Source organism: Helianthus annuus, chromosome 9 (assembly GCF_002127325.2).
Source record: "Helianthus annuus cultivar XRQ/B chromosome 9, HanXRQr2.0-SUNRISE, whole genome shotgun sequence".
Lineage (NCBI taxonomy): Eukaryota > Viridiplantae > Streptophyta > Magnoliopsida > Asterales > Asteraceae > Helianthus > Helianthus annuus.
In genome coordinates, this window is record NC_035441.2 from 100,868,788 (window position 1) to 100,940,876 (window position 72,089).

The window sequence follows — 72,089 nt, forward strand, 5'->3', positions numbered from 1 at the left end:
AGGGACGTCCGTGCAAGCACCTAGCATTCTACATAGGTTGCTAGGCGTTCAGATGTGTGATCAGGTGATATTCGATAACATCGAGATTCATAAGGATTCAGAAGGGGTGAAAAGATCATGTTCGAGTAGGAGACAATCACTGCTATGACTCCTATACTCTGCTGAGTTCTAACATAAAATCAATTAACAGAGCGAAACCCCTCTCACACTCGTTAAGCCTCACTGGGACTCACATGCACCCCACATTACTATTATGTGTGCACCCATAATAATAAGGCAATTTGCATGCTTATCTCAGTGCCCCTTAACTCGCGCTAAAAGGTTCCCCGAATTCGAGCAATAAGACAGATGACCCCACAACATCAATCATGAAAGTTCAAGAAGAGTCGCACTCTTAAAACACGTAACATGGGTTGGTAACATAGAAGTTCATACTGTAATGCTAAGTGTGCATTCACGTGTGATGTTATTCATAAGCAAACACTAGATATACTATGCAATAGTAAATGAGAAACGAACCTTGGAGTCTGGAGCTGAGTGTCATGGTCAATTTCGAAACTGTTCGGTTATAGTCTGGTTTTATGAAAACGTTTTAAAACCAAGTTCACTATAACCAGTGGCTCTGATACCAAACTGTCACACCCTCAATTAACACCTAGGGAGTGTCCCTGTTAGGCGTGTGACCACTAGCAACGAGCCACCAATTACATTGAATCACAGGTTTAAAATGAAGTTCCATTGTTTAAGAATACTGAAATCTCAATCATATGTTATCCAAAACCCTAAGTTCAGCGGAAGCGTAAAGATTCCATAAAGTAAATACTAAACGATCATAATAATAAATGTTTGATAAATAAGTCCTCAGCATGACCATGACCACTCTTGCTCTCCAGCCAACAAGCTCCTGTTCCAATCACCTAACGACCTGCGAGCATGTAACAAGTGTATCAGACAAAGCTGGCGAGTTCACAGTTTTAGAAAATGTTTGTTACCGGTTGTATGTAAAGCAGTTCAATAACCAATGCAAGTAATATTGTTAATATCTCAATTCCGAACAATGACGGCTCCTGATATACACGACTGCCCTTCCCACGTACTCCTATCTAGTACTGGGCCAGACTGGGTCATTAGTTCACCTCCGTCCTCTACAGGAGCGGTGTGAGGGTGCCAAACCTAAGTAGCGCTACTAACTAATACCCGATGAGGGACTTACAAATGATGATAGGTGAGATCATTAACCAATATACTCGTTTTTACCCAAAGACTCATTCCCCCCATGGAATACCCACTGACTGTCCCCAACCACTGGGACGCATGCTCGAATGTAGTGAACTCACCTTTGATTTGCTCGGTAAGATTATTTACTTGTTTAACAGTTGACCAAATACGTCCTATCATGATTTACCAAAACACTCAGTTTAGTATTTCAATTTCACTTATGTCATACAATATTTTCACATGTCACGCAAACAGTGCACTAGCATTAAACAAGTTGTGCAAGTTGTTCCAGTAAATCAACATTGTCCATGTCTCATGAAAACATTTATCAATTCATGTCATCTAAATCGTTACACGCATTAAATCACAAGCATTACTCGACATACTGCAACTACTCACATCCTGCTCATATAATCATTTTTAATAACACACATGATTTGGTTCACGACACCTTTTGTTTACTAGTGTGAGTTTACAAGACCATTCGGCCCAATCCTACCAATTGTTTTACATGCGGCCCATTCTGCCAACAGTTAATATACAACTCACATGTTATGTTTAACCAACACCCTACCTGGCCCAAGGCATTAAATCCAAACAAAACTGTGACCACGGCCCTCATTCTAGCATGCAGCCCAACTACTCACTTGTTTACACATGAGGTCCACGGTGACAAGATATCAAATAACGGTTTATGTGTGGGTGTGGGTTGTCCACCGAAACCCAGCCCACCACTATGCAGTGCTCAATTCAGCCCAATGTTACACATGCTATCCCTTTCCCGATTCCAGTAACAACTATACGTAATCCCCATGTTGTTTTAGTCCAAATAAATATCAAAGTCTTGGCCCCCTTTCCAACCCTTGTGGCCGGCCCATTAACAAATCAGGAATTCCAGATCATGAGTATAAATTATGAAATCTGAGTAACAAATAGATCATGCGAATCTTAGTTGTTAAGCAATGATAAGTTGTCAATTAGCAAGCACATGTACATCCGGAACAAATATCGATCCTAACTACACAGTTTACATGTCCCATATTAATCCCTATTCACCTATTGAATCCCCATTAAATCACTAACACTATCATGACCAGTTTATCAACCATTATGGGATACCCCAACTCAAGGCACAATTCAGCCGATTACTTATAACATACAAGAAGTATCAGTCATTTAACAAGCATATGAAGGAAATCATCAATCAATCAATACGTACATGTTTATATACACACAACTCTCTTCGGATCAATGATCATATCAACATCAGGACTCTCGCCTATGATAACACCTACGTACACTATTTTACACACACATTAACCCAAATAATCTGAGGATTAATATAGTTATAGATCCACTGACCAATATCTCGGTTAACAGGTTGATGCCTCGAGGAGGGGGACCGAAGTTGAGTCCGTCGATCACTTTCAACGGCCGGCAAAAAAAAACAAAAGTCAACAACATTCATCATCACCATCAGCATCAATACATACATACATGCGTAGACTGTCACGTGATTGAAGGACTGGCGGCTGGTTGGTAAACAAAACTCAACTCACACATAATTCTCATATAATTATGGCAGACAACTTTTAAGGACATTGGACTTGGTGAGAGGACATCATTATCACGCATAGGGAGGGGATATTGGCAGCCATTCACGTGAATTGAAGGAGAGATTATAAGCTTATCATCTTTTCTTATTTTAATCATCCAACAATATCATTATTCGGATGAAAATTAAAAAGGTCAAAGTGAGAGCATTAGGGTTTTATGTGATCTACATGTAACCGATTACAAGGGTTTTAATATAAAGAAGTTGGGCCGAAACCACTCTGGGCCGAGGCCTGTTGTGGCGACGAAACACCATGAGTGACGAAAGTCGCCATGTTTCGTTGTGTGTGTGTGTGACGAAAGTTACCAGGTGTGATATTTGCTATGCCATTACACGATGGTTTATACTTACAGTTTCTTGTATCAGTCAATGAACAATACGCCAATCATTATAACATAACTATGCATTACCATTGTAACATAATAACACAGTAACACAGTACCAAATATCACTGTAACACCGTATGTCAATCACATATCAAACGTGCACAATTTTTACAATGCAAACACAATTATGAAGACACTGGTGTGAAACAAGTAACGTGTCAGGGAAATAATTTGAAAGTTCGGTTTGTCACAAACCTCTTCCTGGACGGGTTACATATCTCTAAACCTAGTATTGCTTAAAGTCTTTTGCTAAGTTTTTACGAACACATTAAAATCAAGTCAAGGTTTGTAACTTATTTTGTGATTGATGTTTTAAGACAAGTATAATATGACATTTTTCTAAACTCTATTAACAGGTGAATATCTCATGTTTTTATCATATAGCATGGTTATGATTGTTGCTATGGTATTAAGAAGTCACACCAAATAAACCCACGCTTCCGCAAAGCCAGGGTGTGACAGCTTGGTATCAGAGCCTCGATCATAGCGAACTAGGATTCCTTCTCGAGTCTAGACTATGATCATCAGGGCTCTCATGAAAACGTTTCAAACATTTTTACATTGCATACACTGTACGTCCAGATCCAGGGAACAAACCTTTTTACAAGGCCCTAATACACATTTCCAAATTTAAATTTATAATTCAGTCTGAGAGACTGAGGGAGTAGTCTGAGAGACTGGGAAGTTCAGTCTGAGAGACTGAGGGAGTAGTCTGAGAGACTGGGAAGTTCAGTCTGAGAGACTGAGAGAGTAGTCTGAGAGACTAGAAAGTTCAGTCTGAGAGGCTGGGAGGTTAGTCTAGTGGGACTAGAAAGTTCAGTCTAAGAGGCTGGGAGGTTAGTCTAGTGGGACTAGAAAGTTCAATCTAAGAGGCTGGGAGGTTAGTCTAGTGGGACTAGAAAGTTCAGTCTGAGAGGCTGGGAGGATAGTCTGAGAGACTAGGAGGATTAGTCTGAGAGGCTAGAAGGATAGTCTGAGAGACTAGGAGGATCAGTCTGAGAGGCTGGGAGGATAGTCTGAGAGACTAGAAGGTTCAGTCTGAGAGGCTGGGAGGATAGTCTGGGGAAGACTAGGATGATTACTTGCTTGCATTAATTGAGACTTACATGCTTATTTGATTTAAGGTTGATGTACGAGCATATATGGTAGTTGTTCGCATACACTAATTGTTAGTAATTACTATGAATATACATGCTACGCACCGGCACACATGTCACTCTAATTAGAGAACGAGTTATCAGACATTGATAACCCTACGACCACCGCCACAGATAATAAGACTACATCTGCGCCAGAGACAATTACGTCAGACACTGAGAGTGATCCTGATATGCTAATGACGAGGACGACTTCTGTTCTAACAGTCCGCGCTACCAGACTTTGGCGATATTTCATCTCTGCTGATGGTTTCTCTGACAAGAATCTTTCTGTCACTCTTGTTTTAATCCATGACCTCTCCATCACTGGTCATCCCGATGATGGACACACCATGGTTCCAATCCTCGATGATGCGCCTCCTGCGGACATTTCTACTGAGGGTTGGCTACTCGACAAACAATATATGACTACGTTGGCATGCTTATCGATGGTCCTCCTGCCGACGCCCATAACGACAGAAAATTAGACGAGAACACTGTTACTAACTTCACTTCTTAAGACCACTGTTAACAAGCCATCATCTGATTCTAGCATGCATTCAGACTCCTTTGAGTCCGTGATACCTGCAACCTTACAAACAGCTGGATTACAGCATTCTACTACTGACACAAGACGACGATGACATGGCTGCCGCTCTATCATTTGCTCGAGACACCACACCGTTGCACGACCCAGAGCCTGCTCTTGAGCTAGCTTCTACACCTTTTGGGTCAGCTTGATGTTGCGCCGGCTGAACCTACACCTTTACGTGATCACGATCCTGTTTCTTTTTGGTCTGCCAAACATTGCACCCCTTATATCTACCTGCATCGGGCAATCTCCTCATTTGTTGAGAAGTTTGTTTTTACACCCGCAACCGCTGACATTGCTCCTTTTCCCTATAAAGACCGACATCCATTGCGCCATCGTGCCTATCACCTTCTTTCAGGACATACCCGCACCCTGGAAGAGTACTCTAGGTCGGCACCAGCATAACGATCCTTTTTGCTACAGCAGCACTTTCCCCGACCTCACAGGCCACATCATTTGCTACATTCACCTCTACAATGCCGGACGAGCCACTTTGATGAATCTTATAACACGCTATACTGATTTTAGACCCTTACCATCCCTCACGTTATGGAAGCCACATACGAGATGAGTTGCTTCTGTAACATCAACTACAGTTGAGGATACGAGTCGCAAAATGTTGGAGCTTGAGCGGACGCCATAATTGGCAACTTCAAATACAAAACATTACATAACCGAAAACATGAGTTACGTGTCTACATCACAAGACAGCATATTGTCTGAAAAATTTATGTAAAACACCACGTCCTCCACCCTGTCTATCACCAGCAAGCTTTGATCCGCCACATACATCAAGATTCCTTTATGCTCTTGACCTTTGCTATTTCACCGTTCCCAGGATTCTGATGCTCATTTCTTTACTATCGAGCGGCAGAGCAGATAATTACTTCAAAGTATATACAAGCTCGAGGAGGGACTCACGCATGTTAACAGTTTACTTTTCCTTCCTCCTCTACCTCAGTCATCAGTATAGTTGGTTTCTGGATTATGCGGATTGCATTATGCTTGGGTAAAGACACTAATGACAAGCCGGGATTGCGGAGACTTCTGAGGACTACTTCGGACTACGTAATTTTGATGCACTAACATACTTGTTGGACAGGGGTAGGGTGACCCTGTATCCCTTCTGATGTGATGCATTTTGCAAGACACAGTGATTGTGGCCGGAGGATAATGAAAGCCCGATCATCTTTAAATACGCGACAATACTTATGACTAATGACAAACGAAAAACTCCGTCGCTATGTCCCCACTAAGCACGCTGTTGATCTACATATTTGTGTTATAACTATAATGCTACATGCGTACTTGCTACATTTACTAGCTGTGCAATACTTATGATGATATGTGATTCAATGCTACAACGACTGCGTATATGCATATATGTAATACACCATTGAGGTCTTATTCGTTGAATAGGGACTTGTGTGCTCACGTCCTTCACAAGACCTGACCTAACCGACTTCCTTCTAGGAAGATGTCGACTCAAGGGAACACCGATATCAACCGCCCTCTACCTACAACAGAGGCGGAAATGCAAGAGCGCCTCTTACAGGCCATCGCACGGTACGAGGCCCGTCGCTCCGATTGCAACGGAGGTACCTCAGGAAATAACCCCCCCCCCCCAACGGTAATGTCTAGTCCTTTAAGACACATTACAAAACGTTTGGACATTTCCATGAATGCCTTGCTAAGGCCTTACGCGAATAATGTTGCTTACAATGCAGGATGCACCTACAAGCAATTCTTGGACCACAAACCCCGAGAGTTCGACGACACTGGGGGTGCCTTAGCCTTCGTGCGTTGGGTTGAAAAGACGGATTCTGTGTTACGATTGAGCAAATGTGACCCCGAACATCAGGTCACGTATATAGCTGGACTATTGGTGGATGAGGCTCAGTCATGGTGGAACCATCAAGTTCGGACAATGGGTGAGACCGCTGCGTATGCTATGATGTGGGACGAACTGAAAGATCTGATGCGTAAGAGATATTGCTCGAGGGTAGAAGTCCAGAAGTTGGAAACAGAACTGTGGAACTTGAAAATGGAAGGACCAAAGATAGAGGAGTATGTGCAGAGATTTAACGAATTATCACAAGTTGCTTTACTCCTGGGGGGGACCAGAGTTTAAGAGAATTGAACAGTTCATAAGGGGATTGGCACCTCAGATTCTAAGCCTGGTAACAACATCTAAACCTTCAACTATCACCGAGGCTATCAACATAAGCATGGCACTCACGGAAGAAGCAGTTAGACGAGGAGAATTTTCCACTGCGGAGGAGAAAAAGGAGACTGCTATAGAGGCATCCGGGGATAACAAGAGAAAGCTCGTAAATTTCAAGATGGTTACTCGAGGGAGTAGCAAGAAGAAGGCCAAAAAGGGAAAAGACTACATGGGTATCCTACCTAAGTGCGACAATTGTTTACGCTATCATGTCGGGCGGTGTAGATATGGAAAATGTGCTAACTGTGGAAAGAGGGGGCATCCTAAAGAAACTTGTTGGCAAGATACTAAACGTGGTAATGGGGGCCAAGGCGATAGTGAGAATGACGAAGGGGACAACGACAATGATAATTGTCAAGGCAGAATAAGTGATAAACAGAAACGTGCTCAAGGTTGTTTTAACTGTGGAAGCAAAAAGCATTTCAGAAAATATTGCCCTAAAAACAATCAGGCACAAGGATGAAAGCTCCCCACCAGAGCTAGGGAGACACGCCAGGGATTCAAGCATGGATATCAGTACGTCGCGAATTACTCAATGTTATGCATTTGTATTTCCAAATACTGTTGCAAATTTTACGATTCGCACCTCTAGAGTTCGAGAGTATAATTGGTTTAAGTAGCGAGTAAGTAGATATTCCAGTACCCATTAGAACTAGCTTAGGGGAAGCTAGTGGAAGCCAACGCAGTAACTGGGGGCGACAAGATAAAAACCGGAGAGTGTAAATTTACGATAGATCTACTGCCAGTTAAGCTGGGAAGCTTCGACGAGGTAATTGGGGTGTATTAGTTGCCAAGCGGTCGAGCGGAGGTTGATATCCGCACCTCGATGAAGAATGAAGGAACGATCGTGACTCACGAGGCAGGATACGCCACCACATATCACGAATTGCTTAAGGCACGAAAGTTGTTGTGGGAAGGATGTGTTGTTTCCTGGCTCACGTCGGGGACAAGGGAGCCGAAGAACTAAAACTTAAAGATACCCCCGTGATCGGAGAATATCCTGAAGTCTTCCTCGAAGACTTGCCAGAGTAATCTCCTCAACGACAAGTCGAATTTTTGCATCGGTTTGATTCTAGGCGTCGCGCCTGCAACCAACGCACCCTAACAGATTTCACCTTTGGAAACGCAAGGATTGTCAGTGTAATTTTAGTAGTGGATAGAGAAGGAAGATAACAGACCAAATTTCCATTTTGGGTAACCCCATTTCTGCTCGTAAAAAAGAAGGATGATGATTCTCAAATAAACATCAACTACCTGGAGCCGAACGAGCTAACGCACGAGAGTCGGTGACTCTTGCTAAGGGTTAACGAACCTCTTACATAACTGACTATGAGGACCTAACTACTACCACACGACTGGTCAACGATCGAGCGTCGTTAGCGGTGAAATTCAGGAAGAAAGTGTACCAGGGCGAAATTGTGGGACGATGACTTGTTCTAGACGTAGATGATGTGCTAAAAGTGGGTTAATTAAACCTAACTAAATTACCCTAATTCTAGACTCTCTAAGTTTTAAATTTATAAAACTAAGACTCTCTAAACCCTAAACCACACAACCGGCAAGTGTACCGATCGGTGTAGTATAGCCTAAGGAAGTCCGAGTATCGAACCCAAGAGACTCTACTGATTACGCTAACGACTCTATCTAGACTTAGACTGACACAGACTTAACTAATTGTTTATTGATGGGGGGTTTTCTAAATATCCTAAAATAAAATAATAAAATAATGCTAAATATCTAGACGAACTAAACACGAACTCGAACGAAGACTGAACTCAAGGATGACGAAGGAACTACCTAGGCTAGACGCAAGCTAAACTCAGAATGGATTTCTATTCGATAATTTTGTGGTGTGGAACCGGGATCTTTAAATGCTAAACCTATTAAGACACCACTAAGCCCCTCAAACACTCTCAAGACGATTCTTGTGGCACTACCTAGGATGTTAAGCTCACCGGTTTTCTAGATTTCTTTTCCGTCCTCTAGTTTCTTGAAAGTGCCTATGTAAGACGCTCTACTTTGCCGCGCGAACGTCTAAAGCAACTATGGGTTTAATCTTGGCTTAATAGACAATGGGTTGTTAATTCCTTATAACTACACCGAGACCTATTAATATCCTCGAGCCTTTCCGCGACGAGTCTAGCAGCACACTTGATTTTAATTAATTACCGAATATTGTTTCTAAGGTTACTTACGCGTTTTCACCCTAAAGGATTAATGACCTATTACGTGATATAGACACTCACCTAAATCAAGAACCCTAATCCGACTCTATTCCATGATAAAGACCGTCACCAAGAATCGAACGAAACAATAAACAATAATAAAATAGTCACAAGCACGCATACGCACCAAGTTAAATTCCCACAGCTTTTACAGTACAAGAAAAATCCACAACCACGCGAAAAACCGAATAAAAATCCAAACTTTATTATGTTATTGTCATAACCTAGGCAGTTAAAAAGAACTAGCCAAGAATCATATTCACGGACAAGAAACGAGTCTCAAACGATAAGCAAATCATGTTTATAATTTTGTAAAACACAAAGTCTAACAAAACTAAAAATAATAAATTGCAAACCAAACCCGAATCTCGAATCTTGACCGCGGCTTGAACCCTCAAACCAACTTTTTTTTTCTTTCTCTTCTTGTCGCTGCCGTCCACTCTCCCTCCAATCGATGTGCGGCTGACTTCTGTCTTCGTCTATAATATTTCGTGCCTCTCCTAATTGCCGCCTCCTAAAACCCCTCCTCGCTGCCGCCTTCTTCCCCCAAAATATTAATAGGGCCGCTTTCTGTGTATAACGAAATATGAGTGGGCCTGGCCCCTCCTAGCCGTAGCCCTCCTGATGTTCAAGATTCCATCCAACCCAAATAATATATGTCTTCTGATTATTGTTGATCATTGGCTCATCGTGCATTGACATCCTCTTTTAATTCTTTGCTCCAGAATATATTGCCTTGTAATAATAATCCAATAATAATATGGCATCCTTTTTAATTTATAAAATACAGATTGTAGCCTCAACCCATTCACATAAAATAGCGAACAATTTTACTTCGATCACTGGTGTCTTACTCCACTCAACTGGCTGGTTATTTAAATATTACTCGTTTTCGCTCCATTTGCACCAGGACCTGCCAAAACACCAAATAATGTAATCTAATACTAAAAAACTAAATAAAGCAAATAAAAATTATACAAAACTATACAATTTACACGGGACAAATATGTGTATTTTACCCTACATCAGTAGACAAAATGGTGTTTCCTACACAATGTACAAACTGGATCCACATGGGATACGAAATCTGGAGGATCAAGAAAACTTATATCTAGGACCTTTGGGAACCCCAGGAGCAAACTCGTAAGAGTTTTACTTAAGAACCCTATCTGTCAACTCAATCAAACATCATTAACTTGACAAACTTGTCATTGAAGTTAACAAAACCGAAAGTACTTAAATTTTCTTCCGTTGAAGTCTTCAGTTTTACTTCTAACGAGTAGATAATTGCATTTCTACTCCCCTCAAAGTAGTTGCATCACGTTGATTTCCTTTGCTGAGAGCGAACACACGTTTGCTTTGTATACTTGGTCACTTCTCCCTGTTGGTAGAGACACATTGCTTCATTTCTTGAAAACCCATATGTTATACATGCACCTTTTACTATGCATGCGGTTCCATTTCGAATAAACGCTTCACTAAAGTTCAAATGTTACGTTGCTAAGTCTATATACTGATTCGTGATTCAGATGGCCTACATGATTGTTATTGTTGACTCTTTTGTTATCAAGTCAACACGCTTTCATGGAACCGCTTTCTTTCAAATTACTTGTTTGCTATCATGCCAAGATTCCCTTGTTGATATGTACATTTATTGCCGGGCTACACTGAGATTAAGTTCAACTGCTTGAACTCATCCACTTCGCATATTCAGTTTCAGACATCATATGATGTATTGAGAGCATCATATTCGAATATTTTCGCAAAGATCTTTTCATTTCGAATCATAGTAGATTCGGTTGGTCTATGACTCCACTAAATCGTTGACTGATTTCGATACCTTGCAGTGATACTTTCACAGAATTGAAGCTTGCGCTAATTGGGTTACTCATTTCATACACGAATTTAATTACCTATCTATTTGTTAACCATCCATTTTGATATCCACGATCAAAGCAGTCTTAACACAATTGTGTGTTGAGGCAACGGTACATATATTCATTTCATAAGCACAAAGTACCTCCTAATGATTCTTTCGTTATCAATCAAATGCCATACAGTACTTAATACTTTTTCATCTTCGATCAAAACAGTGGCCCTTTGATGATTGCGTATTCAACCAAAAACTTTATGACATTGTGTAAATCAAATCTTCCGGCTTGTTTCGGTACACTTTCATCTGATCTCAAACACGGTGAACTTGTTCAGTCACCGCTATTATGGAATTATGTCATTGCGACACCTTGTGGTGTCATTACAAACTTGTAGCTTGTGCTAATCATGGTCAACCGTTTCACGCAGGACTACATATACTTTTGCTTGACTCATCATTCAAACATTTCTGATGCAACTACTAATTAAGGCAAGGATACACCAGATTCGCTTGTTTTTCACTCGGCGTATTCTCGCAATTCAAAATTTTCAACACACTAAACTTTACCATTCATCTACTCGGGAGTTGACAGATCATTTTACTATTTCATTTGAGTTGTTGATTTTGAATTCATATAGCGGATGCTATGTTTCGTGAAGACTCGCTTGCATATTGCGATCGACCGTTTGAGAGTCTTATTAGTCAGATCTTCTGTAGGATCGTTTGTTGACCCGACGAGTCGTTCAGAAGAGTGCTTAGACTAATTCAGAGGCGGAATTCATTGAAATAGTCTTCGTAAAGCTTGATTTCACTACTTAATGTCTCCTGTATTGATTAACTGTCAAATTACAAGCTCTAGGAGACAAACGGGCAGGGCTTCGCCGTTACACCTTGAAAAACACACACACAGACTACTTGAACCGCTCATATGACACCCATATATATAGACACTCTGGATCGCTTATATGGACATGTCCATATAAGCGATCCACTCATTATGTCATATAAGCGATCCAACTTCATGACATATGAGCGATCCCATATATATAGTGACACAAAAGCGATCCACACTATATACCCTATAAGCGACCCTATCTAATACAAGATTTCTCATTTCTCGTTCACAATACAATCAGCCCTACCCTAAGACTCGAACGAAGATGTAGTCGACAGACAACTGCACCAACAGACTCCCCCTTGAATGTTGACGGAATCTTTAGTGAGAGTCTTCAATCATTCCCAGCTCTTCAATCTTGTTCGGTCTTCTTCAGGAACTCATCCTGGAATCAAATCTTCCTCAGAAATTCCTTCCTAGAATCATATGCCTGGATCTTTCTCTGGTTCTAACTTTCGTCAGACTCCCCCTATCATCATGCTGGGATCTCTGTCTGGAAATCATTATCACCATTGAAATCAACTCCTGGCTTTCTCTGTTTAAGCTCTTCTCTGGTTCTGATATGTCTCCTGGCTATCTGTAACAACAGGATCAGAAACCTGTAAAACTCAAACACTCTATCACAAATCAGAATAATTGTGATTCAACTTAATGAATCATCTAATCATTTGATACTTTTTACAATTAAACACTGATTCACAAATTTGAAACATTTCAATTTCTGATTCAACCTAATGAATCATTTTAAACATTTCAAATCACTTAACCAACCTGTCTGTTCATCAAGTTTAGCCTTTGAGATTTTGAAAATCAGCTCTTCAACATCAGTTGTCAAAAATCTTTTTGGATTTTTCAAAATATGAAACGTAAATGCAAAGACAGAAATTTAAATGCAAAACAAACATATTTTTGTGAGTTTGTGCAAGAGGATCATATCAGTTTTTGAGACACATCACAAGCATCGTTAAGCTTCTAATCATTTTAAGTTCTAAACGATTCACGTAGATTGACGATATAATTGTCCTCTTAAATTTTCATACAATTTTCAATCTATTCAGGATACTATTTAAGTGTTTTATAAACTTAGTTCAATTCATGTGTCCCACCTCTTGAATATACTCCCGTATCCAGAATCCCAATATTCAGTCTTACAGGTATGGACACTACAATGATATCTGTATATAAATTAGGGGAAAAATGCGAGAACTGAGGGATCTCAGGTCAGAACTTCCGTTCAGCAGAGAGATATCAGCTTCGACTTAGCAGTGTGTCCCCTTTAGAGGATCTTTTTAGCTACAACAGATGATTATCAATTTTATTGTCTAATCAACTGAGGGCTTTATGCTATGTTTCAAGCATTTTGCGGAAAGTATTAGCCAAGGACTAGGTCAGAACTACCGTTCAGCAGAAGTCCCGGAATAATACCCCAGACATCATAGAATATAAACACCTAGTATATCAGAATACGAGATCTTTCAAACGAGATTTCAGGGGTTACCTATATATCCAAGTAGTGTTCCCCACGAATTTCACAAGTTTGAAATTTTAGGTTTATATCCCGAATAAATCTACTAAATGTATAAAAACCTATCGTCACATCATCAGTGAGACCGTTTATTACATTTGACATTACATTTCTTTAGCGTGCTGTGATAGTCCAACTAATTTACTATCATTTCCTCTTGTTTCGCAACAAAACTCATTTTTGACTTTTTCAATGTTTTTGACTTTTTCAAATTTTCTAATTTTTTTAAAAATTTTTCTCCCCCTAAAATCAAAATATGTTTCAATTTTGATTTTCTGAGAAAATTTGAAACAAACTGTACAAACTTGACAACTTGATGAGAATCACTTCAATTCTCCATTCATTTGGCATAAACAATCAGAACTCCCCTTCACAACAAACTATTTTCCCATTGTGATCTCAAAACACTTAAGTTTGTTTTAATCAGAATGGTTTTTCCGGAAAATATGTTTAGTTGTTTTTACCTTTTGTAAAATGGGGTTCACATCATCACTTTCTTTACCAAATTCTTGAATGATAAATAAATCAAGTCCAATTCAATGACCTTGATTTAACCACTTGTAAGATCAACTCCATTCCACAACTAAAAACTTTCAAACCTGTTTTTCAACCAATTACCATCATTTGGTTGAATTTTCAAAGTGCCGATTCCTACTCCTTGCTTACAAACCTGGGAGTTCCGGCAAGTCCTGCAACTTTTTCAAACAGATTTAGAAAGATGCCGATTCATGATCCGCAATACCATCTTGGGATCTCCGGCAAGTCAGGTTTTTCATTTAAACAGATTCACCCAAGCCTGACGGTCCTTGGGTGATTTCGAATTCTTGTTCAACAATGGTGGAAAATTTGCATCATCCATTGTTAAACCTGAATTCTCCTTTTTTACCTCAACCATTGGCTCCTCTGGTTTTAACGAACCAGAATCATTGCCTGAATGTGGCTTGTCTGACTTTAATGAGTCAGATTCATCGCCGACATGTGGCTCCTTTGTTTCCGAAGAAACAGATTCATCGCCAACCTTTTCCTTCTTCTTCTCCTCTTTTGTCCCCAGATTTGTATCTGATGAATTCTTTTTGCTTGTCTTTGCAACTGAGGGAGTAGATTCATCAGAACTTTTATTCTTCCCAACGGATGAACCCGAGGACAAAATCTTCTCGAGATATTCTCTTGCCTTCTTCCTCTTTTTCCTCAGACTGTCTTTCTGCCCCTGTGAAAGTTTCACTTTCTTTTCCTGAATTGACTGTTCTTGAACTTTAGGTTTCAGAACCTTCTGTTCCTGGGGCTTGACTTTGACTGGAATCTTTGCCGATTTCTGAGAATTAACCCTCAATCTTTCATTCGATTTCCTTGGGCAATCTCTGGCAATGTGACCTTTGATGTTGCAATTAAAGCACCTCCTGGTCTCATAACTCCAATACTGGCAGTTAACAGCAATGTGTCCGTGATATCCGCAGCTGTAACACACTCTGTTATCGTACCAATCACCATTTTTAGTCCAAACGCTCAGATCAAAGCATTGTTTGGCTTGGTGATATTCTTTTCTCAAACTTGCTGGATTTGGCTTTGAAGCACTGTGGTCCGACCTGCACCACTTATTACCAAAAATTTTTGAGTTTTCATTTTTTACTTTTTGTGTTTTTTTCTTTTGATTGGATGAACGATCTGATGAACTTTTAATATCTTTTCGAACAATTTTCTCATTGTTAATTTTTTGTTTCTGTTCTGCTTTCTTCTTCAAAGGTTTTTGCTTTGAGCATTCACCCTTTTCAGTTGATTGCAGAACAGTTTTCTGAAATTTTTCCTTTTTATCATCAGATTTTTCATCACAATCTTTAACTTTGACTTTGTCAAAGTTTGTGGCCTTATCACTCATTGGAACAGAATTGATTGGTTTTGGACAGGGAAAATTCAAACTGTCTGATTGAGTCACAAAACCTATCAATTTTTTCTCAAGTTCATCAATCTTGCTTCTGGAATTCTCAGCTTCTTTTTCAAACTGAGAGATTCTTTCAAGATGAGACTTGATTGATTTTTCATTTTCATTTTTCAAGTTTTCAAGAACAGATTTTTCATTTTCCAAAACATTTATCTGTTCTTGAAGTTTCACTTCATTAGCTTTCAGATTTTTGTTCTCCAATTTTATCCAGAAATCTTCATTTTCTGATGATTTCTGTTTGCTTTCAAAAACCTTTACATTTTCTTTCAACTTCTCGTTTTCAAATGTCAAACTGTTCAAATTACTTAACAGTTTGTCATTTTCAATTTTCAGTTTCTCACAATTTTCCTTCAACATAAGAATCTGTTTATCATCAGCTTGTTTCACATCTTCTAACTTCTTGACTTCCGATGTCAAACTTTCCGCATCCTTCAAGAGTTTGTCATTTTCAGTCTTGAAGCTGTCACATTTTAAGCATACTGATGCAGAACTTGAAGATTCAAGCTCTACAGATTCTTCATCTTTTTGAGCATCCTTCGTTTCCATCTTGTCGATTCCTGCACGAAAGAGTTTAACAAAATCAAAAGGATTCATATTATCATCAATATAACATTTCCTTTTGATATCATATTTCAGAGTACTCTTTGTTGCAAGAAATACACAAACTCTTCTATCAACTTCAATGAGTACATCCAACTCCAATCTATGTAAATTCTTTTCCATCTCAGCCAAAAATTCCCTCCGTTTCTTTTCTTCCTTATACCACTCTGCTCTAACTTCATTAAAGAACTGATGTGGAAAAAGTTCTGGAAAGAAATCTTTCTGTCTTAGTTCAACCATAAACTCATCCCATTTAGCAGGTAAAACAGTTGTCAATTTTGATAGATATTCATCATTTGACAACTTAATACCCCTACGCCACATATTGTCCGTTAAGATTTTAAACCGATTTACTATCTCTTTCAACGTTTCCTCCTTTTGGCATATGAATAATTCAAAACTTTTAGCCCAAGTGTCCGATTTTACATTTTTATAATCGGTATCCATATTTCTCATATACCAATTATTAAAATCCTCTAGCTTAATGTTTTCTTGTTCATCAAATACCATCGTCATTTTTCACAAATCCAACACGTGCTAGTTGACTAATAAGCGAACCAACTATTGATCAGATGAGCGGTCCAGACAAATAACCACAAAAGCGAACTAACAACTGTCCTTGAAGCGGTCCAAATAATGTTCAGATAAGCGATCCAAAATCGACCGTATGAGCGGTTCTAATCGATCGTTCGAATGAGCGGTCCAAAACTGTTCGATCGAGCGATCCACAACTTATCCGGATGAGCGATTCAAGAACTGTCCGTTCGAGCGGTTCAAATGAGTTAATTTGGAGCGGACCAGGTCACTTGACCGAATAAGCGATTCACAATTAACCGAATGAGCGGTCCACAAATGTGAAATTACGAGCGGTCCAGAAAAGCGATCAGCTTTCGGACATCATTTTGACGTACTATTTCTTCAAATTTCGACACCAAACTTTCAAGGATTTAACTCTATGCTATCGTGCACAATCCCTGAGATTTTGAGACGATTCCGACCGTTAAAACTTCTCGAACTAAGAAAAGAAGGTGTAGAAGTGAGAATTTCGAGCGAAAATCGAGCTAAACGGCAAGAACTCTTCCTCCTGAGCTCTGATACCACTTGTAGGATCGTTTGTTGACCCGACGAGTCGTTCAGAAGAGTGCTTAGACTAATTCAGAGGCGGAATTCATTGAAATAGTCTTCGTAAAGCTTGATTTCACTACTTAATGTCTCCTGTATTGATTAACTGTCAAATTACAAGCTCTTGGAGACAAACGGGCAGGGCTTCGCCGTTACACCTTGAAAAACACACAGACTACTTGAACCGCTCATATGACACCCATATATATAGACCCTCTGGATCGCTTATATGGACATGTCCATATAAGCGATCCACTCATTATGTCATATAAGCGATCCAACTTCATGACATATGAGCGATCCCATATATATAGTGACACAAAAGCGATCCACACTATATACCCTATAAGCGACCCTATCTAATACAAGATTTCTCGTTTCTCGTTCACAATACAATTAGCCCTACCCTAAGACTCGAACGAAGATGTAGTCGACAGACAACTGCACCAACATCTTCTCTTTTTGTGAAACCCCTGCTAGCTGGATCACACTAGACTATACGTCAAATACGACTTGTACCTTTGATGACAAATGCTAAAAGCACACACCTTTTAACCCTAGGATTCGGGTTGTTGTATATTCTTGGGCTCACCAAATGTGAGTAAGGTTTGATTCGGTTTAATGATTATCTACCTCGATATTATCCATACACATATACGTGTGACGTAACCATAAGGGTTAAGGTAGTACAAATTTCGAGGATGAAATTTCTTTAACGAGGGGGAGAATGTGACAACCCTCACCAAACCAGGTATCCGTACAAGTTAATTAATATTTAATTAATGCTTAATTACTGTGCTTGCTTGCCATTATGATTAAACTGCTTCTTGATTTCTGATACATACATACACATGCATCACCTTCATACTGTCACTCCACTTATTATATACAAACATTAGTGACAATCTCGATGCACAAAGCACGGTTAGCACAGTGAGCGGATAACCCAATAAACGTGCTGACATTGCCAGCACTAGACAGACACTGTCTCTGAGGCCAGTATGAGCCGGGAATAGATCACTACACTGGTAGGGAGTGTAGGGAGGTGAGGATTGTAAAACTGCGTCACTAGGTGATAGTTATAGTGACCGGATGTGCCTAAAACATGCTCTAATTACAAAATTCTGCACTCTATTACAAAATTCAGCATTTTATTTAACTAGTAAAGTGCAAAAACATGGAAAAATAATACTAGACACTTTCCAAAGTGTCGGGAATTCATTGTGTCACTAAAACACTATTAAAGACACTTTAAATGCTTATTTAGCACTTTAACGGATCAGTATCCAACCGAACAACCGGACTTTACCCGGAACATAAAAATATTGTCAATAACATTGTTTATACTTTTCTGAGCTAGTTAGGGTCCCCGAATACCCTAACACCCTTTATAATTCATAACACGCATAATACTCTAATTTACACCCTTGAACCTTAACTAGTTACTAACCATTCGACTGAAATCCAACTATAAACCCCCCCCCCTCAACCGATCGTTTCCCCAAGGGGGACACACTTCACAAATTTTTGATTATTATAATCAAAGATGTCTAATATCTAGTAGACATATTATTTGTTGGACAAAAGCACAAGATGGATTGTAAGAAAGCTTGAGAGATAAACATTTCATTCACTAAACACTTAACAAAAAAGTTCCTCTCTTTCCCTCTCTAGGAAGCCCACGGCCGAGACCACCATCCATCATCCACCCATCATTCAAATCTTGTTCAAGCTATTTTCTTACATACAAGTGTGCAAGAGAACATACGAAGAGACCCGGTGCTTTCGGAATCTCAAGAACCTCTCTGCGTTGCTTTTATCCAGCTTGTTTTCGCTTTGATTCTTCCCTAGCCACGAGCTAGTAGTAAGTGCTTCCCAACATCTTCTTGTTCTTGTTTAAAGTGGTTAATAAGAAATTTAACGGTTAAAATCCAAGGACACACAAGATCAAAACATAAAGTCTTGAAAGAATGATAAATAAGTTGGTTAAAGAGTAACTAGTGGTGTAAATCTTATGAAACTTGTTTAGTTGTGATTATTTTATGTTGTTTGATGCTAGTAGTGGGATAGATCATCATCTAACCATGCTAGATCATGTTCATGGAACATGAACTAGTAGTTTGTTAAGTGTGAAAGTTACAAGATGATGAACTCTTCCACTAACAAAACATGAACTTGTGTAAAAGCGATTTTTCTTGTAAAATAAGGTTTTAAACTAGTAGATCTAAAGATCTACAAGTGGTATTTTCGAAGAACCAAGTGTAAGAGGCAAGTCTTGCTTTAAATCCGGATCTTACACAAACTACAAGCATTTTAGGGAAAAAGCAAGTGTGTAAACACTTGTGTAACAAAAAGATTTAACAAAGAAATATTTTCGTAAATTTTGACTAGAAGTTGTAAGACTACATATTCTTTAAAAATAAAGTTTTCAAGAAACTGATTTTATTTTTAAAGATGACAAGATCCGCTAAATATGTTAGGAATTTAATACATATTTTTACACAACTTACAAGTTCATGAGTTTGCAATTTAGACTTATTTTGTCATGTTTGATGTTTAAATATTGTGTATTGATGGTTGATAAATTATTGATTGAATTTTGAAAAGAAAATGATACGCTTGAAAGCGTGGCCACCTCCAGTTACAGAGGAAACTCTGGCGAATTTTTTTCTAAAAATATAACACTTAGAAATATTTTTGGTGACAAGTGTTTATGAGTATATTTTCAACTTGTTTTCAAAATATAAATTTCGTCATGGTTTTTATTACAAAATAACCAAGTGTCGGAGGTGAATTTTTGTAAAGGAAACTTGTTAGATATATATATATATTGGGAATATATATTTCTTAATAAAACGCTTGTGTGCTTACGTGATTATTTTGTGAACTAAAGATATATTATTTTTAAGGTAAAAATAATATTACTTGATATATCATGAAAATACGACTCCAAAATAATACCAACGCCCTCACAAATAAATATTTAAGTTACATCGGTATTGTTTTTACAACGTGAACTCTAAAATGTAACGCGCGTATTTTCGGAAAATACTCTTAATAGTGTATTTTGACAAAGTATTATTTTGGGAAATTGTATGAAATAAAATATAATATTTTTGGGAAAAATATGTATATTTTGGAATCAGAACATTTTAGACAAGTGATTTAAAATATATTTTCAAGTGAGACTTAAAAATATATTTTTCGGAATTATAACGTATACGTATATTTTGGTAAAATATTATTTTGGAAACTGTAGAAACAGAAATATGTTATTTTTGGGAATATATTAACATATTTTTATTTGGAACAATAACATCGAAATACGACGCCATTACTTGGCAAGATATACATGTACATATATTATGTTAAGAATACGAGTATACAAGTATAAATTACCCCCATCCTTGGGAAGGAAATGCGCATATACAATACTTGAGAAGTATAACTCTAAGATAGTTGTCTAACTATTATTTCAAAACCTTAAAAACAGTTATAACTTGGAATAATACCGGAAACGTAACCCAAAAACACAAATACTAAGACAAGGCACTACCTGTTTGTCTAATAGACAATAGACCATTGTAGGTAGTCGTGATTGCCATGGAGATTGGGTTACGAGTACGAAGACGCAATACTGTGAGTTCATGTTCCCCCTTTTTCTCTTAACTGTTTTCAGTTTTTATACTTCGGGGGTGAAACACATGTTACTATGATTACGAATACTTTTTACATGGTATGGTTAGCATAAGGAGGGTTACTACTTAGATCATGTGAGTGGGTAGGCTGAAACTAGAGGCCATTAATCCTCATTGTAGGACCGAGGGTCATTAGCGGTAGATCTATCTGGGTGTAGCGAGCCCAACCCCTGAGTCCGCTGAATGAACCAGGTGGTGACTTTGAGCCCGATGCAAAAATCTGCTAGGTTTGAGTCTTCCTACAGCACTTCACACATATCATTGGCTTTGCAACCCAATGGTGATCTCTTTTTCCTTAATTGCTACATACCAGGGATTTTCATACATACAGATAATTTTTCAAAAGTTTATACCTACTCACTTACACATGAACTCACTCAACTTTATGTTGACTTTTCAAACTACATGTATTTCAGGGAACTAATGGATCTGGCACGGTATGCACATATTATCAAGCTGCGTTTGAATAAAGAAGTCATCCAGGGTTTAGAAGGTGTAACCTCTTCCTGGACGGGTTACATATCTCTAAACCTAGTATTGCTTAAAGTCTTTTGCTAAGTTTTTACGAACTCATTAAAATCAAGTCAAGGTTTGTAACTTATTTTGTGATTGATGTTTTAAGACAAGTATAATATGACATTTTTCTAAACTCTATTAACATGTGAATATCTCATGTTTTTATCATATAGCATGGTTATGATTGTTGCTATGGTATTAAGAAGTCACACCAAATAAACCCACGCTTCCGCAAAGCCAGGGTGTGACATATATGAATAGGATCAACAATTTATAATATATATTGTATAAACCCAAATAACAACTTTTTTATCTACAAACATTTGTAATCTTTAAACAATTTTAATCTTATTATCTTATCTCATAATTTATATAGGATTATCAGTGGATGTGGTTGTTCTTTATTGGTTTTTACTGTTATCCCTACCCACTTAGATTTAATAAGTATCCGTCATATGTTACAGTTTATAAAAAAATATTTAATTTGTGCTTGTTTCTCCCATTAACTTATTTAAGTAATCTCATTCAATAGCTTTTTTATATACTTCATATTTTGTCTAAGTCATTCAAAGTATGTTGTTCAGAAAAATCCTAACCAAGTATGAAGCGTAAATTCAAACCCATTTTATTTGTTTTTTTGTTCGGTTTATCAATCCACGTTTTATTTTATTTGTTTTGTTTGGTTTATTTGGATAACTGAAAAAAATACCGTTTAACTTAATTATTTATAAAATAAAGATAATAATATTTTATTTTAAAAATCATATACAAATAAACCATAAACCTAACAGATGAACATCCGATTTACATTCCACAAAGATTACAAAATTTGTTGTTAAGTTTTTTTATCAATATAATAGATTGCTTGGAATAATTAATTCAATAATCTGAAACAATTCTACTTTGCTTTTCATGAAATGATCTTTAATTACAAAATGATAAAATGAAATATTATAATTTATTGAGATTATGTTAATCCCTAACTATGACATATTGTAATTCAAAATTTAAAAACCACTGTTTTCTTCTATTTTTTAATATTGCTGATCTTCTACTCTTTCTTCTTTTGAAAGCATCTCCTTCTTTCATGTATGCAATGTCAAAGAATTCACGTTCATCTTCTTCAGCTGCTAATTCATCTCAACGAAATTTACATAGTAAGTGAAATTATAACTTCTTAACTCATCATTTCCCAAATCAAAATCAGCTTTCAGATGGAAATCATAATTCTACTTGGTTTTTTTTTTGTAGGTCGTCTTATGAGAACTCCTGTTTCAGATATCTCTAACAGATCTCCTCTTTCAGATATCACAAATGGTAATAGCTCTTGAATTTGATTATAAGTATACTTTTTTCCGTTTAATGTTTCTAAGTGGACCGATTCTTGTGTTCCGTACATATTATACTTTCTCTGTTATTTAGTTACTTCACCGAATGAAAGGCGTAAGCTTCGAAAATTAATACTTGATAATAAGAAATCAAAGAATGCATCGTCATCATCAACGAATGTTCGTAACATCTTTTCTGACAATGCAAATTTGGTCGAATGTTCTGATACTACGGATCAACATATGTACTCCATTGCGTGTCGAGCAGTTAGAAATGCTACTGGTTCTTTAATTTCAACTACACCAGGTTTGTATTTTGTTTCTTTATTATCTGTTTTGATAAATACATTTCTAAACCACATACTGGTACTGGGTAAGGATAGTGTAAAAAGTGCTCAAAGTGTGAGAAGTGTAAGAAGTGTATTATAACACTATATATAATACTATATAACACCATATAAACATCGTATAACAATATGTAACACCATATAATACCATATAACACTATGTAACACTATATATCATTATATAACAAATATAACACTATACATCTATAATAGACATGCTATCAGACAACCTATAGTGTTATATTTGTTATATAATGATATATAGTTTTACATAGTGTTATATGGTATTATATGGTGTTATATATTGTTATACGGTGTTTATATGGTGTTATATAGTATTATATATAGTGTTATAATACACTTCTTACACTTCTCACACTTTGAGCACTTTTTATAGGATCCTCTACCTACTGGTACTAACATAAATGTTTTAATATTGGATGTTCATATAACGGCATTGACATAGGTACACCTCTAGATAGCAACCGTCGATATTCCATTACTTCTAGCATTATTAGCAGTAACAATCAGCCGATATTGGGTAGTAACTCTACGCTTACGTGGCTGTCTTCTGGTAAACGTAACCTCGAGCGCAAGAAGCGTGATGTACTTGCCAGTTAATTAGTATATGTTATATAAACTGTTTTTTTTGTGCATATATTCAACATTCCTTTAATTCACATGTATATGTTTACTTTTTCATCAAGGGGAAGAGAGCCGCCACCATTCAGAAAAAGCTTAACCGTAGAAATAAGATTGCAAAGACTGCAAAAAAACATTCTGGACATCCTCTCGACCCTGAGTTATTTCATTTTGATCGCAAAGGAGACTATAGGCTGGTATACCATTTTATATAACAAACTAATGATTTATGTTTATTTGTCTGACTATTATTTTTTTCCACACAATACATGTAGCGTCTTCCTGCTGAAGTTGCCAGACGAGCAGGTCTTTCTCTTGATCTTCATCCTTTGAAAGTTCAAAACATGGTTGGAGTTGTGGAGGTTTATGATGTTAAGTCTGAGTTAAATGAATTGAACCCACGTTATGCGTTGGACGGTTGGCGAAAGTTTATGACTGACAATAACTTGAGGTTTGGTGATATGTTGCACTTCACATACGTGTCTTCGCAACAGAAGATTGTATTAAATGAAGTTACATCAGTTTAACAAACACATTTAAGTCTGTTCTGATATCAGATACTATAACTATGATTTTTTTATGGTGATGTTGTATGTTTTTTTTTTAAATTATTAACTTGATGATTTGTTGCTATGTATGGCTAAGATGATAAAACACTTTTATTAGCACTTTATGTTTTACATTTGCCTAAATAGATTCTGTGTTAAATTATAGTTCTTTAAGTCATTGTTTCATTTTCTTGAATTCTATCTAATTTTGTAAAAAAAATCAATAACAAACAGTGGTTTGAACATCTGTTTGCCTTTTGGTCAATAGTTAATGGAAACCCATGTTAGGTTGAACAGTGTTTTGAAGAGGAAAACAATGTGAGAAGACAGTAGATCTTAGTAAGTTAAACATCTGTTAAGGCTTAAACATATGTTTAGCCTTTAACAGATGTTTGGCCTTTTATATCACATGTTTGGATTTAAACAGTTGTTTGACCGTAAATACATGTTTGACCTTAAACAGATGTTTTGCCTTTAACAAATATTTCGCTTTCTATATCAGATATTTGGACTTAAACAGATGTTTGACCTTAAACAGATGTTTGGCCATAAACAGATGTTTGGCCTTAAACCAAACATCTGTTTAAGCTCAACATCTGTTTGAATATTTGTCAACTTCTGATTGACTTTTGGTCAACATCTGTTTTAAATTTGGTCAACATCTTATTTTGTAAAGAAGTATAAAAACAAAGATTTTTACAAAATCCCAAATCACCCTATCATGTAAGTGCATTGAAGTAAAAGTGGAAATGATATTATTCATATGGTCCTATTGTGCTTTTTTTTGTCCTCTAATAATAGTTCATGATCTAATCCGGTGATTTGAAGACATTGTTGTTGAATCGAATGAGATGGTTGATGTAATGAGGTTGTATTAGTAACAAACAGTAATTAATATAACTAAGTTTCCTGAGCCTGGGAAGCAATCCCGGGTAAAAATCTAGTTGATTTATAAATAAAAAGTTAATAAGGAGAAAAAGTTTTGACAAACTCAAAAGGACTTTTTAAAATAACTTATTGTATAGAAATGAAAAGTCAGTTTTGAAAAGTTAGAACATTATGACTTTTTGAAGCTACTTATATGTTTTCATAGAACATTGTAGTTTTTTTAAGGTCGTTAGACATTTTACATGAGTAACCTAAACTAAACACTTAAAAAAACAATTTATTAACTTATTAGCTTTTCTTACTATATAACCTAATCCAAATATTTTTTTTTAAAAGTCCGTTTTCAAAAAATTATAAAGTCCGTTCTAATAAAAAGTTTTTTTTAGTTAAGACTATGGGGTATGGGGCGGGGTTGGGGTGTGGGTTGGAGAGAAACGCCTAAGTCACCACCCCGGGTGAGCTTGGGTTTGGGCGTGACCCCTTGGGCGGGAGTTTAAGGCCGGGCGTGGGGCGGGGCTACCACATGACATGGCGGAACCTCATTGGCCAAGAGCACTAACCCTTTGAAATTGGCTTTTATTTTCCACGCCCCCCAACCCACGCCCCACCATACCCCTTTGAAATTGGCTTTTGGTCTTGGTTGTCCCATAGTCCACGTGTCACACCATACTCCCAACCCACGCCCACCATTGGGTGTCCCATAGTCCACCTGTCGTACTATGCACCCAACCCACGTCCCACCATACCCACGGTCTAAATAAGGCCAAACACCCCATTTCCCTGTTCATCGGAGGTTCACGAAAACCATAACCCCGTTTCCACCGTCGATGAGTCCTGCTGCAGATGTCGGGTAATATGAGGGACGAAGGACTCACTTTGTATCGTCTTCTTTGATCGATTTGATGTGTTCTTTCTTCGCTGGAACGCTAGTTACACCGCAGATGGCCAATTCAACCTCCGATTTTCATCAAAAACTCATCCTGTAAGTAAGCTCTCCCCCCTCTCTCTCTCTCTCTCTCTCTCTCTCTCTCTCTCTGTCACACACACACACACACACATACTATATCCATCATCAACTCTTATGCTGTGTCGCATTGCAGGTTAGCAGAACCCATCCGACAATCACTATCATCCACCACCCCATCGGACGGTTCACCTTCACTCAAATCCCACCTTCAATCTCTCCTTCCTCCACCCAACGAACCCGATCTTCAACCCCTGTTCACCAACTTCAGCTTACTCTGTGCCGCTCTGGCTGCTTCCCAAACCTCCACATACGATCAACTCTCTTGGATTCCGGTCTCTCTTTCCACTTCTGCGGAGTCTGCTTTTCAAGACTTACAAAAAGCTTATTCCGATTATCAAAACAAGGATTTGTTGGTGGAGTTGATGCCCATAGTTTTGCCTTTGCTGAAATCGAGTATTACGGAGAGTTCAATTGATGATGACGGTGATGAGGCTTCGGATCGGGTTCCGGTTGCTTATGCTGTTGTTGCTGCTTATCAGTTTAAATGGTTTGTTACACAGGTCTTGTCTCTTGCCCTAATTTAAATAAATAAAAAGAACTAGGGTAGGGTTTAAGATTATATTAAATTTATGTTATGTCACACAGATTGATCTTCAGCTGCTGGGAAAACTGTGTTCCTTGATTATTCCCTGTGCACTCACTGCACTTGATCATTGGTCACCCCAAGTCAAAGTAAGTACCCGATTTCTGGTTCTTCAATATCATACACACTATGTTGTAATCTTGGTTTTAAAAAGCGTAAGGCGCGCGCTTCATGAATGCAACGCATTCCTAATCATAGTTGTTAATGGCGAATAGCGACAAATAGCGGTAAGGTACCTATATGCTACATAGCGAATAGAGATAAATAGCGGGCGGCTATTTTATAAATAGCGATACACTAGAAAAGAAATTTTAAAAAAATTATGTGTATATTATGTACATATGCTATTTTACATGTATATTTTACAAAACCTAAAATTTAGTTATTTCATAGCTGTATTTAATTGTTATTTATATTAAAAAAAATAAAAATAAAATTAGGTGGCGCTATTCTCGCTATCCATCGCTACAACCCTAATAGCGACACTATACTTGTACGCTACATAGCGCGCTATAGCGATCGCTACGATCACTATTGACAACTATGTTCCTAATAAGCTATCCCTTTGCTTGTTTTACGTATCAGTCACTTACAGAACTTAGTTTTGACCAACTTTGGGCGCTGCCTCAAGGCCCTAAGGCACCTTCCTGATCACTTCAGGTGTGTCCTTTTAAACTACGGCTGTAATTGACGGGTGGGTCTGATTATTATTTCAGGGGGAGGGAATGAGTGTGTTTATACATCTTGCGAAACATGTGAGCTGTAGTGAGTTCAGTTTGTATGAAGATGTGATCCTAGATGCTTGCTGCCAAAACATTGCTTCCAGCGATGAGATATGGGAACATGTGGTTGAGATGTCGGTGCTCCTTGTGACTTGTACGCAACAGAACAATCCTCGTAGCCCATGGTATGCTACTTTATCTACAACTTAAAAGTTGATATGAATTTTGAAATGAAGAATACAGTTTGGATGTGGCATTTGTGTAGGTTTGAGAAGGTGCTAAATGAGATGTTGAGCCACCTATGGCGACAGCCGAGATCTAAGGAGCGGCGTATTGCTTGGCTTAAACACATTGAACCGCTTTTCAGTGGCATGGGTATTGTATTGTTGGGTCATTTCAGGCGCCTTCTTCCCCTGTTTTTCAAGTGGTTGCATGCTGATGATGATGCAAGTGTTCTACTGGTAAGAATTAACTCTAAAAGAACATTATCCCGTTAAAAGTTAGAAACTAGAATAAACAACATATTTTTTAGAAGATCACCGTACCCACTTGTTTACGATCCTTTTAACCCATTTATCACAGCCCCCAACTCGTTCATAACCCATTTACAGCATGATGTGTCCACCAGTCTGTAACCCCTTTGATTAGTTTATATTAATAGGTTACATGGCCCAGAACACATGGAGGATGACGCCAAAGTTTAGGGGCTAAACTAGCATATAAACCGTCTAATTTTCGAGTTGTTTTGAAACAGCGTAGTGTATAGGGTGCTTTCTTTTTTATTGCTTTAAATAGTTAAAAGTCCTGTTTCTTAGTGATGTCAAAATTACAAAGGAAGATGTAAATAATATAAATATTAAAAAAATTTCTGTTTTTGTTGCTAAATGTGTTAAGTGTAAAGATTTAATTTATCCAATTTGCAGGTCCTCGACAGTATCAAAACAGTTATAAAGTTCACGTGGATAAGATATTCACCGTATTATGACAAGTAATGTTTATCTTCTCTGCTTAGCAATACTTAGCGGGTAAAATATAAGGAAAAACACACTCGTTTCGCCATCTGCCCATCTTAATAACGTGTTCTAAAATTCTCTTAGGTTGATAGATGAATTGGTGACTCTATACAAGGATGCATCAATGAAAGTTGAAAGAGAGAATATACGAGCTCGTATACTTCAAATACTCATCTTGCTTCAACCGTAATATTCAAATCCTGATTGATTTACGGGTACCAATGTACCATAACTAATACTGCTGACTTTATCTAATCTGCTTTTTTTATCAATCATTTTTAGATGCAAAGGTCAGCAGTTTGAAGCAGCTTGGATAAAACACAAACACGATCCAAATTTATCGTCACTTTCTCCCTCACTCACTCACTGTAGCAGCTGATTATTTCAACTCCATCACAGCTGGAAACACACAAATGCCTAATTTGACAAGAACCGAGAGTTCATCTAATTGATATCTTTATCTTAGCCAACAACCTGCTACTGATTATTCCTTTTTTTTTTTTTTGAAAGTTCTAGTTAATAATGAAGTTTTTTTGATTTATTTGCGTTTGCCATGGTTGTTTGCAGTCTTTAAGCTATGTAAATGGTAGTCGATGATGAAAATGTGATGTAGTTGCACTATACTAGTTTTTTGAAGTCTTTAAAGCTATGTAAATGGTTGTCAATGATGACAAATATTTTATGCACTTTCACTATGCTACCAGAGGATCTCACATGGTAGGAGAAATCCATGTTGTCATTACCCGGATCAAGCTTCTTTTGCAAATCTCAGCAAGTTAAGAAATTTCTAATTATTTTACATGTAAGGTGATTTTCAATGATTTTTCAGATTTGGAGAAGCCGTTTAGTGTGATTCTGAGAATATTCATATCAACTTATATCAGTTGTCTACAAATTACCAAAAGACCAATCTGGATTTGAGGCTTCTGTGAAAGTGACACACACACACACACACACGAGATAAAGGTTGGTATATATATTTAGCAAGTCCTCAAACCCCCGTTATTAGACCAAAGGTTGATCAAAACACCCACACTCCGGCCAACACGACAAAAATAAAAGCTGTTCCACAACAGATGTTAAATTGAAGTACGAATACGGGAACTGCGAACTGCTACTACCATCAACATGCATCTATGTTGACCCTTTCTGATGAGGAGAATATTATTCAAGACATTGAGTTTAGAGCCATATAGATGAGTTGAGAAGGGATAAGATGGTCATATGCAGCAACTGACAAGTGGGGCCTGCGTGGGACCGACAGTTTTCCTCCTCTCACATACTTACAGGTGGGGCCTGCGTGGGACCGACAGTTTTCCTCTCACAAGGGTGGGGGGGGGGGGTATAATCAGGAAGAGGGGGGGGGGGTGTGTATAGAATTAGCCTGAAATCAAATGACTGATTATGTATTTATGTAATTAATGCACAACCTAAATAAGGTTATATTTGGTATTTCCAAATAAGTGTTCTCTGAAAACATTTTGCACATGCTAATTGGGTATAGGATAAAAGCATTGGCGTTTTAGAAAGGTAAGTAAAACTTACTGCCTCCAAAACATCACTTTGGTTGGTGTTGTAATACAACACAGCCTGCAATAAACAAAAGGCATTTTCCTATTTATCTTAACTTGATTTCCATCATATGTATTAAATGATATACAGATATACACAGTGAATAATCTTTCTATCGGGTCAGAGATAAATTAGTTGAAGTTATGTATTTTAAAATCTATTCTATGAGGTATGACTCTGTTACTTGATTGGGGAATAGTTTATTATGGGGAATAGCTTATGGGGCTAAACTGTCATACTCTTTGTTATTGTAATTTCATGAGAGTATAATTACATAATAATAGATTATATCACGTGTTAGCAACTTTTTCTTTATTCCTTCTACTAAATTTAACACAACTAGGAATAACACCCGCGCGCGTTGCGGCGCGGGTACATTGCAAACGTCGAATGGATTAGTCTAAACGTTATGTGATGCGTTAACCATATGAAAACGTGCATTTCGACATATCTGATCGAACTCAATGTAACCTATATAAGCATTGTGATTAGATCAAAACATAAATTAAATCAAATTTATACCGTACAGTCATAACGTATTATATAGGATTCGACTTATACATAGAAAACGTAACTGGTATAACGGAAAAGCTGACACGTATAATCAAAAGAGATTAATTAGAACTTTTGAAAAAAAGAAACCACAATTTGACTCCACTCGGTTCGAAACAAAATTAACGAAACATTCATAAAATAAGCACTGAAACAAATTATACTTGACCTCACTCATTTCCCAAAAAAGTTTACGTTGAAACATACGCCAACTCGAATTTATACCGAAACGTACATAAAATATGCATATAAAAGATGTTTTTTTATACAAAAAGTATTATATTTGATCTGACTCGTTTTCAGAAAAAAGTTTACTTCAAAACGTAGAGCAATTCAAATTCATACCAACATGTACATAAAATATGCACGTAAAAATAGGTTTTTTTAAGTGAAGGAGGTATAGGGGTGAACTCGAAACTAATTATTTTTAGTAAAAAGTTAATAGGTTAAATACGTTTGTAAAATCGTGCTAAGTATCCCCAATGCCACACAACCAACATAAGAGCTCGTAAAATAAAATAAATAAATAAAAGAAAAAATAAAACTGAATGAAAAACATACGTAAAATCGTTGAATCACGCACACCCGTTGTGGTGTGTTAGTGGTGAGAAATTAGACCAAGACGTAAAACGTAGAAAGAAAAAACTAAGTTGATTTAGGGTCCCTCGCATTGGAATGAACTTTTCGAACGTAGAATAATAGACGTGAACAGACAAAAAACGTTGAATCACAGAGACACACAGTTGCGGCGTGTTGACTCGCGAAATTTTAAACGAAACGTAAAACGAAAAACTTGAAAAGATGAAAAGTATAGGGGATGAAAGTTAAAAAATAAAAAAGTGTTGTGATTAAATTGAAAATAATGAAAAACTTGAGTTAAAAGTTAAAGACCTAAAGGGATTAAAATAAAAAGAAAAAAACCTTTGGATTAAAAATGAAAAATCAATTTTTTTTTTGAAACACACCCCTATGCATATGGTACAACAACAAAAGCAACAAAATGTTGCTTATTTATATATGGTAATAATTGCCACCATTGGAATTTGGTTTCATCATTGTTATCTGTGCAGAAACAGTCTGGCTAAGTCAAAGTTTATCATCCCCTATAAGGGTGTACGGGGTGGGTTAGGCAAACCCATCGGCAACCCCCTTGTGCCGACCGGTGTTGATGATGAAGAGGGTGATTTCGGCATGCACCTGCCGCAAGCGGCAAAGAGAAGGAAAGGGAGAAGTGGTGGGACCCATACCAATCACATGTTTTTGTTTTTTTTAAATGGTTTGCCTAATCTCAATTTAGGCATGCACCCTTGTGTTTTTTGGGTAATAGGCAAAAGTTACAGGCAAATTACATGGCACAATTCAATTGGGTGGGGGGAAACTTTGGCTAAAGGGATTAGACATGCACCCCTTACACCCTAAGTGAGCTGAGTGAGGCATGCCAAAATCACCTAATGATGCTTAGAAGTCGAAAGGGTTCATCAGGTGGTGGTGGCGGTTTGGAGCAGAAGATGCATGGGCTTCTGCCTACAGTTCTTTTGCAGCCGGAGCTGCATTGGTTGCTGGTTGTGAAGAGTTGGCAATTAATATGCAGTTGTTAACTTTTTTCATCTGCTTAACCATACTTAGTGGGTAATATAAGGTAAAACACACTCGATTCACCATCTTAATAATGTGTTAAAAAATACTCTCAGATTGATAGATGAAGGATGCATCAATGAAAGTTGAAAGAGAGAATATCCGAGCTCGTATACTTCAAATACTCATCTTACTTCAACAATAATATTCAAAAGCCTAATTGTTTTATGGGTACCATAACTAATACCGCTTACTATCATCTAATCTGCATTTTTTTCAATCACTTCTCAAATGCAAAGGCCAGCAGTTCGAAGCGGCTTTTGGATGAAACAAAAATATCCTCACCGACTCATTGTAGCAGCCGATTCTCCCCCAATTTCAACTATATCACACCTGGAAACACACAAATTCCTAACTGATAGATCTAGTTATGTTAGCCAACGACCTGCTTCTGATCATTCTTATTTTAAAACCTTACTTTATATATAACATTTTTAATGGATTTGTGTTGGCACTAGTTGTTTGCAGTCTTTAAGCTATTTATAAATGGTAGTCCAAAAACTTAACTACGGAAACCAAAAACTTTTAACTATTATAGCAAATACGTTTAGCAGTTCCACCTAAACAGATCGGTAATCACTAATTACCACCCGAGATTATCATTTCTGTATCCCTAACCATCTCTACACTATTCCAATCGTAACGTTAAAAACTTATATCATATTAACAAACTACTAGAACATCAGCATACCAATCACCAGTGAGAAAATCATCCGAACCAGCATGCTGTCGATGACACAAATACCGCCAGAGAAATCAATGTTAAACTTCTTCGACATATTCGGGTGCATAAACCCCCAATGCAGCCCAGTCCCCAGTCTCCCAGCCGCCTGATTCACAAAACTTGTGTTTGTATCAAACACCTCATAAACATAAGCCTGAGCCACACCTTCCTTCCTCAAAGGCGTACCACCACCAGATCTCAGATGAGAAACCAAACCATTCAGATACATTCCCGCATAAACCGGATGAGCGTCACCTTCACCTTCACCTTCATTCACCAATCCACCACTCGGCCACCCTGTCTCCGTCACCACAACCGGCATATCCGCATGTCCAGACACCGTCAACGCCGCGATAACCGCATCCACCATCATATCAAACAAATTCCTATACCTAACACCAGTAATCACATCATCTCTAAAACTGTACGGCTGGTTTTCAAACAGAGCAAAACCGATCGGAATCTCAGCACGCAATTTATAAACAAAATACGGAAACAAATTCACGAAAAACGACGAGTTCGTTTCCGTTAGAAACTGAAGCAACGGTGTAAGCAACTGAGTATTCACCGGCTCTTCAAACTCAGCTGAAGAAGGCGGGAATGACGTCATCATGATGTCAACGAATGAAAAAGTCGTTGAGACGGTTATTTTCCGGATACCGAGATCCGTAAGCGATTGATGCACGTTCCGTACAGCACCGATGACGTCATCACCGGAGGAAGCATTTACGTTGTTGCCGACGGAGATGGCGGTGATTAGAGCGCGGGGATAGAATGGGACGACGTAGGTGTAGAGCCACCGTGAGGCGGCGGAGCGGTTGGTGGAGATGTTGTGGAGGAGGTTGTTAGGGATGGAGAGGAATAAGGAGATGTTGGTGTAGAAGAAGGCTTGGATGAGGGAAGGTGAGGGGAGTGGGAGGCGGACGGCGGTGATTTTGAGAGATTTGAGAGTGGCGGCGACTTGCTCCGGTGGTGGTTGAGTGGAGGAGGGGATGTATGTGACCCCGATTGTGGTGGCGGAGGCGGTGGTGATGGCGGAGATTATTGTTATTAAGAGGAGAGTGAGGGTGGAGGACATGGTTGTTGCTGGTTTTTAGTTCATGCTGGTGCATGTGTGGGTTTATAGAGGGGGGTGCGTAGAGAGAGATATACGGTGCATTTTAGCAACTCCTAGTGAGTTTGTTAGTTGTAAAATGTAAATGATTCGCATTGCATTATTGTGTGAGTATAAAATTGTTCTTTATAACTAATAACTGTGATATGAAACTAATAACTAGAAGATGGTTTACTCGAACTCCGTTTATACAATTTTATAGCCGAACCAAGTTTTAACTGTATAAATTTCGACTTGAGCTCGCACAAGTAAAAGCGTCGTGTGAAAAAAGTTAGCTTAATATAAGTCTTAGCTGTTTGTATGGATCACAGGGTCGGTTTAGGGCTCAAACCAAACATAAATCAAAACTGTCGGTTTTTGGTTTCGTGTATGGGTTCGGTTCAGTGCAATTTCAGTTCAGTTTTACATTTGGGCTTGACATGTTTGAGACTGAAAAAAAATAGTTCAAAATAAGGCACAGGGTATGGAGTTGGAGAGGGGGTCGGTGTGGCCGACATGTCGTCGGTGACAATGGAGATGGGGATGGGGATGACGCCCCATAGCTAGGGGCGCAACTTCTAGTGGGTGGGAGGGGGCGGCCGACCCCCCGAACTTTTCGCTGAGTAGTGGGGAGTATGTAGTTTTCGTATACAAATTTTTAGGTATATACGTTTTCGACCCCCCGATTTTATAGAAATTTTTGGGTATATATGTTTTCGACCCCCTGGTTGAAAATCTCATCCTGATGCTACATTTTTAATCGGGTTTTATAAATGGACAGCAATGGCTCAGAGTCTTGTGAATGGTCATTCAAAGATCTCTGTATATAATCAGCTGCACATTTATTGATCTTTGATCACTGTCGATTCCCGTTGCATCAGAAACGTTCCAGTTTCGTCTTTGTGTAGTTTTAGCTATTTCCATTGCAAATTTAGTAATTGCATTTGCAGGTTTGTTTTCTTAATGCAAATCTGCTCCATTTCTGCTTGCAAAACCCATGACCTTCATTTTGTTCTTCTAGTTGAAGTATTTATCATTAAACATAATATTCAGAGCTGCTGGTTTCGACACTTATGAAACCCTTCTTCATTTCTTCTCTTGTTGGATGCCTTCCTTTCCGGCTTCAAAATGTTATAAGCAGAAGCTTGCAACTCAGTATCATCATACATACCTGCACAAATTTCTCAGGTTTCCATTCGTGCCTTAATGTACATTTTCTGCCCATAGAGCTCTAATCTATGGTTCAATCCTGAAGGAGTTGGACAGGGCTGGCCCTGAGAATTCATATACCCTGTTCGATCTCGAAAAAACGTGCCCCTAGGCCTTAACGAAATCGGGTATTGGGCTCAATAAAAGTTTAAACCTAATGGCAATGAGCTAATAACTAATCTAAACCATAAAAATAGTTTTGTAAGTGGGCCAATGTTGGTGTTTGTATGAGTATACCCTATTAATTTATTTATTTTTACATTTACATATCTAGTTTTTTTAAATAACGTGCCCTTTGAAGTATCGGGCCCTGGCCGGAGGTCCTCCCCGCCCACCCTAAGGGCCGGCCATGGAGTTGGACTACTTGTGACAAGTTCAACAGCTCTTGATACTGCCATCCCTTGAACGAGTATGTTACTGAATCTGCAAATGATGAGACCTGAAGCTCATCCCTTCTCGTTGATCACACATTCACACTGTAGCTCATCACTTCTGATTGACCCATAGATACTCTTTTGAATACTCATGAATTTCCAATTTTGAGTAATCAACATCTGCCATTTTTCCTCCATTGACATAATGTACATATTTTTTTTGAAAGGTGTGAACTAGTCGCAAATGTCGGGAAGTCTAGCATACCGGGTCCGCGCTAAAGAGCCCCCTCGCACAATAGATCCCCAATTTAAATCCCTCAATGAGAAACCCTTATCACCCAGACTTGAACTTGAGACCTAAAGGGGACACAAATCCCTTTTGTAATATCAGTATGGTTCCTCTTGAACAATCCTGTCCGAGTCCTTTAAATTCGTATAAACCAACCTCCTTCAGTAAACCGTATTCTCTCGTTATTCATGCTCGAGTCAGCTTTAAGAGTTTCCTTCTAATCTTCTGCTGCAAACTACTAGAATCAACTTCAAATGTCACTAAAATGGCTTTAGGATCCAGCTCAACAGGGAGTCATGATCTCTGCATTTGCTTTGTAGATGGACTCTTAAATCGCCATTACTAAAATGATATTCCAGCATTAGCACAAACAAGAATTCATCGAGCAACTTCTGCGCATTGTTTATATCCCCTTAAACAATGAATCACAATATCAGTATGTGCATTCTCAACTTTGAGCATGATTCTTCTCACAATGGTTGACTAACACAAGTGAATGGGTTGGTTTGGTTTGGTTTGGGACTAACAACAAATGATAAACTAATATTAGGTTGTAGACCAACTTACTTCTTTTACAGGTTGTATTTGTAAATAAAGAACCTGAAGGGCTATAGTTGCTGAGTTGAAAGATATTTTAAAACTAAAACTGGTTGTCCGCAATTTGCATTAATTGCGGAAGATATCCTATAACCATTTGGTTTGTTACGTCGTTACAAAGTGCAAAGCGTGGCGAGAAATCCTAGTACAGTAAAACCTCTATAAATTAATAATTATGGGACCGTGATATTTTATTAATTTAGCTAGATATTATTATATCCATAAATTAATAATTTATTAATTTAAAGTGGTTTTACGTATGACCTTTAAATTTCTAAGTTCAATGTACATTCACAAATCAATTAAATTTGTCAAGTTAATTGCTTTTTAATACAAAAAGTTAGTTCATGATACCAAAAAAAAAAAAAAAAATTACAAAAACAAGTTTCAATATACATTTCTTTTCCATGTACAATGTTTAAGTGCATTAAACACGGTTAGAATTTGAACTCTTTTAGTAATTATTAATTTATAGTTTCGCTCAAACCAATATATATACACTTAGATTTAAAAAAAGTTATTATCTTATTATTTTATCGATGGGTCCAATTTTATACTGGTCCCAAGTTAGGACTGGACAAATTATTAATTTTATCGAGCTTATTAATTTATCGAATATTAATTTATAGAAGGTTTTATTGTATATCGGGGTAGTGTTCGGGTTGATGTCATTTGTTTTTTTTTTTTTGGTATGAACAACTAATTTATTTAATCCCCTCTCGTTGTCGTCAGTGTGACTTGAACTCAAGACCTTTCCCTTTCCAATCTAGATGTTTTAAAGGCTTTGTATTTGCTAATGGACCACCACCATATTTGGTATTGAACCGTTTAAAATCAACCCATTACTTACTAAGCCCACAGAAACAGCCCAATTAGGTCAATTAGGGTTTCAGCCATATTAATTCACACCCACCCCAACAATCCATCACACACGCTGCTAGTTAGGGTTTACAGCTTCTCTCTCCACCACCCAAACTCTTGAATAGAATAGAAGAGGTTAAAGAGACGGCCGCCACCGCTGTCCGCCTTGTTTCAGCACCACCACCGCTGTCTTGGCCCTCGGTTTTCTAAACCACCATCTCTTCCGTTTATATCTAGGGTTTATTAGTTTTCTCAAAAAACAATGGGCAAAGTATCAAAGGCTGATAAGAAGATCGCTTACGACCAGAAGCTCTGCCAGCTTCTCGATGACTACACTCAGGTCCTTGTGGCGGCTGCCGATAACGTTGGCTCTAACCAGCTCCAGAACATTCGTCAAGGGTTGAGGGGTGATTCGGTTATTCTTATGGGGAAGAATACTATGATGAAGAGGTCTATTAGGATGCACTCTGAGAAGACTGGCAATCAGGCCTATTTGAACTTGATTCCGCTGCTTGTTGTAAGTTTTTTTTTGTTATTAGATCTGATTTTGATACGAATTTGTATGATTATTATCAGATTTTGCTCGATTCAGTTATATATAAGTTGATAATTTCATTGTTATAATGTATGTTTAAAGTAAATAAATTGTAACTGATAATTATATTGTTTGTTGTATGACTTGGTTAGATATAAGTTGCGTTTAATTTATTGTTATTGTTATGTTTTATGGAGAGTATGGTTGCTAATCGAATTAGATACATTGTTGTTGTTTTGATTTATGCTTTTTTGAAATTGATTTATGTTATTGAATATAAATATGCGGTTGTTTATTGATGCTAGTGCTGTGTATATTTGATAATATTGAATCTGTTTTTGTGCCTCTTGGCTAGTTTATAAGTTAATTGTTTTGTTGTTTTTGTTCTGATTATTCATGAGCACGATGAAGATTTTTATATACTTATAATAATAACAATTACAATTATTAATTGATGTGGCTACTTTGTGATTTTAGCCTAAAAAGCATGCCTCACCTGCGCCTTTTGTACACTCTGCGCCTTGTGTCACACAAGGCGTTTTGGTTTGCGCCTTAGGTCGCCTAGCGCCTAGGCGCACCTTTTTAAACCATGAGATTTAAGTGATATTGTTGTTGATAGTCGGTATGAGGATGATGAACTTTTTGTCCCTAAATTCGTTTTTGCTGAACATGATGAATACTTTTTAATGGTTTTTCGGGCTACTAGGTTACTTATATGTAAGTCGATTATGATTTGTTGTTGTACTGGTGTATGAACTTGTTGGATTAAAGTTTATAACAAATAAGATTGCAACTTTTGGGTACTTTGTTACTGATGATAAGTAATTAAATTGTATTCGGTGGTATGTGTTTTCATGTATGACATGATTAAATGTTTTGTTCCTAATCTGTTTATTGAATGATCATACAGGGAAATGTTGGTCTGATCTTCACCAAGGGTGACTTGAAGGAAGTCCGTGAGGAAGTTGCTAAGTACAAGGTTGGAGCTCCAGCTCGTGTTGGTTTGGTTGCCCCAGTCGATGTTGTGGTCCCTCCTGGCAACACTGGTCTTGACCCATCTCAGACCTCTTTCTTCCAGGTCCGCACCATATTTCATAATTAATTTATTCACCATCACATATGGTTTCACAATATAATCTAATCTTTCAAAATTCCAAATTACAGGTTCTTAACATTCCCACCAAGATTAACAAGGGTACTGTCGAAATTATCACCCCTGTGGAGCTCATCAAGAAGGGTGACAAAGTGGGTTCATCCGAGGCTGCTCTTCTTGCCAAACTTGGCATCAGGCCATTCTCATACGGTCTAGTCGTTCAAACTGTGTACGACAACGGTTCTGTCTTCAGCCCTGAGGTGCTTGACTTGACCGAAGATGACCTGATTGAGAAGTTTGCTTTGGGTGTCTCCATGGTCACTTCCTTGGCATTAGCTATCCACTACCCAACCATTGCGGCCGCACCTCACATGTTGATCAACGGTTACAAGAACCTGCTGGCTGTTGCTGTTGAGACCGAGTACTCTTTCCCATTGGCCGACAAAGTGAAGGAGTACCTTGCTGTAAGTTATAAAACATTTACGTTATTTTTATTATTGATTTATACAGTTTTTGGGGTAAAATGTAAATATGAACGAACGATTGATTGCAGGATCCAAGTAAGTTTGCTGTGGCTGCACCGGTTACTGAAGCTGCTCCAGCTGCCGCTGCTGCACCTGCGGAAACGAAGAAGGAAGAGCCGCAAGAGGAATCTGATGATGAAGACTTTGGTATCAGTTTGTTTGATTAGATGATTTATGAGATCTTTTTATCGCCTTCAGACATTTTGCTTGGTGTCATTTTGAGAAGTTTGGTTCTTATTTTGTTTTGGAACAATACTTTGTCTATGGATATTTACTTTTGAGAAGCTGGGTTGATGTTTTGTTAATTTTGTTTGGTTTGATTTATCACCTGATGCCTAGGTACCTTTAGTTCTTATTGTGCACTCCTGGCTAACAGTTTCGGTCTGAAGATTATTAAAAACAAACATGATCTCATGTTTGATTGATCAAAGATGATTGACATTGTCAGGTTGAACTTCTTCAAGCAATGCGATAACTCAATGGGTCAATCGATTACAGATTGTGAAGGTCTCAGTTCGTAAATGGTTACTCGAACCTTTGGTCGATTTAAAGGTCCAATTTGGGTCAGTTTGCAACCCGATTCCATATTAGCACAGGACCCGGAACGTGTTGCCAACTGACCCAGATAGGAATTCTATCAGAAAAATTGAACCTTTCACAATAACTTAAAATTATTTTTCTACAGACAAAATGTTACCTGCAATTTTTTAAACCTAATGAAAACCAAAAGTAAATTTTTTAAAAACTAGAGGCTAATAGGCGTAATATTTTTTTTTATCTGAAAAGTAATTCTTCGGAAAAATATTTTAATTATCATACGTAGATTAGTATGATGAAAGTTAAAAATATGATCTGCATAATGTACCTAAAAAAAGTTAGATACTTGGATATGTTAAAACAATCTTATTAATCGCGAAATTAACGACCCCCATAAACATCCCCACAAATTCGCTTTAACCTTTACAACCATCAACATCCATTACAAATGCCATGAGTTTTTATAACAAGAAACAAAAATGGAGAGAAAAGAAGACCGTGTTCATTCAGGAACTCACAGGTTCAGGGACAGGCGCGAGCTCGGTACGTCGGTTCAAATCCATGATAAAGATTACAAAGAACCTCCGGCAGCCCCATTGTTCGAGGCCGCCGAACTCACCTGCTGGTCATTTTACCGCGCCGCGATAGCAGAATTTACCGCCACTTTTCTTTTTGAATACATCACCATCTTGACGGTCATCGAAGTCGCCAAGTCTAAGACCAAGTGCTCATCCGTTGGCGTACAAGGAATTGCGTGGGCCTTCGGTGGCATGATTTTCACACTTGTCTATTGCACCTCCGGAATCTCAGGTATCTTCCGCACCCCCTTATTGATTTGACTGGTTTTTAGTTTTCTTAGTTAAATTGTCTATACGGCCTGTATAAGACGTAGCATATGAACGTAGTCCTTTTATAGGACTTGTATAAATAATGTTCACCATTTTATACGGCCCGTATAACAACTGGTTTAACAAGAGATATATTCAGTAAGGGGTATGATTAGCACAACCTTTAATTAATAATAGAAGTTGTACATCGCAGGTGGTCATATTAACCCAGCGGTGACGTTTGGGTTGTTTTTGGGTAGAAAATTGTCTTTGACCCGGGCAATATTTTACATGGTGATGCAATGCGGTGGCGCGATTTGTGGTGCCGGCGTTGTTAAGTGGTTTCAAGGACAAAGGGAATTCGAGCTACGCGGCGGTGGTGCCAACGTGGTTTCCGATGGCTACAGCAAGGTCGATGGATTCGGGGCGGAGATAATCGGCACATTCGTTCTTGTTTATACCGTCTTCTCTGCCACCGACGCCAAGCTTAGTGCACGTGACTCGCATGTTCCCGTAAGTATAACATTAAGCATTAATCACAACCAAATAGTTGGAAAAATCACATAAATAGCCATCTTGACCAACCAAGGTGGCAAAAATGCAATTGTAGATATTCTTTTACCAAAAAGTTTACCCAATGATAAGATGGCACGCGGCCAAAAGGTCCGGTCATGCGCCATGTCAGCGCATGAGTGTGCATCCTCCAAAAAGTTTTTAAATTCAAAAGAGAAAATAAAACCGTCGTGTGCCACGCTAATGAACTATGCTGACGTGGCTCATAACCTGCGCGAAAAACAGCTTTTTTTAAATAAAAAATAAAAAATAAACAATAAAACCATGGTGCGCGGAGTAATATGAGCATCATGCGCCAAAATGTTCAAACAAATGAGATGTTTTATGTGGTTTGGCAGATATTGGCGCCGTTGCCGATCGGGTTCGCGGTGTTTTTGGTGCATTTGGCGACCATTCCGGTGACCGGAACAGGGATTAATCCGGCGAGGAGTCTCGGGACAGCCATCATCTACGACAGGAAGCAAGCATGGGATGAACATGTAAGTCCACTAAGTAAATAACATAATTGTATCAAAATGAATCCAATATTAACATGAAGATTGTGTCTAAGCAGTGGATATTCTGGGCCGGACCATTCACCGGTGCAGCGATAGCGGCAGCGTACCACCAAATCTTAATCAGAGCAATTCCGTGCAAACAAAGTTAACCGTTCAACTTTCAGTTTTGGCAACAATATGACCATATAAGTGTACTCTTGAAATTTAAAGTCTATTAAGAGAATGTGAGAGTATGTCACACTTGTAAGGATTATTATGTACACTTTGTACAGAAAGAATTCAGAAGTTGTTGGGTTGGGGCTGTGGAATAAATAAAGTTTGCCACTTTGTTGTAATTTTTTTTATACCAATGAAAGTTAAAAGAGTAATCTTTAGTGAAACAGTTTTTGTAGTTTGATATAATACATTTGTTCATTTATAAAATTCAAGAGTAAAGAGATCACCTAACCCGTTTTAGAAGGAATTAAACATTCTAACCTGAACACGTGTTGATTGATTTCTCATAATGTATACGTTGCTTATAGGGGTGATAGTTCCTGACACGACTTAAACCTCACATGTTGGTTAGGATTAGGTCTAAGCGGTTTTAGACTATCGGGTGTGGAGGGGCTTGGGTTGGGGGTATTGCTTGACACGTGGCGAACATGAGATCCACAAACAAATACTAAAAAACTAGGGGTGTGGTGGGGCGTCGCTTAGCTGGGCGTGGCCAGCCATGTGGAATTTTTTAATAAACTACAAAGAAAATTAAAAAAAAAACTATATTGAACCAGCGAACCATAGCCCGCCATGTCACCCAGCCCCCCGCCCAACGCCAAGCAGAATCTCCACGCCAAGCGGGCAACGCCAACCCGGGGTGAAGCACCCGGCATTAAAGGGCAAAAACACCACCCACCGGTCTTATGTTGTAAAATGGTAGACCTATATTTAGCAAGTCATGTTTGGATTTTATTATTACTAGTTGATTTTCTGCCCGCACGTTGCGGCGGAGATTCAATGTCTGCAAAACGCGTGCCGGCAACGGCAAGCAGATAGCGAATATCAAAACATAGATAAAAATAACGTAGTAACCATAGTCACTCTGTCCTTAAAAAACGATTTTAAACAACCTAATATATAATAGTAGGACCCACACGTCCTACATGTTGGAAATTCAGTTGTTTTTAGTTCAGTTATTACGGTACTAACACGTTAAAATATGGATGAGCTCGGTACCAGTAATGACACTGAAAGTACCGATCCTGAAAATCATCGAAATTAGGTACCAGCACCAAAAATGCTCGGTTCGATACGGTATGGTATTTGAAGGTAAAAATCAGTAAATACAGGTATAGTGCTAGACCTGTGTCGAACCGAAAGTAACGATTCTGAAAACGCCAAAAGGTGGGTATCAAATTGGTGCCGAAAATGATATGGTATAGTAAATTTGGTACCGATACGATACCGGTTTGATTACAGAATTTGTTACCATTTGCTCATTAATAATCTAAATATCCAAGTTAATTTTACATGTTACAATTCATTCATTACAAGAAAAAGACAAAAAAGAAAGCAAAAGAAGTTGTTGTGTATATAAAACCTCATTCAAACGAAATACAATTTACTTACCACGTGTATGAAAAGCAATCTAAACGGTACAATTACTTGCGTTGGTACGTGACATGCTTAAAGGTGATGTTAGAGATGAGCTCGGTACCAACCGCTATCGAAAATCCCCAAAAGTGGGTACCGGCACCGAATATACCCGGTATGGTACCTGTATTTGTGGGTGAAATCCGGTAAATACCAGTACGGAACTGGTACCGAAAATGTCAAAAGTCGGTACCCAAAATATATCTGGTTTGGTAAATTTGGTACCGGTACCGGAAATGTCAAAAGTCGGTACCCAAAATATGTTACTATTAATAAGTTCTATTTTACTTACCACGTGTATGAAAAGCAATCTAAACGGTGCAATTATTTGTGTCGGTACGTGACAAGCTTAAAGGTGATGTTAGGGATTAGCTCGGTACCAACCGCTACCGAAAATCCCCAAAAGTGGGTACCGGTACCGAATATACCCAGTATGATACGGTACCTGTATTTGAGGGTAAAGACCAGTATATACAGGTACCAAACCGGTACCAAAAATGTCAAAAGTCAGTAACGATTCAGTACCAAAAATGTACCCGTTTTGGTAAATTCGGTACCAATACCATTTGCTCATTCCTAGGTGATGTTACTATTCATTAAGTTCTATTTTTAATATATAGGTAAGTGATGTTACTATTCATTAAGTTCTATTTTTAATGCGTTGGTACGTGGCATAAGCTCAAAGGTGATGTTAGGGATGAGATCAATACCAACTGCTACCGAAAATCGGTACCGAAAATCCCTACAATTGGGTACCGGTACCGAATATACCCGGTATGATACGTTACCTGTATTTGAGGGTAAAAATTGGTAAATACAGGTACCGAACCGGTACCGATAATGTCAAAAGTCAGTACCGATACCCGGTAGCATTTGCATCCGTAGGTGATTTTACTATTCATTAAGTTGTATTTTTAATATATAGATAATAATTGATTTGAGGTGTATATTCACAGACTAGAAAGTGATAACAAAGAGAATAAAATATAAATACTAAGGTAGTGTTATGTATGTAGGAATGCGAGGCGGAATGGAATGGATCATTACGAGGGAATGAACAAAAGGGTGTTTGGTTGGTCAATGGAATGGAATCACCCATTCCATAAGGCATTCCATTCCCTCAAAATCATTCAATCCTCCTCTCATGTTTTTTTTTATTCCATCCCCTCTTGCACCAATCCATAACAACACCATAACCCACCACCTTCACCACCACCGTTGACGCCACAACCATCACCGACGGCAGCCACCGCCACCCGCCGTCGCTGCCTCCACCGCTATTCGCCGTCGTCGCCACCACCCATCGCTGCCTCCGCCACCACCCACCACCGCCATCTATAACCACCCACAATCACTACCACCGACCACCACTCACCGTTGATTTTATTCCTTTGTTTTTCTTGCCAACCAAACAATGAACAATAATAGTTCATTCCATTCTCGCATGGTAACCAAACAAGACATGGAATGGTAATGATCCATTGCATTCTCTCGTCAATTCCATTACACCATACCAAACAGACCCTGACTATTATCCATAAGTTAGTTAAAGATAAGGGAATTAAAATATAACTAGTGGGATTCTCCGCGCCTAGCAGCGGTCTTTCAGTCGCTATCAGTATGGTTCGTTATAGTACCTTTACTATTCTGGCACTCGGTATAGCAATTGAAAGAGATATGACATGCTAAAGATGACACCGACACGTACTTTACATCGATTAGAAAGAAATACCGGTAGCAGTGTCGATGTTTGATTGCCATCGGTTTGGCTACGCACACTCGATATAGTTTACGATACTAAAAGATAGTATATTAAGATATGTCCAAAAAGTATAAACATAAATATCGTATCGGTACCAATGTGTAGGGTTGTTCATGAGCCGAGCCAAGCCGAGCTAGGGCAAGCTCGGGCTCGGCTCGATTATAAACGGAGCTGGCTCGGCTCGGCTCGGATTCGAAACCGAGCTGAAAATCTAAGCTCGGGCTCGACTTGGTTTTAAACCGAGCTGGCTCGGCTCGATTTGGTTTGGCTCGATTTTAAAAATAAAAAATAATACATAGCTCTCAAAATTCAGTATTCTAAAATATTATTCAATACTTCAACGCAAAATAAGTTTTATATTTCAAGTAAATACAATATTTGTTCATTTGCACGGCAATCGGCCTTTAAATATGTTATAGATATCAAACTACAATCCTAATTACATGTAAGTAATAATCACTTTTTTGTAATATATTATATGAATATAAAAATAAAATATATTATAAGTAAAATAATCTGAGCTAAGCCGAGCCGAGCTACCAAGCGAGTCAAACCGAGCCAATTTGGCTCGTCACGAGCCGAGCCGTACCGAGCTAGGCTCACTTTCTAACTGAGCTGAGCCGACTCGGCTCACTTTCAAACCGAGCCATATCGAGCGAGTTTTTTCCGAGCTAAATCCGAGCGAGCTTGCGGCTCACTTTCAAACCGAGCCATATCGAACGAGCTTTTTCCGAGCGAGCTTCAAGCCGAAAACTTTTTAGATAGCCTACCAATGTGAACGACATCAATTCGCTTTTTCAAAGGAAAAGCAAACTCCATTTGAAACTTTGAATTTAACTTTTATTGCATCGTACTTTCATTGTAATTATGTGATAAGGTTGTAATAATGTAGTAATTATGTGATAAGGTTGTAATAATGTAGTAATTATGTGGCCAACCAAAAAGTCTTCCAACTTTTATGGTATGGTGTTAGTCTAAACTCTACACAAATAAGATGTGAATAAGTTTTAAGTAATGAAAAAATGAATTTAAAATATGGAATGTGTTTAAATTATTCCTATGTTTAGACATTTTGTAGGCATATTATTAAACAATTCTATTTTGTGTTGGTGCAATATATGTGGTTGTGATTTAAATTAATTTAATTAATAATTTCAATGATGGAATTTATTTGTTATTTATACGTAGCATTGTATAGTTTATTCGTGAATAAATTTATTAGAAACATAGAATTTAAAAAAACCTAATTTAATTAATAATTTCAATGATGGAATATATTTGTTATTTATATGTAGCATTGCATAGTTTATTCGTGAATAAATTTATTAGAAACATAGAATTTAAAAAAAAAAACCCATTAATAATGATTTTTACAAGTAATTATTTTTATATAAAACAAGAGAAGTTGAATAGTGTTTATTGGTTAACTTAAATCTTGGGGTTTGCTAAAATGCACTTGTTTTTATTTTATTTTAATTTTTGCTTCTCTTACTTTTTTTTTTTGCTTTTTTCCATTTTAGTTTTTTCTAAACGAATACGCTTATACCCTTTTAAACATATTTTTACTTTTCTTTTTGTTTACTATAACGGTGCGCTAAACCGGTCGAGTTTCTATCTCTTTCTTTTTCGTTTTCCTTTTTTACCTGTATTGTTTACCTTATATGGTTTTATGTTTTCTTATTATTTTGATGTCTAAAGTCGAGTTACGATGTAAATAACATAACACAGTTAGATATAATTTTGTTTAATTTTACAAATTTATTCATCGGCTATCATGATGTATGACACGTATCGAATTCCAACCACGTCCATGCGTAACACACGGATAACTACGACTCTGGTTATTATTATCTTTATGAATATACTTATAAAACCAATAAGAAATTACATTAAGACTAAACCAAAGAAGAATAGATATTTAATTTGAGAAGTAAACAACTGCCTTCAATTTTCAATGCTTTGCTTTCCTGGTTGAAAGGGCAGCTTTCACTTGTCAACACCATCAATTAATTCACAAAGCCCAAGTGTTTCAAAAACCTACTTTTTATTTCACATGTCAACATTATCATTAATTCTCAATAGTATTTGAGAACAGTTTAGGGATTGCACAAGACAAATGAATCAATAAATATATAAAATAAACTTAAAAGATATGACCTGTAACATTAAGACAATCTTGAATGGGGTTTTTGGAGCCCATGGACACAAACATGAAAGGTGCTAGGAGAGGTATACGGCTATGGTCTGTCGTCATGGACCGTCTGAGAGAAGCTAACGCAGGTCCTGTGCAAAGCGAAAGAGGCTGCAGTCCGTGAGGCACTTTCTAGACAGACCAATGTGGAGGGATCCGTGACCAAATTTCAATTCAAGGTGAAAAAACGCGTAATTAAAAAATCGTTTTGGAATAAATAAACTAATTAGAAAACTGAAGTTTGATTATGTTTTTTTCTATAAACAACAATTATGGTTTGGTATATTTTTATATGCATGAGTAACTATAATATCAAACCGAATCATCATTAAAATTAACCTTTTTTTAAATAATAGATTGTAAGAAAAGTTTTGTTATAACTTTTTACAAATCATACACTACTTGCACAATTGCACCCTCCCTAAATTAACATGTTTGTTGGTTTTTTTCAATTAGTACACAACTTGATTGGATGTATTAGGGTGTAAGGGGCACTTCCCTAAGAGGGGAGTCCCCTCTTTTACGCATAACCAATCCTTGTGTGCCACGTCAACTCCCCTCTTAAACTCCCCTAACACCCTAAATTGATGGCGGCACTCCCCTCTTAGGTGACTTGGTTTTTATTTAAAAAAAAAAACAGAAATTTTTCATTGGTCCACTCCTCCCTCTCTCCTCGGTGAATTCCCACCGACTTTCTCCCTCTCTCCTACCTCACCGCCTTGATGGCGGCACCCCCTAATCGGCAAGGGGCTTCCCGCAAGGGGTCACCGCAGGTGCCCCGATCCCCCTTAAGACCCTCCGTAGTGGGGCGCCATCACACGGTAAAAGAGGGCATAGCGCCGCCGCACACCACTACGGCCGACGCTATGGGGTAATTTTTTTCCCTCCTGCGATGTATATCACGGCGTGACCCCTCTTTCCCCACTCACCCTGATGAGTTATGAAAACCTAAAACCAAAACAAATGTTATATATTCGGTTTAGGCTGTACTACAGTTCCACCCTTAAAAAGGTTATCAATCATTTTTCAAAATTATTTTTCTTATATTATCTTTTGTTGGATCATAGGAAGAAGCCTTTATAGAGTGACTGATTGTCATTGAACGCGGCCATAACATAACACAAGCGAACCCATACATGTGTCTTTTTATATCCGATCTTGTTATCCAACATGTTGATTTCGTGTCGCTACTCAATCAACCTATTGTTTGAAAATCAAATGATTGCGAATTCAAACCCAATTTTGATATATTTAAGATATGTAAGATGAAGAGATTGGATAGAGTTGATGATTAGGCATGGTGATTGATTGGGGTTGAAATGAACATGAGGTATACAAGTGGCTCAAATTAGGTTCATTGCACCATGGCCATGAGCTAACCTACCAGGAGTGGGCATTGCCTCACCCATCACCACCATTCAAGTGGACATAAGTGGTGGCCAAATGGACTTTCTCGAGTTCTTATAATATTTTAAACAATAAGGGGACATTAGCTTGGGGTTCATAGTATATAGTATTTATGTGCACTTAATTCTACTTTTATATCAGTTTTAAGAAAGTGACGTGACTTTATGAATAAAAAAAGGTTGATAATTCATTTTTATAGAAAGGTTGATAATTCATTCATCTACTCATAATTTATCTTTTCGCTCCTATAGACAACCTCAATAATAATAACAACAACAACAACAAACAATAATAATAAACCCCAAGTGTATGACTAACGCACGTTTCCTATGAGAAAAAGTAAAGGATGATGTAACCGAGTTATTAAAACTCTTGTTTGTTGATGTGGTGTAGGGATGAGCATGGTATCCGTTTGGTACCGAAAGTACCGGTACCGAAAAATAGGAAAAACTGGTACCGGTACGAATATACCGGTACCAGTATTTACTGGTATTTTTACCCGTAAATACCGGTATCGTACTGGTACAGAAAAACGAGGAAAATAGAAACCGGTACCAGTACCAAATATACCTGGTACCAAATGCTCATTCCTAACGTGGTGAAGGAACACAGGGAAGCTACAATCTAGTATGAACCGTAATATTGCTTTTATCGCGGGTCAAAGGATACCAGAGGGGTGTTGGTTTTCTAAAGCTATTCGGTTTTGTTTTTTTTCGGTTTTCATGTTGGATACGATTCGGTTTCGATCTTATCGCTTTTGTCATTTGGGGATTGAAATTTTTGAGCCTAAATGTTTTTGTTAATTAATGATTAATATACATTTAGCCTTTAGGCTTAATTTTTTGTCTAAATTTGTTAAGTTCATATTAGTACTCACCATTAAAAAATAAAGAGTAAATTACAAGTTTTGTCCTTTATTTTTGTCCCAAATTTCAGACGACGCTGTCCTTTACAATTGATGACTTTTGTCCTTAATGTTTGAAAATGTATATTAATCATTAATTAACAAAAAACATTAAGTACAAAAGGACATAAAAGACATAACGTGCAATATTTTCAAACATTAAGTATAAAAGTCATCAATTTTTTTGGTAAATAACACCGCCTGAAATTTGGGACAAACATAAAAGACAAAACTTGAAATTTACTCAAAAATAAAACTTATAATCCATAAATTTAATATTTCTTTTGGTTAATCGGTTCATTTTTTTTTTCCGTTTTTAGAAAATACAAAACGGAACGATCAGTTTTGTATATGTTTTGATTATTTCATATCGCTTTTGTCAGTTAATTTGGTTAATCAGTTTTCTACTCCCCCTACCGGGTACCATTAACCACAACATCAGCAATGGTGCATACTTCAACTAAACTTGAATATATCTTAGGACATCATTCTTGGGAAATCTTTAAACTATTTATTACAAGCTGCACATTTTTATTGAAGAGTAAGTTTTATGCAATGTTTTAAACACCGATAAATACCAGCCGGTTATACCGGTATTATCGTTTTCGGATGTAAATTCGGTACGAAACACCCCGGTAAGTAGGAGAAACGGCATAGACTTTGTACCGCCGGTAAAATCCGGTATACCGGTTTGAACCGTTATACCGGTACCGTCTCAGGTCTGTTTTTTGGTTGGGATTTTACTTTTTATCATTCGATCTCCATGTTTACTCTTAGCTTTAACCTAACAACTTTTAATATTTTATCTCCATCGATCAAAATTCAAAACTTGTTTCATCACTCCATCATTCGTGACTTGTTCCATTTAATATTTTATCTCCATCGATCAAAATTCAAAACTTGTTTCATCACTCTATCATTCGTGACTTGTTCCAGACTTCCATCACCCCCATCATTTGTTCCAGATTTCTATTTTAATCTAATTTTGGATTATTTTTTGAGTTAATGTTGGAATTTATGAAATTATACAATTAACTAGTCAACCCGGTTGAACCGCCCGGCACAATCCGGTTCAACCGGTTAAACCATTTTGTGCCTAATCCGGTATGATTAAAAAACCGGATTTTAAAACATTGGTTTTATGAGACTTCCGTGTACATAATAGTCCTCAATCCATTTTATTTGTATATTAATTATTGAAAAATGACTAGTATCATTTGCATGAAGATATAAACGTTTTTTAAAGTCCAATTAACATTATTAAATTTAAATGTCGTTAGAATAAACATACGCATGAGAACCACTCCCATGAAGATATAAACGTTTATTTTTTCGACCGCTTTTAAGAGCTTCGCCCATATGTACCAAGACTTTAGCAAATTCTGTTTGAAGTAGACAATACATATCTAGTCGATACAGTGGCGTCTCTTAGAATTCATGTACCTCGAAAAAATGTGCCCTTTGAAGGGGTATGGTCCCAGATCTCGCGTCAGCATCGACCGCGAGTGACCATTACCCTTATCAAAACCCCCACCAGTTAACAACCTACTTGTGCCAATGCGAGAACGCGTCGACACAAGGGTTGAATCCAATCTATCTAGTGATGAAGGAGGACTTACATGGAACATGAGAACGGTAGAGTGATGCGACATAGCATCACATCTGATGTATGAAAACAGAAGTATTCACAGCGATGCGGCCTCGCACCGCGTCCAGTGAACACTTCTATCAATACAAGGAAGCTGGATAACAGCAACAGTCACCACAGGCGACGATGCGGCCAGCACCGCATCTCGCGTATTTCTTGATCACAAGCAAGAGACGCGATAACATCAGATGTTACCGCAGGTAGCGATGCGGCTAGCACCGCATCCTATACGCTCAACAAGTGGGACTGACACCACAGTGCAAGTGGAACCAATGGCAGTCACCTATCAGGTCTACGTAAGCGACAGACTGACGTGGCGTCGTCTCCCCGGCCGACATGTCTGACACACCTGCAAAGGTGCAGCATGCCGTCAGTCTATCCATCCACCTCCTCCTTCACTCCTCGGCTATAAATACCAACCCCAAACCAGGTTTGAGGTATCTCTTCACAACTCTCTCACTACTACTACTATCTTACTTTGCTTCCCAAGCAAACTACTGATTCTCACACCGGAGAGTGGTAACAAGGAGCACCCCCCACCCCATCCTCCTTGTTACGAGTCACGGTTTGTTTCCTTGTGCAGGAGATCAACCCACCGGTGATCCAGCCAGCGATCCTCGAGAGGAAGGGATTAACCCTTCTTGACGAGACCAGTGAGTTAACCCTGCCCGGTTAACCATTGTTTCATCATTGGCGCCCATCGCAATTAATGAGGAGGGAGAAAACGAATCATCACGTTCAAAAAGAACGAATTGCGCGACACCACGTGTCAAGCGCCGTTTCCGCTAACGGTTATCACGCGCGCGTGGCCGCTCACGCGCCTGACATAGGAGACGTTTACACTCCTTGCTACAGTGCATTTAATGCCTCGGGCAGTGCAAATGTCCTTTCATTTCAGCACATGCCAGAAAATCTCACCAACTTACACGTGCGCTCAGCCACGTATGTAACAAAAAGCGACTACCTTATCCAATTACAAGCGGTATGCGGCTTCTCTGGTATACCGCACCATAACCCATACCGCATATCGTTTTTTTTTACATACCTCTAAAAATAGGTAAAAATATATATCTCCACACTATAAGGGGGTATAATACCTTACCGCACTACCCACGAGCACACGTGGAATATGCGGAAAAGACACACACGAGCCCGTTTAGGTGTGTCAGATACTCAGAACCAGCGTTGTTCTTTGGACTGAACCGCATCTCAGAAACAGGTAAACCGCATTGCCTTCATTCTCTTCAAGCTTTAAATCCCTCCTGTCCGGTTCATAACCACCGAGGGTACATGAACACCTTCTTTAACGTGAAGAAGGAAGGGAATGTACGCGCGAGCACATCAGCAACCTTGACTCCTGAACCTTCAAGAGCCACATACGAGCAACACACCCGTTTCGAGCGAATATGGGAATGCAAAACCGCAGACACTCATGAGTCACTGCGAACATAACCATAGCTTCCGGAAATGGTTGCTACGGTAGAGCCACAACTAACTCCACATCGAGGAACGAAACTACTCCAAGGAAAACTCCTCGGTATCGGAACGGGAAGGAAGGTGCCTAAGGAAGAGATGCGGACGAGATCCCCAATGATCATATGAGCCCTTGTCGAACAACAAGCGATCGAACAAGCGGTAACAAGTCTGCTTATGACTTTGTTACCCTACTTGTACGTTGGATAGAATAAACAATGATAGGCATTACCATGCCTATGATCATGTTTATTTGACCGTTATCCAGAATCACATTGTTCGACCAAACATGGCCAACAATGACGCAAGTGCCCAACGTTGTTCCCACAACCGTGGCCAACAATGTCAAGCAACGAGGTAACCGCAAAGGACGTGCGGTTACTTGAGAGTTAATGGGAAGAACATGAACACCCCACGAAAGGAATCATCATTAGATATCCAATCATGGGAACGGCATGCTCTCTTCTTCTTTCACCACTTCAAAGGTTGGTTCGAAATTTGTGCACACCTTCAACCACCATCTCAAAGATTGGTTCGAAGTTTGTACACTTCCTCCAACTAATTCCTACAGTTGGTTCGGCACACCAACAGGTGGCAACCAGCCAAAGGCTGAGAATTTCGCATCAGACGAAACATTTTCACCGGTACAGAAGAGGCGTCAAATGACCCTTCCAGACCTCCAGCTTGATTTACAAACAGAAAAGACCATCCACATGGTCTAGGATCTTCTCCAGACTCCAAACTACCTTCTAAACACCATAGTCCAGTACTCCTCCCACATACAACTTGTATGTGGCAGCAACACTAGACTGGGGGGACTTGAAGGGGTATGGTCCCAGATCTCGCGTCAGCATCGACCGCGAGTGACCATTACCCTTATCAAAACCCCCACCAGTTAACAACCTACTTGTGCCAATGCGAGAACGCGTCGACACAAGGGTTGAATCCAATCTATCTAGTGATGAAGGAGGACTTACATGGAACATGAGAACGGTAGAGTGATGCGACATAGCATCACATCTGATGTATGAAAACAAAAGTATTCACAGCGATGCGGCCTCGCACCGCGTCCAGTGAACACTTCTATCAATACAAGGAAGCTGGATAACAGCAACAGTCACCACAGGCGACGATGCGGCCAGCACCGCATCTCGCGTATTTCTTGATCACAAGCAAGAGACGCGATAACATCAGATGTTACCGCAGGTAGCGATGCGGCTAGCACCGCATCCTATACGCTCAACAAGTGGGACTGACACCACAGTGCAAGTGGAACCAATGGCAGTCACCTGTCAGGTCTACGTAAGCGACAGACTGACATGGCGTCGTCTCCCCGGCCGACATGTCTGACACACCTGCAAAGGTGCAGCATGCCGTCAGTCTATCCATCCACCTCCTCCTTCACTCCTCGGCTATAAATACCAACCCCAAACCAGGTTTGAGGTATCTCTTCACAACTCTCTCACTACTACTACTATCTTACTTTGCTTCCCAAGCAAACTACTGATTCTCACACCGGAGAGTGGTAACAAGGAGCACCCCCCACCCCATCCTCCTTGTTACGAGTCACGGTTTGTTTCCTTGTGCAGGAGATCAACCCACCGGTGATCCAGCCAGCAATCCTCGAGAGGAAGGGATTAACCCTTCTTGACGAGACCAGTGAGTTAACCCTGCCCGGTTAACCATTGTTTCATCACCCTTATACCTTAACAATAAACAATGTAATTACGAAAATGTAATTATTATTGGACCCAATAAATCTAACGTCAAGTGGATTAAATTCTAAACCATAAAAAATATTTGTAAATGGGCCTATATTTGAATTGGTATGTGTAAAAAAATTAACATATACCGGAATTGTTTTTTAAATCAATTGCCCCTCGAAATCACCGGCCCCGTTCGATGGTCCTCCCCGCACACCATCATAGCCGCCACTGAGTCGATAACCAGTGACCAAAATACTTGAATAACAACATTTAAACTAAAATAATATCATATTTACTTAAATGAAATGAATCAAGAACAAAATTACCATACATAAGTAACATACCTGTACACAACTTCTGTGCAAATATAGAGAAGTCAACACATATTAGGAGTTTTGGAGAGAGGGATAGTAAAAGTCTAGAATAAGGAGAGCTGATGAAACGTATTGACACAATACGTTTACACGTCTACTGAACCAGTGGCGGATCCAGGAATGTTTTCCATCAGGTTGCTTTTGGTAGATTTTCACTAATTCTTAGTATTTTTTTCTAAATCATACAAGGTTTCCACAAATTTTTTCTATTTTTTTCCAAACCGAGGGGGTTCCTGGGAACCCCCCAAAACACCCCTGGATCCGCCACTGTACTGAACCAACATGACATTTTAACTAAATATGTCGTTTTCTTAGACGCTAACACATACATGTTTAATAAGTGGGTTACACAACAAGACACATTTAGCATGATTAAATATAACTAAGTCAATAACAGTATTAACACAATAGGTTACCATGATCAAATATGAAAATTTCAATAACATGAGTGACAAAACACATATTTTGTTTCTTTTTTTTATGAACGGCGAAAGAACTTTACATTAAATAAAACAGGGACTAGCAAGCGACTATAGATCCTTGACACCATAACACCATGATTACAATTTACACAACTATATCGAATTTACATCACATGGACCACTCCAACCAAATTAGATTCGCTCTATGCTTAATCCACAAGAAAGTCGTGACTTTAATCTCATCCATGATCCTCTATAAGCACCCTTCTTTGTTGTCTAATACTTAGGCATTTCTTGCCTTTCACCATAATCCTGTAAAAAACTGCTTAAACTACCTTCTTTTGGGCTTTATTAGTGTAGATCTTCTCTAGGAACACCCGTAGATCTATTACATTACACCATAACAGTGGCTAAGCTTGATCAAAAGTTCGTGACAGGGGAGGGGGGGGGGGGGAGTCATGGAACCAATTTTTTTCCCTATCGCGTTATATTTCGGGTTATATGTTTGGGTCAGATATTCAATTCGGGTCGGGTCATACATTAATAACTCCAAATAAAACTACATAATCTTCATTCATTCAAATGATCCGTTCTTACACATAAAACTTAAAAAACTAAATATTGTTTAACAAAAATAAAAATCAAGTATTTATAAAGATGCGAGATAAATCGTAAGTACCTAGACGCAAACCTTTAAGATAAATGGTAAGTACCTTTATGACCTTTAAGATAAAAAAAGAACTATCAATTCTACTTTGATTTATAGATAAAGTAGTAACAAAATTGACTTAGTAGGGGCAGGGGATTTTTAGTCAAAATAATTGATGGAGGCGGACTATATAATATTTTTTTTAACCCAATACGAAAAAAATGTATAATATTTTGGAAAATAAACTTAGTAGACGCAGGGGATTTTTAGTCAAAATAATTGATGGAGGCGGACTATATAATTTTAAAATCTTTAGACGAAAAACCGAAAATGTTACATTTTTAACTAAAACTTTGACGAGAATAAATACTCCCCCGTCCCTTAAAAGCTACGTCCCCTACACCATAATGAAATTTGTCACCAAATGGCAAATATCTCAAGCCACTTCACACTTTAGAATATGGTATGGTGGATCTTTATTAGCTCGAACATGAATTATAGGTAGAAAAAACTAAATTAAGTTTAGGAAATTAGACTTCGTCATTAGAAGTTACTAAATTACATAAGAGAACAATAAAAATTGTACTTCACAAGCTTTTCTTAGAACGACAAACACTACAAATCTAATACTAAACTACATAAATTTTGTCCACCGCGATATCTAAACCTCATCATTTTAAAATGCAAAGTGTTATCCAACATCTTCAACTTCACAAACTGACCAATCGTCAACAACTACCCGAAACATATTGCATGAACTCCGGGTCGGATTCAATACCCGCCATCGTCTCCGGCGACAACACCACCTCCAAATCCACACTACCACCACCTTCCCTCCCCGGAAACGCCGAAATCTTCCCATCAAACTTATTCGCCCGCCCACTTCTAACCGCCACCGGCTTTCCCCACCCGAAATCATTATCAAACATTGGAAACCTCGGCGAACTCCCCATCGTCAGCATTGCCCCGTCAAAGTTCCCCAACGGAAAACACCGCGGATCGCTCTCCCAATTCCTCACGAAACGACACACCATCGTGTCGTCGTGCGACAACACATTCTTGTTCAACTGCTCAGCGCACCATTTCAAATCATTCGACAACACATCACCTGCGGTTGCATGCGTCGGAATGCTTTGTATCGCGTTCCCGAAGTAAAACGTTTCGAGCTCGGGTTTCAACCGGTGCCGGCAATTCACTGCCATTCGAAACGTTGTCGTTTTCGAACTCGGAAACTTCCGCGCACGTGTCACCGCACGCCATAGCAACGCGCATAGCGACTGAAACGAGGAAATTTCCGGTTCCGGATCCGTTTTCAAAACGACAGCGTTTCGTAACAAATCATCAATTAACGCCGTGACCTTCTCGTTATTCATTTGCTTCCCAATTAACTTAACGACGTTAATTTCACCGTCACTGTAAAAACTCACCCGTTTCCGATGATTCACATTCACCCTCTCTTTCAATTTCAAAACAGCTTCTCTACTAAAACTAAAAATCCTCTCACTCAGCGGCGCGTGTTCGTCAAACGTCACTTTCGGTCCACCCGCGGGGACTTTCAGACGCGCCGAGGAAATCAATACCGAATCACGAACAAAACACGGGCGTTTCGATACACAATTCGCTCCTCTACAAAGCTCAGCAAACGCATTAATAAAATTCCACAACGAAGTGCCGTCAACGACCGCATGATTAACGGAAAAACCGATAAAAACGCCATCGTTTAGCTCGGTCACTTGAACGCCCATGATTGGCTTGAAATGACCCTCGTAACTCACGGTTCTGTCAAAAGTGAAAAAACTTTTGACAGAGTCCGGAACACGAGTGGAACCAGTGACGTCATTAATTGACAGATGTGGGGCATCAGCGTGGACAAATTCGACTCCAGAGTCATTACATGAGATGTAGACGTGGCCGTCTGGAAAAGTAACCAGACGGCCCGCTAGTGGAGGAAAATGAGTGAGAAGATGTGAGAGAGCGGTTTTAAGGTTAAATAAAAAATTGAGTGGAGGGCGGGTGAAGAGGTTTCCTTTTTGAATGTAGTGGCAGGAGAGCATGGGGAGGTCGGAGACGGAGAGTTTGAGGTCGGGTGTGGTTGATTTAGCGGCGGGGAAGATGGTGGATTTGGAGATGATTTGAATGAGGGGTTGAGAAGGCATTGTGATGGTTTTGATTGTGTGAGTGTGGAGTGTGGTGGTGGTGGTGATGGAGGTTTATATAGGGGGTCTGGACGGTTGGGTTCATGCATTTGTGCATTTGTTGTTGGGGGGTTTTGTTTGTATGTGTAAAACAGATACGTTCAAGGAGAATGTATATGAGTTGCTGGCACGTGATTTCCACACGATTTCTAGTTGTATGCTATTTTTGATGGAGTTATACAGGGGTGACATTTTGATACGACCCGTTAACCTGATCCGAACCCGATATGAAAAAACAGGTTTGGGTCAACTAACATGACCCGTTCAAAAAACGGGTGGGGTTCGGGTCGACCCATATTAAAAATGGGTCGTGTTTGGATTGACCCGTATAAAAACGGGTTGGCCTATTAACCCGTTTAACTATTTAGATAAAAAATCTTTTATATTTTTGTTTTTGTTTTTCGGTTTCTATTTTACATGGTTAGTTATAGTAATGTTAATTTTGACACATTATATTATTTATTTATCACGCTCATACTCATCATTAAACATGTTATCGATAACCCGCTTCAAACCGGGCAACTCGTTTATAAATCGTCAACTTATATCACTCATTTAAAAATATGACTTAAATGGTCGGGTTCGGGTTAACCCGAATTTATATGGGTCATGTTAGGGTTGAAATCTTTGACCTGAATATTAATATAGGTCGGGTTCGGGTTGAACATTTCAACCCACCACCCGTCAATCCATTAACACGACACGATTGCCACCCTTAGAGTTATGGGTGTTTGGGTGAATATTTTTTTTTAAAAAATCGTTCTCATTTACATAGTTAGGGTTAGACTATCCGCATCAGTGAAAGGCTATTGTTGAAACACTGGTTAACACAAGGACAACCAGTGTGGTTGTTTCGTCTAATGGGTTCAACCTCTTCTTCTGCTCGTATTGATGGCTCGAGATCTGCAAAACAGTAAACACCGTTAGTCTCGTTAAGAGGGGGAAGGGGGTTTTCCCTCTTAACCAGGCTCCGGCGTGAGAATAAGTACTGTTCTGAGAGGAAATAAACAGTGTATGTGTAGAGTGAGTAAGAAGAGTAAAGATCCTTAACCTGAATGATGAAGGGTCCTATTTATAGCCGGAGGGTGAAGAAGGAAGGAGCAGCTGTGCAGCTGTGAGCGCGTGCCAGCTGTCCGACCAAGGGGAATATCCTCTTGGTCTGCTCTGTCATGGCAGGTATAGTGGTACACGTGGCGTTCTTGCATTCGCCTGCGCTGGATACCTCGTACCGGTATTGTCAGTGCTGCTCCCTGAATTGTCGCAGGCCTATGTGGCATTCTGCTAGTGGTGACACATGTTGTCCTTTATGTCGGATAGAGCATCTTTGGTGCCAACTGTGAATCATCCAGAAGTTTCTAGAAGCTTCTGGAGTGTTTCGTTGACGTGGATGCCTTGTGTGCACAAAAGTGGTGTAGTCCCTGCCATGTAGGCAGGGAATTGGGACCATACCTCTTCAAGTCCCCCCAGTCCAGTGTGCCTTCTAGTTGAGTTGATCGCCTAGGAGGGATTCTGGACTTATGAGAGTTGTGGTTTCTGTGCATCGCGTAGGGTTTGGTACATGTGAAATGAACCGGAATGAGCGCGTTGCATGTGTATTTTGTCTTTTTGAAAAAAGTGAGCCAAATGGACGCATGGCGCATGGGTTTTGGCCCTTTGAAAAAAGTGAGCCAAATGGAGCATGGCGCATGGGTTTTGGCCCTTTGAAAAAAGTGAGCCAAATGGACGCATGGCGCATGGGTTTTGGCCCTTTGAAAAAATTGAGGCAAATGGACGCATGGCGCATGGGTTTTGGCCCTTTGAAAAAAGTGAGCCAAATGGACGCATGGCGCATGGGTTTTGGCCCTTTGAAAAAAGTGAGCCAAATGGACGCATGGCGCATGGGTTTTGGCCCTTTGAAAAAAGTGAGCCAAATGGACGCATGGCGCATGGGTTTTGGCCCTTTGAAAAAAGTGAGCCAAATGGACGCATGGCGCATGGGTTTTTGGCTTTTGATGTTTCCTTCTGGTGGAAGTTTGGTGGTTATGGGGAAGTGTTTGGTGTGACCGTCTGACATCCCTGTCTTATCGGAGGTGAACAGTTGCTTTTTCAGTGACTTTCTGTCACGTCAGCCGACCTTGTCGCCCATGCTTCCCGAAAAAAGAGACGACGTCTTCTCTCTCTTCTGACGTGGCAATCATCTATTGGGTGCTTTTTCTGTGCCTTGCCGTTCCACTACCCATCGCATTAAATGCGATGGGTATAAATAGGAGGCGGTTAACCCTTCTCCTTTACATTTTCAAATCTCAAGTCTGATTTTCTTCCTATCTTCTCCTCTTGTTCTCCGTTTTTCTCTATTTTCTTGAGTTCAGATCTTCTACTTCTTTATACTTACCATGTCTGAGAAGAATCCCACCCAAAAGAAAAGAAAACACAGAGGTAAAGCCCCTCCTGGTCCGGACCAGGCTGTTATTGGTTGGAAGGAGGAGGAGTTTCAGAATCTGGTGAGGGGGATGAACTTCCGTCCTGAGTGGGGGGCTCAGTACCCTCCTCCCGGATCTACTGCTTTGGATGCTCCTCCAGGCTATATCACCTTATATGTAGCGTTTTTCCGGGAGGGTAGTTTCCGGTTACCGATAACGAAGTTTACTGCGGCTGTGCTAAGGGGTTATGGACTTCATATCTCTCAGATAAATGCAATTGGGCTTCCACGCATTACCCATTTTGAATATGTTTGTAGGGCTTATCGTATTGAGCCTACTTTCGAAATGTTTAACTTTTTTTACAGCGTTACATACACCAGCGGTTTTTATTCTTTTCAAGCGAGAACAGGTGTTGCTCCGGTGTGCTCTGTGCCGTTAAAGAGCCTTCATGACTGGAAACAGAAGTTCTTTTACATCCGTCGTGGTGTAATTCCAACAGAGATGCCGTACAGGCATGTGAGTCAAGGGATTCCGAAGGTGGATGTTATGCAAGACTATGCTGCTCAGGACTGGTATAAGAAGATAACCTCTAAGGCGACTGCCATTTCTCAGCTGGATGAGATGGCTTTAGTTGGGGCCGGGATGAGTTTATTGTGGGTGCCCAAACATCCACTGGGTCAACCTGTGTATAGTCATCAGGGTAAATGTATGTTTCTTCTTTGAGTTTGTTTTTGATTTATTTCCTTTAGGTTTAGTATATTTTGATGTGTTCCCTTATCTTGTTGCTCCTTTGCAGTTGGTTACAGCCTGATAAACGTCTTGGATCCGAAGACAGCGGGTACCATGGTTGAGGCTATTCAAGCGGATGGGAATCCAACGTGGTTAGACCAGATCCGGGGTCGTTTTTTGCATCCAACAGATGAGAGCTTGAATAGATATGTCACCGAAGTTCTAGGTGAAGATGTTTTGCCTGACCCTGTCGAGCCGGGTCGCGAAGAAGTCATTGTTCTTTCGAGTGAAAGTTCTGATCAAAACGTTGAAGATCTAACCTTTCGTTGCGCGCGTGTAGGTACCGCGCGGGGTGAGGTTACTGAACCTGTGCTTGGTGTTGATGGTGATGATGATGAAGAAACGGCTGTTGATCCGTCTGCCCAATTAGAGACAAGGAAGAGAGCCAGGACGGGTAGGTCTGGGAAGAAGGAGGGAAGAACTGAGGATAAAGCTGCTGGCTCTTCTCGTAAGCACCCCTCTACTCTTCCTTGTCTAGATTATGTTGTGGTTTCTGATACCCTCTCTGGCCTAGGGGTTGCGAGGTTATTCGCGAATCAGATCCTGATGATGGTGCTACCTTATCTGAGCACATGAAGAAAAAAGCTCTTGATGATCACAAACGTCGTCTTGATGAGCAAGCTGCTGCTCTTTTTGCTGCCAAGAAGGCGAAGCTTCAAAAGGAGGCCCCCCAGCACCCTCGGAGTCTGAGATTGATTTGGGTGTGTTTAGTGGGGGTCGTGGGAACCTTTTGGAGGAGATGTTTGCTGCATCTGCTCCTCCTTCTGGTAATTTACTTTTTTTTGTGTGTGCTTGTCATACCTTTCTTCAAGTTGTTTTGTAATTGTTGTCTTATGACAGTGGTCAAGACTGGCAAGAAATCGCGTTTTGTGGATATTTCTCAAATTACTCCTCCTGCTTCTCCTCCGTCGAGGACGGTTGGTTTGACTCCTCCCCGTGATGATGATGATGTTGGCACGAGGGGTGTTGAAGGGTTCACTGAAGGTGTTGTTGAAGGAGGTGATGGCGGAGGAGGTGATGCTGCTGGAGGTGGTGGTGCTGATAGGGGCAAAGGTATTGAAGTGGAGGTGGAGTCTAGTGAGACCACTCCGCAACAAACCATCTACACTAAGCGTCCCCCTGGTGGAGGTGGGGATACTTCCGGCGTCGTGCGCAGCCCGCACTTTGAGCGTAATCCTGCTGATTCCTGGGGTAACCCAGCTTGTGACGACTTGCCTCACGCCCCGCGCTGGGGACTTACTCAGGGCTCGAGGATGAGTGATGTTGACAATTGCCATGAGTTTTTTGCTCTGTCTCTTCCTCCTGCCGAGAGAATGTTTCAGAAGAACCGCAACCGTTTTGACCTTTTGGACGATCATGTTCGTGCTGGGGTTAATTTCTTTGCTACTTCTCAAGAAATTCTTCGTGAATGGCGGTCGATGGGGGAAGAGACCCTTGAGTTTGAGCAGTCAAAGAAATCGTTTGTTGAGGAGAGGGAAAAATTCAACGCGGAGAAGAAAGGGTTGCAGTGGAGGGTGTCGGATGCTGAGCAAAAGCTTGAAGAGCAGAAACAGTTGAATGCTCAGAAGCAGAAAGACTGGGAAGCTGCATGTCAGCGTACAAATGTTGAGCTGCAGTCTCAGCGAGATGCGATTGTTCGCTTGTCGGGTGAGAAGACCAAACTTGCTGAGGAGGCGAATCAGGCGCGCCTTGCTGCTGAGAAAAAAGAAAAAGAATATGTTGCTCGGATTAACAAGCTGGAGGTTCTTGCTCAAGAGAAAACTACTGAGTGTGAAACTGCTCAGCGCCTGCTTGGTGAGAAGACGGCTGAGTGCCAAGCTTCCGAGCTTCTTGCTGAGGAGGCCTCATCTGACAGCATGTGGTTGCTTTCTCGTGGTGTGCCTTTGGTAATGATTCTTTGTTTGCCTTATTTTTTCTTTTCTTTTTGCTTTTGCGTTTTTATATTTGTTTCTTCTATTCTTATTCGAGCTTCCTTTTTATGCAGCTTGCCGATCGCATCCTGCATTCTCCTGAGCTTGCCACTTATATGTTTGAGTTGGGTAGGGCAGCTTACAATAGTGGCCGAAAGTTTGGTTATGCTGAAGGTAAAACAGCGGTCATAAACAAAGAGAAGGATTATCATTTTGACCTGTACAAGGAAGATTGTGAAGGTGCTTTTACTGCCAAGCGGGGGGAATTTTCCACGCTTGAGTTTGCTATTGTTCGAGCTGCTGAGAAGTTGGCTCGTAAAGTGGACGGAGTAGCACTGTTGAAGAAAGCTTTAGGAGAGGATAGTGATGCGGCAGGGGGTGCTGGCCCCAGTCATACTTGAACGGTGGGTTCCGGCCTGTGTGCCGTGTATGGCCATCCATGAATGGTCTTGTAATGCTGGTTGTTTAAGACAATTTAAATTTTGTTTACCTGTGGGTGTGTGTACCTGGGATTTTTGTGAATATTTTATCGCTTTTTTCTATGGTTATGCGAATTTTGTTATCGTCATAATATGTGCATGTTGAATTACTTTGATCAGGTGTCACGAATGAATGATGGCGCTGGCAGGTGATGTTGTGTTACTACAACGTTTTTTATTCTGTCGTTTAAGTATGTGCGCTTGCATGTGACATACGAAGTGATCGAGTTGCAGGTTATTGTGTGAGCTCAGCCGTGATCAGCCTTGGGAGCATTACAATGTTTAGTTACCTTGCTATCGATATTTTCGTGTTTATTGTGGGCACGAAGTTATGTTTTGGCATTTTGTAGGCTTTGGTTGTGTTTCTGACCCGACTGTTCACTTGGTTGTGGCGAGCCTTGGAGGTCTACAACGTTTCCTATGGTCGAGCCATTGATGTTTTCGTGTACGCCCGAAGTAATAAATGCAGTTGTGACAAGAAATTTGCATGAAATAAAAGTAGCCAAACACTTCTTGTATTAAAGTAAATGTGTTGGCTGTACGCCCTTTTCGATTACATGGTTGTGTTACATGTAGCACATTCGGAGTTGCTGGGCATTCCAGGTTCGTGGAACCTCTTTGTCGTTGATGGTGCGTAGTTTGTAGGCTCCTTTGCCGAGTACTGCATCGACTATGTATGGGCCTTCCCATTTGGGAGCCAGTTTTCCGGGCTTTTCTGCGTTGGATGCTTCGTTGTCTCTTAGAACATAATCTCCCGGATTGAAGGTGCAGATTCGGACTCTGGAGTTGTAATACTTTTCCAGCTTCGACTTGTACTTGGCTTCGTTGATTGCTGCCATCTCCCTCCGTTCTTCTAGGAGGTCCAGATCGATCCTCCTTTCTTCGTCGTTGTTGATTAGGTTCATGGAGAGCATTCTCGGAGATGGTAGCCCGATTTCTGCTGGGATCACTGCTTCGGACCCATAGACCAAGCTGAAAGGCGTTTCACCATTGCTTGTTTTTGGCATTGTTCTATGGGCCCATAGTATGCTGGGTAGTTCGTCGACCCATCCTCGTCGCTTTTCACCGAGCCTTGCCTTTATGCCGTCGACAATGCTTTTGTTGACCGCCTCGACTTGACCGTTCCCTTGCGGATGTGCAACCGAAGAGAAGGTGTGTTCGATGTTCAATTCTTTGAACCATCGTTCGAGATCATCTGCTGCAAAGTTTGTTCCGTTGTCGGTGATGATTTTGAGGGGTAAGCCGAACCGGCATATGATTTGTTCCCATATGAATCGTTTGACGACTGCCGATGTGGCTGATGCGAGTGCTTTTGCTTCTACCCACTTGGTGAAGTAATCAACCGCGACTATTATGAACTTGACTGCCCCCGGAGCTTCTGGGAAAGGGCCTACCATGTCTATGCCCCATTGTTGGAAAGGCCATGCGGTTGTTACGGGCACTAGTTCATTCTTGGGGCGCATGGTTTTTGGCGCGTGCCTCTGACAGCCACTACACTTTCTCAATTCTTTCACAGCATCGAGATGCATCCCGGGCCAGTAGTATCCGGCATTCATCACTTTTGCCACTACCATTCGAGGCCCGGTGTGGATACCACAGATTCCTTCATGCACTTCCCGGATCAGGTAGTTCGCGTCGTCGGCGTCAACACATCGTAGCAGTGGGCCAAGATACGATTTTCAGTACAGTATCCCATCTGCCATTTGATAGTGTTCTGATTTGTATTGGATCTTTCGTGCCTCGGCTTTGTTTTCTGGGAGTATCCCTGACTGCAAGTACATGATTATCGGCGTCATCCAGGACGTTGTTCTCGTCTGGATGACACTTACTTCTCTCAGTGGAACGGATGGATTGCTCAAGACCTCTATGCGCACATCTTTTGCTAGATGTTGGAAACTTGTTGATGCCAGCTTGCTTAAAGCATCGGCCGGCTTGTTTTCGCTTCGATTTATGTGGTGCACCTTGTAAGAATAGAAGGTTTGTAGCAATGTTTTCGCTTGGTTGAGATAGAGTGCCATTATATCGCCCTTGGCTTCATATTGGCCGTTGATTTGGCCTGCTACTAACATGGAGTCCACATGCGCTTCGATGTGTCGGACTCCCATTTTGATCGCCAATCGCAGGCCAGCCAGGAAAGCTTCGTACTCAGCTTCGTTGTTTGTGCTCTTGAAGTCCAGGCGTATGGCGTACGTGAACTCGTGTTTGTCTGGGCTCACTAGCCTTAGCCCTGCGCCTGCTCCATCTTCGTTAGATGCACCATCTGTGTACAACAGCCATGGCTCTTCTGTTTGCTTTTTCTCGGCTTTCTCCATCGCTTTACATTCTCTGTCTTTGTCATCTGGGACTTCTGTCATAAAATCTGCCAAGACCTGGCCTTTGATTGATGGTCTTGGTCTGAAAACCACGTTATGACCTCCCAGTTCTATTGCCCATTTGGGTAACCTCCCTGATACTTCTGGCCTTGCAAGGATATTTCCAATGTTATAGTTTGTTAGCACGTGGATGACGTGGTTGGCAAAATACCTGCGCAGCCGTCTTGAAGCGTGAATCAGTGCAAGGACTAGCTTCTCCATGATTGCATACCGAGTCTCTGGATCGGTCAAGGTTCGCGACACATAGTAAACTGGTGTCTGGACGCCTTGACGATCGACGAGTAGTACAGCTCCGACTGCCCTGTCGGAAGCTGATAGGTAGAGTACCAGAGGCTCTCCCTTGTTTGGTGCGGTTAGTGTCGGCAGTTTTATGAGGCAATCTTTCATCTCGCGGAACGCACTTTCTGCTTCCGGAGTCCACTGGAACTGGCTTTTCTTCATGCAGTTGCGCAAGGTTTTGATGAATGGGAAGGATTTTGCAGCGTGGTTGGCTAGAAAACGATTGAGTGCTGCTAATTGTCCTGCTAGTTTCTGCATGTCCTTGATGTTTGCTGGTGAAGGCATCCTTTCTATGGCTTGGACCTTTTCTGGATTTACCTTGAAACCATCTTTTGTGACTATGAAGCCCAAGAACTTCCCTTCTTCCATTCCAAATGAGCACTTTGCTGGGTTCAGCTTGATACTTACGCTGCGTAGCATGTTGAATGTCTTCTGGATATTTGCCAACATCGCGCTCTCCTCTTTGCCCATGATTACCAGATCATCCATGTACACTTCTATGTATTTACCGATGGCGTCACTGAATGTTTCGTTCATCAGCCTTTGGTATGTTGCGCCTGCATTTTTTAAGCCGAACGGCATCTTGGTGTAGCAATACAACCCTGTTGGAGTGCGAAATGCGGTTTTATCTTCGTCTTGAACGGCCATTTGAACTTGATGGTACCCTTTGTAGCAATCCAGAAAACATTTCCACCGGAATGTTGCCAAAGAATCGATTTTCTCGTCTATGTCTGGTAAAGCGTAGCAGTCGCGGGGACATGCCTTGTTTAGATCTTTGTAGTCGACGCACATTCTCCAGCTGCCATTTGGTTTCTTTACCATTACTGGGCTTGCTACCCATGTTTGGTACCTGACTTCTCTGATGATTCCTGCGTTTAGCAACTCTAGCACTTGTTCTTTCATGGCATCGTGTTTGATGTCGCCCAGGTGGCGTTTGGCGTGTACCACTGGCTTTGCGTCTTCTGAGACATTTAGACGGTGTTCTGCTATGTGCCGTGGAACACCAACCATATCAGCCGGTGTCCAGGCGAACACGTCCATGTTTTCGTGCAGTAATTTCTTAAGCGCCGCGCGCATCAGGTCGGACATGGCGGGCCCCAGGGTGACCGTTTGTTCTGGGTATGCGCTGTTCGATACCCATTTTTCTGCCTCTATGCGCGGTGCTGGCTTGCTTGCTTTGGCTGGTCTGATTTCGTCTGTTGCTAAAACTTCCTTACTGGCATATATCAGCGCAATGCCTGTTTCGGTGGGGAATCCGACAGCGGAATGTGGTGCAGAGCAGATCATACTGAAATCTCCTTGGGATTCTCTTCCCAGGAGGATGTCATGTCTTGAGTGCGCCGGCAATACCATGAATGTAACTTCTTCAGTTCTTGAATTTCTCTCGTCTGAAAGCAACACCGGGAATGATATTTGTCCTAGGGGAAAGACGGCTTCGTTGCAGAAACCAGTTAGTGGATAATCGACTGGCTCTAGGCGCGCCTTGTCCTCTTGATCAAATTGATTGAAACACTGTTCATATATGATATCCGCGGTGCTCCCGGGATCAATGAAGATGTAATCTGTCTGGTAGTGGCCAACCACACCCGGAATGATTATTGGTCGCTTTTCTCTTGGACCCCCTCTAACAACTGGAAAAATAACTTGCCTTTCGCGCCATGAATCATCTTGCGCACGCTTGTTGTAGTTTTTCCTTGGTCTTCGTGGACCTCCTTGTATCATGTGGGTTTCTAGCTTTCTTAGCTTCTTATTGTCTGGCCCTTCATCTCTTCTTTGTATTTGGCGGTAATCGCGCTTTCCGACCTTGACTAAGTGAGTGAGCTTTCCGTCTCTAAGGGCTCTTTCGATTTCTTGCTTTAGGCTAAAGCAATCGTCGGTTAAGTGGCCCGTATCTTTGTGGAATTCACAGAAGAGATTTGGGTCTTGACCCCTTTTGTTGCGCATCTGTAGGGGTGGTTTGAACTGATGATTTTCTGTAGCTAGGACTTCAGAAGGTGTTTTGGTCAGTGGAGTCCACTGCTTTTCTCTGTTTTCTCGCTTCACTTCCTTTCGATGGGCTATCTGGTTGATCGTATGGCGTGCATCGTCCCGTGGGGGGCTTCTTTCTCTGTGCCCCGAAGCCTTCCAGGGTTGATTTCTGCCCCTTCTGTTGTGTCGATCGTTATGGTTGTGCGCGCGCTGACGGTGGTCGTCACCGGTCAACTGCCTGTCTGTCTGCGCAATGGTTTTGGCTGCTTCTATGAAGGTTTCCCAATCTTTGGGTCCCCTGTCTCGCCCCTTGATTCTTTTAACCAAATCGTCGCACTTGACCGCCCTCATGAAGTGTGCGCGCATCATCTTTTCTGGTATGTCGCCGATCTCTAAGCATTCTTTGTTGTATCTTGTGATGAAATCCTCTACGCTCTCGTAGTCTTTTCTCCATATGTTTAAACAGTCACCAGGGTCTCTGGCTTGTCTTCTCTGCTGAGAGAAGTGTGCCAGGAACTTCTCTCGAAAATCGACCCATGATTTGATTTTGCCTGCTGGCAAGTTGTCGAACCAAATGCGCGCTGCGCCAACGAATGTCTGAGCAAACAGGTGGCACCATGTTGGTAGGTTCCATCCGCCTGTTGCCCCTGCGCCCTTAAATACTTGGAGGTGATCATCTGGGTCCGTCAACCCGTTGTATTTACCCACGTTGTGTGGTAATTTCGTTTTGTCGATGGCCGCGCATGCGATTTCTCGGATGAATTTTGAATTTTCTGCCATGTCCTCAGGACGATAGCTCAAGGTGTAATCATGCTCTGCTTTGGGGTTGTACCCCGCGCGCTTGGTTGGTTTGTATGCTTCGTGCTCCGGATGGAGTCTGCTGAACACCGTGGATTCTTCCTTGTAAGTTGGGTCGTCTTCTTCTTCCTCCCATTCCGTATTCATGTTGCGCGCGCCCAAACGGGTTTGGATTGGCCTTCGTTGTAGATTGGAGTTTTGCACGAAGTTGCTCTCTGTTTCAGCATAAGTATCGCGCGTGTCGTGTACGCTAGGTCTTCTTACATTTTGCACTGGTCCTCTTTCTGGACGTAAGTTCCACGCATTTGTCTGCTGAGCCGTGTGTGTACTCAGAGACCTCGGTTGTGGAGTTACGAATGCTGATTGGTTAGCCTGTGCTTGGAACAAGGCTTGTTGTGCGCTGAGCTGTGTATAAACGAGGTTTATGGACGCCATTTGTTCGGCATACCAGGAAGCCAGAGTTTTTCCCTCGGGTAGCCCTAAAAGTGCAGAGTAGTTGAGTTGTGCTTGTTCCGATGGAGCAGAAGGGCCTGCTCCATGGCTTAGAGTCTGCATCGTCGGAGGTGTTTGGTGTAATATCCCCGTTGGAGATTGGAGAGCAGCTCCGTTTGTGGTTTGAGTGATGATTCTTGCTGGTGTTTGGAAAGTGGGTCCAGTTGTGGTTTGGCTAACAGCCCTGGATGCACTTCCAAAGATAGATGGAAAATCGTTGTTCAGCTGACCCTCTTGGATGGTCTCGTTCCTTTGACCCCTTTGGACGTGTGCCGTGTCCGAAACGAGTTCAAAGGAAGAAACTTCTCCGTCGACTGGGTGTGAGTGATTTTGTTCTGCCATTTTTACGAGTGTTTTTTAGGAAAGAAAAGAGGTGAGAGTGGTTTTGCAAAAAAGCGGATGGCGCCAATGTTGAAACACTGGTTAACACAAGGACAACCAGTGTGGTTGTTTCGTCTAATGGGTTCAACCTCTTCTTCTGCTCGTATTGATGGCTCGAGATCTGCAAAACAGTAAACACCGTTAGTCTCGTTAAGAGGGGGGAAGGGGGTTTTCCCTCTTAACCAGGCTCCGGCGTGAGAATAAGTACTGTTATGAGAGGAAATAAACAGTGTATGTGTAGAGTGAGTAAGGAGAGTAAAGATCCTGAACCTGAATGATGAAGGGTCCTATTTATAGCCGGAGGGTGAAGAAGGAAGGAGCAGCTGTGCCAGCTGTGAGCGCGTGCCAGCTGTCCGACCAAGGGGAATATCCTCTTGGTCTGCTCTGTCATGGCAGGTATAGTGGTACACGTGGCGTTCTTGCATTCGCCTGCGCTGGATACCTCGTACCGGTATTGTCAGTGCTGCTCCCTGAATTGTCGCAGGCCTATGTGGCATTCTGCTAGTGGTGACACGTGTTGTCCTTTATGTCGGATAGAGCATCTTTGGTGCCAACTGTGAATCATCCAGAAGTTTCTAGAAGCTTCTGGAGTGTTTCGTTGACGTGGATGCCTTGTGTGCACAAAAGTGGTGTAGTCCCTGCCATGTAGGCAGGGAATTGAGACCATACCTCTTCAGCTATCCTTTCTACAAACAGTCTAATCAGCATGGCACATCAGCTTTTCACTTATTCTTCCCACAAACACTTTTTACCCATAACAATAACATATATATCCTTCCACAAACAACCTTATTATAATTATTTTATTAAACTTAAACTAAATAAAAAAAGAAAGAACCCACCATTCCCCCATTCTTCACCATTCTTCCCCAAGAATCCTTAAGAATGAACACCCTCCTTGTCATCCTCTACAACACCCACTAATCCATCTCTCTCACAAATACCCTTCACATAGACCAAGAATCATCTACAAACATCCTTAATGTGGATAGTCTTAGGGCGAATCACAATTGGGCAAAAAGGTTGGACTTTGGAGGGTCATGGATAAAGAAATATTAAAAGGGGGTTTTAGTGGTGGATTAGGGTTCAAATTTGGATTTTGATTTTGATTTTTTTAATGTTACTTTGCAATTTTAGTTCTACCAGTTTAATTACCGTCACTTGATATAAACATAGTGTATATTGCCACGTAAACTCATATTAAAGCATCTCCTAAGTTGTATATGTACAAAGAAAGAGTTCGCATATTTAGACCATCTGTACTGGTATGTGATTTGGACGTGAATGGGCAAAAAAAGCCCCATTCACATGTGAACACCGCCCCCAAGGGCGTTTTTTATGGTTTTTTTAGGTTGGGCGTGGGCTTGAAAACGCCCGATCAATAGAGAATGATCAATGGAATGTTTTTGATGTTTTTTCTATTTATGTATGCATCGATAGAACACATAATAAGGGTATAACGCATTCAAGAAAATAGCGCTCTTAATATATATATTATAGTGATAATAGCACTCTTAATACCTTTATATATTTTAGTGGTTATCATGAGTTTATATATTACAAGTATCATCAAAATTGGTTACCAGACGACAAATACAGAATACAAGATGTGTAATGCTCTATTAAACCAGTATTAAAATGTTTGATTCAACATAGCCCAACAAAAGTACTTAAAAATTGGTTTTAAAATGTCGGTGGGTTAAGGTAT

General features: G+C 39.9%; 5 protein-coding genes across 5 annotated transcripts; 3 read left to right on the top strand and 2 right to left on the bottom strand.

Annotated features, from left to right (window-relative positions):
• The first annotated feature begins 26,064 nt into the window (after positions 1-26,064).
• Positions 26,065-29,347, top strand: LOC110877699 (uncharacterized protein At2g39910). Its single transcript, XM_022125890.2, has 8 exons — positions 26,065-26,296; positions 26,415-26,841; positions 26,927-27,013; positions 27,641-27,831; positions 27,912-28,107; positions 28,570-28,634; positions 28,744-28,845; positions 28,942-29,347. The coding sequence occupies exons 1-8, from the start codon at positions 26,217-26,219 to the stop codon at positions 29,036-29,038; spliced, it is 1,245 nt and encodes a 414-aa protein (XP_021981582.1). The 5' UTR covers positions 26,065-26,216; the 3' UTR covers positions 29,039-29,347.
• A 3,573-nt stretch (positions 29,348-32,920) lies between these two features.
• On the bottom strand, positions 32,921-34,325 carry LOC110874339 (glucan endo-1,3-beta-glucosidase GIV). The gene has a single exon (XM_022123071.2). The coding sequence runs from the start codon at positions 34,218-34,220 to the stop codon at positions 33,093-33,095; it is 1,128 nt and encodes a 375-aa protein (XP_021978763.1). The 5' UTR covers positions 34,221-34,325; the 3' UTR covers positions 32,921-33,092.
• Positions 34,326-37,616: 3,291 nt separating this feature from the next.
• LOC118481677 (60S acidic ribosomal protein P0-like) lies at positions 37,617-40,022 on the top strand. Its single transcript, XM_035976870.1, has 4 exons — positions 37,617-38,082; positions 39,011-39,178; positions 39,265-39,657; positions 39,747-40,022. Exons 1-4 carry the CDS (start codon positions 37,828-37,830, stop codon positions 39,882-39,884), a joined length of 954 nt encoding a protein of 317 aa, XP_035832763.1. The 5' UTR covers positions 37,617-37,827; the 3' UTR covers positions 39,885-40,022.
• A 625-nt stretch (positions 40,023-40,647) lies between these two features.
• LOC118481678 (probable aquaporin PIP1-4) lies at positions 40,648-42,468 on the top strand. The gene is made up of 4 exons (XM_035976871.1): positions 40,648-41,064; positions 41,296-41,594; positions 41,993-42,133; positions 42,208-42,468. The coding sequence occupies exons 1-4, from the start codon at positions 40,734-40,736 to the stop codon at positions 42,298-42,300; spliced, it is 864 nt and encodes a 287-aa protein (XP_035832764.1). The 5' UTR covers positions 40,648-40,733; the 3' UTR covers positions 42,301-42,468.
• A 14,367-nt stretch (positions 42,469-56,835) lies between these two features.
• On the bottom strand, positions 56,836-58,571 carry LOC110878046 (protein ENHANCED PSEUDOMONAS SUSCEPTIBILITY 1). Its single transcript, XM_022126305.2, has one exon. The coding sequence runs from the start codon at positions 58,473-58,475 to the stop codon at positions 57,048-57,050; it is 1,428 nt and encodes a 475-aa protein (XP_021981997.1). The 5' UTR covers positions 58,476-58,571; the 3' UTR covers positions 56,836-57,047.
• Between the last annotated feature and the right edge of the window lie 13,518 nt (positions 58,572-72,089).

Bases quoted from the DNA above. Each gene is read 5' to 3' on its own strand.
- LOC118481677 (XM_035976870.1), top strand. From the start codon at position 37,828: ATGGGCAAAGTATCAAAGGCTGATAAGAAGATCGCTTACGACCAGAAG. The intron at 38,083-39,010 runs GTAAGTTTTTTT...ATGATCATACAG, and splicing joins ACTTGATTCCGCTGCTTGTT to GGAAATGTTGGTCTGATCTT. The intron at 39,658-39,746 runs GTAAGTTATAAA...GATTGATTGCAG, and splicing joins AAGTGAAGGAGTACCTTGCT to GATCCAAGTAAGTTTGCTGT.
- LOC118481678 (XM_035976871.1), top strand. From the start codon at position 40,734: ATGGAGAGAAAAGAAGACCGTGTTCATTCAGGAACTCACAGGTTCAGG. The intron at 41,595-41,992 runs GTAAGTATAACA...GTGGTTTGGCAG, and splicing joins CACGTGACTCGCATGTTCCC to ATATTGGCGCCGTTGCCGAT. The intron at 42,134-42,207 runs GTAAGTCCACTA...GTGTCTAAGCAG, and splicing joins AGCAAGCATGGGATGAACAT to TGGATATTCTGGGCCGGACC.
- LOC110874339 (XM_022123071.2), bottom strand. From the start codon at position 34,220: ATGTCCTCCACCCTCACTCTCCTCTTAATAACAATAATCTCCGCCATC.
- LOC110878046 (XM_022126305.2), bottom strand. From the start codon at position 58,475: ATGCCTTCTCAACCCCTCATTCAAATCATCTCCAAATCCACCATCTTC.
- LOC110877699 (XM_022125890.2), top strand. From the start codon at position 26,217: ATGTGTTCTTTCTTCGCTGGAACGCTAGTTACACCGCAGATGGCCAAT. The intron at 26,842-26,926 runs GTCTTGTCTCTT...TATGTCACACAG, and splicing joins TTAAATGGTTTGTTACACAG to ATTGATCTTCAGCTGCTGGG. The intron at 28,635-28,743 runs GTAATGTTTATC...AAATTCTCTTAG, and splicing joins TATTCACCGTATTATGACAA to GTTGATAGATGAATTGGTGA.